We start from the raw sequence: 72,089 nt of genomic DNA, 5'->3' as shown, positions 1-72,089 counted from the left end.
AGTTGAGACCGACCTTCAAGGAAATGAGGTGGTGCAAGTTCAGGGGAAGAGGCCAGTATCTTCTAGTCCTCAGAGTGGTCCTCGGCAGAGTCAATGGAAGAAGAAGAAGAATTACAGCTCTAGTTATCGGTAGAACACCAAGCGGCCAAGTTCTCAGGGGGATCCATCCTCTGCACCGCCCGCCAAGTGTCATAAATGGCACGATGGCGAATGTTAGCCATTCTGGGGTGTTTGCTACAACTGTGGCAAGTCAGGCCACATGGCGAAGAGCTGTCAGTAACAAAGGAGGATTATGCCTGCACTGAGTCAGAACCGTGGGAGTAATCAGATGCCTTGGGGGAACCACCAGGCAACCACGGCTCCGGCGAGAGTATATTCACTTACTCAAGTAGATGCGGAACACGCTGGGAACGTGGTGACAGGTACCACGTTATTGCTTTCGAATAGAGCTGTTGTTTTATTTGATTCGGGGGCAACCCATTCATTCATATCTTTTAGTTTTGTGGAGTTGTGTGAGGTGGAAACCTGTGTGATGAATGAGATGTTGTCTGTGACTTCACCGACTAGAAGTGTAACGATTTGTAGTAAGATGTTAGAAAATTGCCCTGTTGTGATTCAAGAGAGACTGCTACCGGCGAATCTTGTAGTATACGACATGTCAGGTTTCGACGTCATACTGGGAATGGATTGGTTGTTTTCTAGTTATGCGGTGATTGACTGTCGGAAGAAGATAGTAGTGTTCAGACCTCCTAGGAAACAGGAGTATGAGTTCGTGGGATCATGTGGGCGTTCGACGCCACAGATTCTATCGGCTTTGTAGGTGAGGAGGTTACTTTTGGATGGTTGTCAGGGGTACCTAGCTTGCGTGAAGGAATCGCCATGGGATGAGTTGAGACTCGAGGATATTCGGGTGGTCAACGAGTTTCCGGACGTGTTTCCTGAAAAATTACCCGGTTTACCTCCAGATCGTGAGGTGGAGTTTACGATAGAGTTACTTCCTTGCAAGGCACCGATCTCTAAAGCTCCATACCAGATGGTTCTAACAGAACTTTGAGAGTTGAAGGAGTAGTTGCAGGAACTACTGGACCAGGGTTTTATTCAATCGAGTGTTTCACCCTAAGAAACTCTAGTATTATTTGTGAAGAAGAAGAATGGGTCGATGTGTATGTGCATTGACTACCGTGAGATTAACAAAGTGACAGTGAGGAACCGTTACCCTTTGCCTCGTATAGATGATCTTTTTTACCAGTTTCAGGGAAAGCAGGTCTTTTAGAAGATTAACCTACGGTTAAGGTATCATCATGTGAGGATTAGATCTGAAGATGTAGCAAATACTGCTTTCCGAACTAGATACGGCCACTATGAATTCTTAGTTATGCCGTTTGGGTTAACCAATGCGCCGACAGTGTTCATGGACCTAATGAATAGGGTATTTCGTGGGTACCTGGATTAGTTCATAGTGGTGTTCATCGATGATATTCTGGTATATTCGAAGAGTTCGGAAAAGCATGAGTACCATTTGAGGTTGGTACTACAGACTCTGCGGGAGAAGAGATTGTACGCTAAGCTGAAAAAGTGTGAGTTCTAGTTGAATCAGGTCGCGTTCTTAGGCATGTGGTGTATAGAGGCAGTATCTTCGTTGATCCCAGTAAGATCGAAGCTGTGGTCAACTGGGCTAGACCGAAGAGTGTGTAAGAGGTTCAGAGTTTTCTGGGACTGGCAGGTTACTATCATCGGTTCGTAGAGGGTTTTTCTAAATTTTTTGGACCTCTGACAATTGACCAAGAAAGGAGTGCAGTTTGAGTGGACCAGTGATTGCGAGCATTGCTTTCAGGAGTTGAAGATACTGCAGAGTCTCACCCCGAATGTACGTAGTCTATACAAGCTAGGATATACATTCCTATAATACCAAATATACCTCCGGTGTCTACAAAAACTATCTCGACAGCCTGGATACCAAAACTCGTACCTAATAGGTACTAGCAGTAGCTACGACACCCTTGCTTCCAGACGCTAGGACGCTACTTACGGCTATCTGAAGAACCTGAAAACATTGTACGTACATTCGGGGTGAGACACCTCTTAGCAATGTAACCTACTTTCTTCCTTACTGAGAGGTGTCTCACCCCGAATGTACGTACAATGTTTTCAGGTTCTTCAGATAGCCGTAAGTAGCGTCCTAGCGTCTGGAAGCAAGGGTGTCGTAGCTACTGCTAGTACCTATTAGGTACGAGTTTTGGTATCCAGGCTGTCGAGATAGTTTTTGTAGACACCGGAGGTATGTTTGGTATTATAGGAATGTATATCCTAGCTTGTATAGACTCTGGTATGTTACTGGTTATGTATGAAAGACCGTATTTCGTTACGTATTTTGGATGAGTATGGATAGTTATGCGTATGTATGTGGGCATCCATTCACCCCACGGGATCGGACCCTCTTTTCATGTCGTATCATGTATGTTTTAATTGATACAGAGACAGGTTAGGTTACTCAAATTCACACCTGGGACCCACTTGTGAGTTCAGGACGTGATAGTCGATATACAAGTGATTAGCCAAAATGGAAAGAGGCTATCACATCAGAATTAAGCTCTTTATCAAAAGGAGAAGTTTTTTGACATGTTGTTCAGACACCAGTAGATTTCCTACCCGTTGGATACAAATGGGTGTTTATGCGCAAGAGAAATGAAAATAATAAAATTACTCGATATAAAGTAAAGCTTGTGGCACAAGGTTTCTCGCAGAAACTTGGAGTTGATTATAAGGAGACATATTCTATTGTAATGAATGGAATTACTTTTATATTCTTAATTGGGCTAGTAGTCGCTGAATGACTGAGCATGCATCTTATGAACGAAGTAACAACATACCTATATGGATCGTTGGATAGTTAAATTTATATGAAAATCCCTAAAGGATTTAAATTGTCTAAAGCAAAACTTAGAAATTTATATTCAATTAAATTTCAACGTTCTTTATATGGATTAAAGCAATAAGGACACATGTGGTACAATCGATTAAGTGAGTACCTTGCAAAAGAAGGATTAATTAATGATCCGATTTGTCCATGCGTTTTTATTAAAAGATCAGAATCCAGATTTTTTATAATTGTTGTTTATGTTGATGATTTGAATTTAGTTGGGACTCCTGAAGAGCTCACTAAAGTTTCTAATTATTTAATGGCGGAATTTGAGATGAAAGATTTAGGAAAGACAAAATATTGTCTTAGCCTATAGATTGAATATGTAAATTGCGGAATTCTTGTTCATCAATCTAAATATACCAAAAGAGTATTAAGACAATTCTATATAAACAAAGTTCATCCTTTGGGATCTCCAATGGTGGTACGATCACTTGATGTTAAGAAGGATCCATTTCAACCTCATGATGAGGGGGAGGAATTACTCGGTCTTGAAGTACCATATTTAAGTGCTATCGACTCTTTGATGTATTTGACCAATTTTATAAGACCCGACGTTGTATTTGTTGTAAATCTACTAGCAAGATATAGCTTTACTCCTACTCGGCGACACTGGAATGGAATTAAGTATATTCTATGCTATTTGAGAAGTACATCTAATTTGGGTCTATTCTACTAATTTGATTCCAAGTCTCAATTACTAAGATATGCAAATGCTAGATATTTATCTAATCCTCACAATGCTAAATCTCAAAATGGATATGTATTTTTTTATGGAAAAACTATTATATCTTGGAAATTAGTAAAATAGACGATTACAGCAACATCCTCCAATCATTCTGAAATACTAGCTATCCATGAATCTAGTAGAGAATGCGTGTGGTTCAGATAAATTATTTCTCATATCTAAGCAAATTGTGATCTTCAATCAATCAAGAATATTCCAACAGTTTTATTTGAAGACAACACTGTATATATAACTCAACTAAGAGGATCATACATAAAGTATGATAGAACGAAACATATCTCTCCACAATTCTTCTATACACATAAACTCCAGAAGGATGATGATATAGATGTTCAATAGATGTGATCAAGTGATAATCTAACAGATTTGTTCACCAAAGCTTTACCTACTATAATATTCAACAAATTGGTTCATCTCATTGGAATGTAACATCTTAAAGATCTTAGCAGATGAGTTAATATGTGGGTAACATCCAAATGGGAGTGTTATGAAAACCATAAAGGGATTAATGGTCGTCACCCCTTTGTTTTTCCACCACCATAAATTCATTCCCATCCTTATTGCCTTATAAAAGGGCACCCTCTCCCTCTCATTTGAACACACACATTACATGCTTGTATACACATTTGCATGCTTGAAGTAAGTAGACATACAGAAAGAAGAGGAGAAATAAAGAGAAAAAAGATATCTTGTACAAGATTGGAGATATTTTGTACAAGGCCGGTTCTAAATCATCTTGTAATTTCTCTTAAAGTAGTGAAGTTTTTTATCCCATCCGCCTGTGGAGTAGACATAGTCAAACCACATAAATTTTTGTCTTATCTCTATTTATTTTCTTGCATCTTTTATAACAACTTTTATAATATAAAGACTTGAATTATTTTTTAAAAAAATTTGTACCTTTTTTTTTATAGTTACCAGTGTGGGTTTGGATCCCTATAAGAGACAAATTTTCTAATGAGGCGTGGGGATATAAAAATAATGTCCCAAGTGGATTTAATGCACAAGCAAGATAGGTAATTCTTAGCTAGATATATTCAAGTTTTGTTCCTATTCCAAACTCGAATTGCTCTATAGTTTTGTTACTAATAAAATTGCGTTTTATCCCAAAAATTATAGTCTTATATCCCAAAAATTTGATATTTGAGCACTCCAAAAATAAATAAATAAATAAACTATTTCACTTTCACATGTGCGCTGGTGTAAAGCAACATTAAAGTCCTCTTTGTTGCTTCAAGTAGTTCTTCCATGTCAAGACTATGAAATAGTCTTTCTTCATTTAGTTGTGTGCACAAGGTCAGAGGGAAGTAAATTGTTTTTTGCTTATTCTTTTTGTCAACTTACCAACCTAGACCAAGTCAACTTTCAGCATTGCTCATTATCATTTATAAATAAATACTTATATCACATATTATTTATTTAAAATATTTATCTCATTTAATCGTTGTTGAAGTATGTGACTCATATTGAGTAAAACACGTATATGGAGAGACCAGACTAATACTGAAAGTGAAGCGGAACGATGACATCAATTTTTTGGGCTTGTAATTTATTGTTTTATAGACCGGGACGATTAATGGGTTAGGGTGCCAGAGCAACTGCCCCGCGGTATGGTATAGAGATATTTCTAATATCTCTGTACTACTAAGGTTAGTATAAATACATATGATGTAGCCTTACTTTGAAATAGTGAAAATTCAACTGTCGCTCGCTCTTGTCGATGTAGGCATATTGCCGAACCACACTAAATCTAGGCCTGAAAAAAAGGGTCAACCCGTGTCCGGGTTGGGTCACCCAGCATTTGGCTCCTATATATATACTATAAACCTAACCCATTAACCCTACCCACCCGGCTACAATTGCTAACCTGTTGAGACCCTAATTCAATTTCCTACGGGCCGTGGTTAGAAGGCTAATGGCTGCCTCCTAGTAATAGATTTATGGTCACATTTGAGAGCAAGTTAGGTCAGGGTGTCAAACTGAGAAAAGAGGGAAGGAATCATGGAGAGCAGATCCTTCCTCTTCATAGATCACACAAGAAGTTATCCCGAAGCATCACAGAGCCGAGAGAGCAAGAGCGTACCGATGATGACGAGGTTCAAGAAGAACAGGTAGAAGAGAGGTCACGTAAGCACTGGCCATGGCCAGATTGGAAAACATCGGAAGCATCCCAGAGGGCAGGGAAATGCTTGTGGCATGCACCACCACGGAATCCTCTTCAACGAGTACCACCCCAGGTATTTCGGGAAGGTCAGCGGCTTGACATGAGGTACTTCAACAAGCCCCGTCTACTGCCCCATCGTCAACATCGATAGACGACAAGCTTTGGTCCATGATGCCCCAAGACGTCAAGGACAAGGTGTTATAAAAGGTGTATTCCCAAGAGGGGGGGGTGAATTGGAATTTTAAACTTTCTTCCTAGGTTCAACTGATCCTACAATCAGTATTACACAAACCAAGGGTCTTTCTATGTAATTCCAAATGGGTAGATAAAAATGATGTGGAAACTAAATCAAACGCATCATTCACACCATAACATACATGTGTGGTAAATATAAAATACAAAAATATAAACAAGGCACACGATATGTTATCGGGGTTCAGCCAACTGTGCCTACATCCTCGCCTCTAGCTCGCAAGCCAGAGGATTCCACTAATGGCTCACTTAAGGGTGGAGCAGCACCGATTACAATCAAGTCAAATTAACACAGGGCTGACCTCAACCTTAACCAGGTCAATTAGAGGGGCTGACCTCAACCTACACGCCTTAACAGGACGACGCACCTAGCTTTCCTAACTGGGTCTAAGCCAATCCGGGACTATTCCAGGGCTAGTCTCCCTCTTCAGGCCCGTGCCTGGATATATAACAAATGTGTATTATAATAAGATGGTAGAGTGATTGTGCTTTCATGTAAAGTAGATATGTACCCAAATGCGGGCAATAACATACACCACAATATGATTCAATATGTAAGCTCAATGTGGTCTAGATGGTTCAACTCTCAAAAGTATTTTCTATCAGTGTAATGCGTATGTGAGAGTGACAAACAAGCAATCTTTGTATCACAAGATATTCAGTAAATAAGTTCACACAAAGATGTCGAGTCTCAAGTATTTCAATCAGCAAGATATCTCAAGCATGTAAGTATTAAATGTTGTATATGGTTGGTTTGCAAAAGATGTGTAATCTTTGTATTCAACAAATAATATATGAGTGAAAGAATATTGCAACAAAGATCACTATCACAAACACAAATATCTTTTCACAAATATATCAATATAAATCACACAAGATATTTGAGTATGTTTTGAAAATGATTTTGCAACCCAAAAACAAATACAAGCTTCCTAAGATATTGCAACACAAATGTAATACTCAGAAGCTTAAGCAAGTCTTCTTAGGATAGGCTTATTAGCAAAAGCCCCCTAAGAACACTTAGGTTTAGCTCTCGTAAAAATCGAATCATTTAATCAAGTGTGTGAGAGCAAACCTATTTAGACTAACACTCAATCAACTTACAAAGGGTTTAATCAGTATGAGAATGTAAGTATGAGTGTAGGAGGCTCAAATATAAGTATTATAAGATTTGAAAATTTCAGAGAATTTCTCCTAATCAAAGTAGTTAATACATCCTAATTTTCTCAAATGATTTCATATATATAGGCATAGGAGAAAATATGACTGTTAGGGACCTATTAGGTATTATTAAGGAAGTTTAATGATGTTTAAAGTATTTTAACCCTATTTAAAAAATATTTAACTGCAATAAAAATCAGGACAACCCGAGAGGTCCGGTCGACCAGAACAAGTTCGGTCGACCAAGTCTCATGTGGTTCGGTCGACCAGGGGACTTTTGAACTGAGGTCTCGGTCGACCAGAAGAAGGAAAATTTTCTAATCTCAAAGGTTCGGTCAACCAGGCCATTTTGAACTGGCTGGTTCAGTCGACCAGGCCGTTGAGAATTTTCCCGAGGACCCTCGGTCAACCAGGTAGTTAGAGTTCATTTCTATCTCGGTCGACCAGATGGTCAAACTTTTGACCCCAGGGGGTTTCGGTCGACCAGGTGGTCAAAGTATTGACTAAAGAGGGTTTCGGTCGACCGAGGGGTTTTGAACTGCATAGGTTCGGTCGACCAAGACCTTGGTCAACAGTTGACCCAGGTCTAGTTCAGTCGATCAGGCCAAAAATAAACTAACTTGGTTGGTCGACCGAAAGTGTACCATATGTGCATTTCAGTCCAATTTTGAAACATACAATCCTATTTAAGTGCCTAACACATATATGTGTAAATGTGTGCGTCCTAGGGTCACTTGGGGTCCAATTTCAAGACACCGAAAAGGTCTGGTGTTGGTCAACCTTCGGTCGACCGAAGGGAAAACCTTCAGGTCTTTCTAAGGTCATTTCTCACTTACGGTTTGTTTGAGCTTATGAAATAAATTATACACTTATTACAAACCAAATGTCCTAATTACTATTACAGACCAAATAGATATTAAATGCATTACAAAAGGAGATTTGGTCTTCAATCTTCACTTTCTCTTCCTGCCATCAATGTATCTGCTAATGTAAACCTGCACAAGAACTAGATATTCATCAAATACAAGAGTATTTGTCATTATCAAAACCGGGCATGACCTATAAAGTCAACACAAGGCCTCCCTTGTACACCGGTTTGGTAGCAGCGATGGGAAGGAATCGGATGCGGTGGCTAGTGGGGGTTAGATTGGGTGGGGAATGAGATTCTCTCTCTCTCTCTCTCTCTCTCTCTCTCTCTCTCTCTCTCTCTCTAGATTTTAGTGATTTTTAGATTCTCACATATAGGGTTATTAAAGCGAAGGCAAGATAACAAAAAAATTCAAAAGACCCAATTTTTATTTTTCTTTTTCTTTTTTTCTTTCCTTTTTAAAATTCTGGGTGTTTATAGTGTTGTTGTATAGAAATTAAGAAAGGAAAAATGGGACTTGAAGTGATTAAGCAATTCCAAGAATTGATGGAAGAAAGTGAGCTCATTTTGATTCCTGCACTTTCCTTTGATTTGGTATGGTTTGTGTTCTTCATATCAGCCTACTGTTTTTTTTTTAAATAAATAAATTATATTGTTTAAACAGGTAACCCGTGACCCTCCCGTTTCTTAAACGGGCGAATTTGGGTTTACATGGTTGCGACCCATTTAACCTTAACCCGTTTACGATCCGACTAGTTTATTACTCGACCCGTTTCTAACCCGCTTGAACTTGGCACGTGAACCCATTTTGTCACCCCTAATTAAATCTGTGTGTTTTTGTTACTTTATCTATCTCTTTGTTTTTCATATTGTTCATTATAATTGCCACACGTTTTACAACAATCGTAAAAAAAATATTTTTAACTTTAATTTTTCATATTTTCAAGAGATTATAAAAACATCATCTTATTTTTTTAGGTTTTTGTGTAAAAAATCTAAAAAATAATAGAAAGATGTTCTTAATTTTTTAAATATAAATTCTAAAATTTAAAAATAAATTAATATTATTATAATTACTTTAAAAGTAAAAATAAAAATAAAAATAAACTATTTTTTTTCACAAGTACATAAGATAAGCCCATAGCTCCTTTGCACCTACTTCTCAAATATGTTAATTAGTTAATTTGTCATGCCTGTAATTGTTTATGAGCAATATTGCGTAAAATTTTTATAATTTTTGTTAAATTTTACATATATTTTCAAAATGAATTAGTAATCTATTTCATAATTTATTCTACAAATATTTAAATATATTTAAATTTTTATTTACAAAAAATAATAATATGTTTGAAAATTATAAACACAAGGCATGAGATACTATTATATAGCAACAATAACGGTGCCTTAAGTTCCACTAAATGGCGTTAATTATATGAATTTTTAAAAATATAAGATACAATATAATACATATACTCTCATTAAAATTATGATAAATATTGAATTTTATTATTTATATGAATTTATAGTTTCTAAAATTTATTGTTTTAATTCTTTTCATAAATATTTTTCCCTTTTTAAAAAAAATACTTTTCCTTCTTGTTATCTGTTTTTGACTACTTTGACATAAAATCCCATGGTCCTTATTTTAAGAATTATTGTTGCTAAATAAAAATATATATCTTAAAGTCTCGTAATATACAACTCTACTCCACTGGGCTTTAAGGAAAATGGCATTCTTATAAAAAAACATATTGATTATGTATTTTTTTTTAATCGTGTAAATTTAAAAATAAGATAAATTAAATTAAAAATTTTTCAAAATTCATACAAATTTAAACTCAAAATATATTTACCATGAAAAAAATTCATTACAAGAAAAAATTATAGGGATATGGCATTTTATCATTGGCCAGAATTAAATTTTAATAAATCATGTGATACCATGCCATTTTTTTCTTTTCATTTTTAAATTGAGTTTTTCCTAGACCTAGTAAAGCGGGTCGGGTCAGATAATCCATAACGGATTAGGTGGATTATCGGGTAACAATATTACAATTCATGTCCAACTCATTTAAGTTGTGAATTTATGGCGGTTTGGATCGAATAATCCGTGGCAGATGACGCATATTCTGTCATTTTCATCCCTAATATATTTTTTTTACCATCCAATGAACAATTTATTTTGTAACACAATAACTGAACATATTTTTAAAATTATAATTTTTAATATACTAAGCATTTAAAAACTAATCACAAAATTATAATTTTTTTTATTTTTCAAAACATGAATTTGAAAACTTTTGTTTTGATCATAAGAAATTGAGTATTTGAGCTTGAGTTTGAATGTGGGCATAAGATAGACCTAAAGATGCATTCAATAAGACAAAAGTTGAGAGTATGAGACTAGTCATTGGCCAATAAAACTTATGCTAATTGATTTAATGTCTAATAAGTAATAGCATATGAGATTATCAATGAATTTAAATATTAGTTGTTAGCAAATAGTGAAAGCATAATTTCATAAACTACAAACAAACAATTGTTTATAAGTGGAAGCGAATAGTGATCTAACCTCCAGTCATAATTGCTCAAGTTGTCAAGAAAGGGATCTAAAATAAGAAAGAGAACTATGAGAAATAGAGAAAGAGATTTGGAAATTCTATTTACTCTCACTGTGTTTCAGAAGAGTAGAAGGAGTATGGTTTTTGGCCAGTTCTATATCACCATAAGCCAATGTGTGACTTAATGATTAATCACAGACCCTATTTATAGACTGGTCGAGACCCCTTCCACTGAGAGATTTCCTCTCACATTTCCTACCATCAAGGGATTGTGAGTTTTCAAAATCTCTCAACCAAATTCAAAATCTTCCATTTGAATTTCAAACCAATGACTTAGTCTTAGGAGACTTAGTCTTAGTATATCAAATAGTTACTATAAAAATCTCATCTCCCAAATTTGATTTTTGAATAAAATAATAATTATAACAATTTAGATAATAGTATTTTCAAATAAAACAATATGTATTATGTGTGCCACTCAAAAGGAAACATGCGCGCTAACATTCTCCCACTTGGCTCACATGATACATCTTGAAGACTTTATGGGATGAGAAGTTCAAAACTGAATTTGGCCACAAAACTACTTTAACTTTTATAGAAAGATAATACATGAATCATGGCGGTTTTGTTTTTATGTAGTAAACAATTCCTTTCATGTATCACAATGCACGACCTTTCTTAATAAAACTTTATATGGTACATGACTTTCTATAAGTCATTGCGGGTCTAATGTCCCAAGGGAAAATTTTAGGAACAGATACTATATGTGCACAAATAAATTGATTTTATCGACAATTAAAGATCAAGAACAAAGCGTACTAACCAATCCCATGCTTTCCACATGTTTTGTAAACACTTTGATTGAGAGCCCTTTCGTCAAAGGGTCTGCCACCATTAAATCAGTACTTATATGTTCAATGGTCACTTCTTATTCTTTAATTCTTTCTCTCACAACAAGGTACTTTATGTTGATGTGTTTACTTTTGCTCCCACTCTTGTTGTTCTTTGAAAAGATGCATTCAATAAGACAAAAGTTGAGAGTATGAGACTAGTCCTTGGCCAATAAAACTTATGCAAATTGATTTAATGTCTAATAAATAATAGCATATGAGATTATCATTGAATTTAAATATTAGTTGTTAGCAAATAGTGAAAGCATAATTTCAGAAACTACAAACAAACAATTGTTTACAAGCTGAAGAGAACGGTGATCTGACCTCCAGTCATAACTGCTCAAGTCATCAAGAAAGGGATCTAAAATAAGAAAGAGAACTATGAGAAATAGAGAAAGAGATTAGGAAATTCTATTTACTCTCACTATGTTTCAGAAGAGTAGAAGGAGTACGGTTTTTGGCCAATTCTATATCACCATAAGCCAATGTGTGACTTAATGATTAATCACAGACCCTATTTATAGACTGGTCGAGACCCCTTCCACTGAGAGATTTCCTCTCACATTTCCTACCATCAAGGGATTGTGAGTTTTCAAAATCTCTCATTTGAATTTCAAATCAAATTCAAAATCTTCCATTTGAATTTCAAACCAACGACTTAGTCTTAGGAGACTTAGTCTTAGTATATCAAGTAGTTACTATAAAAATCTCATCTCCCAAATTTGATTTTTGAATAAAATAATAATTATAATAATTTAGATAATAGTATTTTCAAATAAAACAAGATGTGTTATGTGTGCCACTTAAAAGGACACATGCGCGCTAACATTCTCCCACTTGGCTCACGTGATACATCTTGAAGACTTTATGGGATGAGAAGTTCAAACTGAATTTGGCCACAAAACTACTTTAACTTTTATAGAAAGATAACACATGAATCATGGCGGTTTTGTTTTTATGTAGTAAACAATTCCTTTCATGTATCACAATGCACGACCTTTCTTAATAAAACTTTTATGTGGTAACTCTTTATGCATGACTTCCTATAAGTCATTGCGGGTCTAATGTCCCAAGGGAAAATTGTAGGAATAGATACTATATGTGCACAAATAAATTGATTTTATCGACAATTAAATAAGAGATCAAGAACAAAGCGTACTAACCAATCTCATGCTTTCCACATGTTTTGTAAACACTTTGATTGAGAGCCCTTTCATCAAAGGGTCTGCCACCATTAAATCAGTACTTATATGTTCAATGGTCACTTTTTATTCTTTAATTCTTTCTCTGACAGTAAGGTACTTTATGTCGATGTGTTTACTTTTGTTCCCACTCTTGTTGTTCTTTGAAAAGAACACTGCTGCCAAGTTATCACAGTAAATCCTTAGTGGCTTTGATATTGAATCCACAATTTGAAGCCCTGTAATAAAATTTTTTAACCATTTGGCCTGTGAAGTTGCTTCAAAGCATGCTATAAACTCTGCGTCCATAGTATACGATGCAACTATTGTCTGTTTGGTGCTCTTCCAAAATATAGCACTGCCTGCTAGCATAAAGACATATCCTAAAGTGGATTTCTTTGAATCTTGACATCCGACAAAATCTGAATCTGTATATCCAACCACTTCTAGATTGTCTACATGCTTATAAGTAAGCATGTAATCCTTGGTTACTTGTAAATATCTCATAACCTTTTTGGTAGCTTTCCAATGATCCATTCTAGGATTACTTTGATATCAGCCAAGCATTCCTACTACAAATGCTATGTCTGGTCTTATACAAACCTATGCATACATCAAACTGCCAACTGCAGACGCATAAGAAATGTTTTCCATTTCTTCCTTTTCCATTTCTTCTTTATTCTGTGTTTCCTCCCACTCTATCTTTTGAGAAACAGTGCTCCCACTAATGTCAATATCCTCAAGAAATTTTGCATTCCTAGCTTCAACAATTCTAGGTGCGTGTGAGTGACAATAAAATTTATAACCCTTAGAATTTTCTGCATAACCAATGAAGTATCCACTGATTGTTCTAGGATCTAATTTCTTTAATTGTGGATCATAGATTCTGACCTCAATTAGACAACCCCATATGTGTAAGTGTCTTAAACTTGGTTTCCATCATTTCCTTAACTCAAATAGCGTTTTGGGAACCGCCTTAGATGAAACTCTATTTTAAGATATACACTGTAGTTTTTAAGGCCTCACTCAAAAAATATAAGGGAAGATCTTTGTTACTTAACATACTGCGGACCATATCCATAAGGGTACGATTCTGCCTTTTTGCAACACCATTTTGGTAAGGTGATCCCGGCATAGTATATTGTGCAACAATACCCTCATCCTTAAGAAATTCTACAAATGGACCCGATCTTTGTTTTGATTCTGTGTATCTTCCATAATATTCACCACCCCCATCTGATCTTACGATCCTAATACTTTTTTCTAATTGTTTCTCTACTTTCTTAAATGTCCTGAATGCATCTAGTACTTTAGCTTTATTAAATAGAAGGTAGAGATACATATACCGCGTATGGTCATCAATAAATGAGATAAAGTATTTCTGACCATTTATGTGATAACCTGCTTAATTTCCACATTTTTTTCCATAATATAATAAAATCAATATCACAAAAACTCAGAAGATCATAACCCACCTGGACCCGTGGGTACCAGGGATACATTAGAACACATAACGGAATTCTAAGTAGCAAGAAACATGCAATCATAATATCATAAATACAAAATCATCCATCACAATACCAGATTTACTACATTCACTATATTTATATACACATGGTACACAACCCAAGAGATATCTTAGGGCCATCCTACAAAATACATCAGACCTTATCAAAACACTTACCCTTCTGGAAGGGCAGATCAACAGTATTAGATCAGCGGGGCTTTACCCGCTCTCCTGTTAGGGGCTTCTAAAATGTTTATAAAATTTTGGGATGAGACACCTCTCAGTAAGGGTAATACACTAACACTAGTGTGTGGCAACATGAGTATTTTCGTATTCTATATAAAATCATACATAAACATATTAGTATAAATGTCTGTATCATATCTGGGAAACATATATTTTCAAATCATTGCAGAACATACATGATTTTCGTAAATATAATTCATCTCGTATAACATAATATGAAAACAATCCTAGTAGGTTAGCTGACTTTTGTTATGTATTACCCTCACATGAGTGGGTTGTGTGGCCCGAAGGCGGGATCTAACAATGGTTGGCCGACCACTACCAAGTCAAAAGTACAGTCTGTAAGTCTGATGGGTCTGGCAGACCTGGTCTGTACACCAGGGGCGCTCACACATTTCTTAAAAACCACATTGACCATCTAATCTCACACCACTCCGTACAGCGGCGTTAACACAAATATCATGATCATGATGACCATGGACACATAGCAGCGGTACCGTGCAAGTACTAGTCTAGACCAAGCCAACCAGGTTCTGACATCATATAACATATACTGAAATTGTGATACATGGATATCTCATACCATTAATTATCAAATCAATCATATCATTTTGCATATATACGTATATCATGAAAATTATCGGCCCGTACGCCGGTATTTCACATTTTACCATAGCTCGACCCATACGCTGGCAAATCATATCCATAGTTCAACCCGTATGCTGGCAAATCACATCCATAGTTAGACCCGTACGCCGACAAATCATATACATAGCACGGCCTGTATGCCGGCAAGTCAAAGGGTTGACCGGTCTAGTCTGGTCAACGGTCAACTGGTTCGGTCAACAAGTTCATTGAACCGGGCCAAGCTCTGTTCAAATGCGCAAGTCGAGTACGAGTAGGGGTCAAGTTGGCAGAGTCTCCTATGCACATTTTATCAGGCCATACCTTAGAGTGGGCCGCACTATTTGACCAATGGCTTAGGCTTTATAAACCTAACTAGGTTGTTTACTGAATTGGGCCAGACCCAAATCCCACGGCCCGTGAGCTTTAACAAGGCTCTTCTCCTCAATGGGCTTGATGCAACCCATGACCCAATACCTTAGGCCTAAACGACACAACCCAAGCCATTTCAACCCTCTTTGGCACTCAGAAAAACCTAGCGCCATTGGCCCTTCCTTGCCTCCTAATCCGGTGCAGCTTCACTTCCTCACGATGACTTCACTGTTACGTGAAAAACTCAACACAAAAACTTTCCTATAAAACCGAGATCACTCAATGAACAAACTAATCAAAAAGAAAATTTCTCTTTGGAAAGAAAAACATGTCGTGAGATTGGTAAAATAAGCACAATACATAAACCGAGTTTGCATATTTAAGAAAGTGCATGCCAAGTGAATTTCATCATAGAAATTAATACTGTAATATCAAAATCAATTTCTTGAAAAATAATTTCATGCGATTTTAGAATAATAGAAACTAAGCAATATGGTATGGAGTTGGTTCTGATACCACCAATGAAAGCATAATTTCAGAAACTACAAATAAATAATTGTTTACAAGCGGAAGAGAACATTGATCTGACCTCCAACCATAACTGCTCAAGTCTTCAAGAAAGGGATCTAAAATAAGAAAGAAAATTATAAGAAATAGAGAAAGAGATTTGGGAATTCTCTTTACTCTCACCGTGTTTCAAAAGAGTAGGAGTAAGGTTTTTGGTTAGTTCTATATCATCGTAAACCAATGTGTGACTTAATGGTTAATCACAGATCTTATTTATAGACTGGTCAAGACCCCATCCACTGAAAGATTTCCTCTCACATTTCCTACTATCAAGGGATTGTGAGTTTTCAAAATCTTTCATTTGAATTTCAAATCAGATTCAAAATCTTCCATTTGAATTTCAAACTAACGACTTAATTTCAGGAGACTTAGTCTTAATATATCAAGTAGTTATTATAAAATCTAATCTAATATATTTTATTTTTAAATAAAATAATAGTTATAATAATTTAGATAATAGTATTTTCAAATAAAATAACAAGCGTTACTTGTGTCACTTAAAAGGAAACATGCGCGTTAACAAATAAACGAGTATTCATCGGATAAAATACTAAATCTGTCAATCGACTCATTTAGAGGCGGATAAAAAAGTTCAAATCATATTCGACTTATTTAATGTATGAATCGATTAAAAGTCAATTTAATGGGATTAACGAGTTTTTATCCATTTTGCCTAGTTTTTCTAATCAATTTCCAGTATTGTCCCTCCACGTAACCCGATTGAACGAAAGATCTACCGCTGGCGAGCATATACTTTTTTTCCCCAGCAGCAAGAGATACTAAACGATGCTGGGCCCGTGAAGTCACGGGCCCGTGTTGTTCACCTCTTTCCTTCCAACAACATAGGTATGTGCGGCCCCTCTATGTCCTCCCGTTTGGCAATTTATTTTTTGTTCGCAGAGATAAAGCCCTCACCCGGAGAAGGACGATCGTGGCTGGCCTTCTTCGGGGCTGGCTGCTCTCAACGTATTCTGCGTTATAGGGCTTACATTCCAGACACCAATCGATTCCAAGCACAAGGAAGATTTCCATGGTTCTTGTTGCAATCAATCAGAGCGTTATTTAGTTATCACAGGTGCGTTCAACACTTTTTTGCTGAAAATGAAATGGTATGCGCGTCTTCATTTTCTTTCACTTTGAGGGTGTTGCTCTCGTCACAGAGACAACAGAATGATTTCATTTGGTGGCTGAAAGATTTACATGTTTCTAGTATTGCATTTATCATGCAAGTGAGTGTCTTATGTTTTCATTTTTTTTTTTCTATTCCGGATGTAAGTTTTGAGGGAATTGATCATCATTGTTATATATTTGGTTAATTGAATTTGGCTGGAACTACCAGCAGCGGTAATATCAACTTTGGGGGTGTCACTTTCTGTATTGTCTTTTGTTGTTGTTTTTCTGCGTCTCTGTGCATTAGGTTAGAAGGTCATGCATTCGGACCTTGTTTGGCCAATTTATATACGATTTCTACTTGACAGAGCTGGTGCAAGGATCGGTGATTAACAACTCGAGGATTGATGTATTGGAAATTATGAAATGATGAAATTTCATCTTTTGCGTTGTTTGAGGTGTTTGGTTTCTCTAAGCGTGGTACCGAATCAAGGGCCTTTTCCTTTGAGGGGCTAAGATGTCTTGCACTTTTCATTCAAATCTGAATAGTGCATTCTATTCTGGTTTGCGGAAAGTAAAACAAGTAGGAAGGCGGAAATTGTTGTTTGGGAATCCTGGGTTATGCCCTTTTAAGCCATTTTCAACTCGTGCGGGTGTGCATTCATTATTACAACATCCAGCAGTGTTTGCTGTGAGTTCGCCTTGTCGTTCTGTTTATCAGGAACGGAGCCTCTTGGCTGTTGGAGCAGTTCATAGAACCTTTTCTGCCATTGAACTAACAAGTCAGGTTTTAGGATATCAAAGAAGTCATTTGAACAGGCCACATCGGAGGCAACCAATGGCTGCTTCTGGTTCTAAAACAGTCATCCAGGATATTTATCTGGATGACTTGAGTACAAGTTGTGGGAATGTGTCAAAATTCATAAAGCCTACTGGTGTTTTCTTCAATGATAGAAGTTTTCACAGCTGCCAAAGGGCTAGCATGAGTTTGAGAAATCGAGGAACACCAAAATGTCCCCTGGTGCACGGGCATTTCATGTTAGATGTAATGCAGGGGACTTGCAAATCCAACCCACTTGGTGGGCTATGGTTGAGAAACTCCCAGAACTCGTTCTCGACGTGCCATGCTGCTGGTGCTGCTCCTGATCTGTCCTTTGAAGGTTCTTCAAATGATGAACAGATTGCAAGTTCTGCAGTTGCTTCTGACCAGTAAGCAATCCTATATCTTGCCTATTGTCTTTCTTGTATTTTCTTTGTTGTTTTAAAGTTCTTTTGGTAATTTTTCTCATAATTCTCATCACATTTTTGTGGTTGTGTGATTATTAATTTAGTTGAAGCAACAGTTCATTTATGGATGCAAGTTTATGATTGTTACTTTTTTTTTTTGTAGTTTGTTTGATATTTTGATATGACAAGAGCAACCTTGATGTGATTTTTGATTGGATGGAGCTGTTAAGATTTTCTTTTAGATACATCATTCACCAAATTTACATCATTCTATTGAAATAAACATACATTATTGTTTTTTCCATATACACGTATCAATTTGTTTATTTAGCAACTTGTATATCTATCTTCTATAATTATTTGAATTTTAAAATTTTAAATTTGATATGAAAAAAATTGTACGCAAAATCCTGTTCCAGTGGGCTATTCAAAATATTCACTTTGAGCTCACTGCACAGTTGGTTTCGATATGCACCATCAAAAAATGTAGCTTTCTAATTCTGCCATTATATGTATTATAACTTTCTTTGTGGGTTCTGAAATGGAAGTTAACTTTACAACATCGAAGAATGTTTCATAGTAAGACAATTCTAAATGATTTTATTTACTTTAATTACTATTAGTAAATAAATCTTTTGAGGTAAACCAATTCAGTGGCCTCTGAATTTGGTGAAAAACTCTAAAGTTAAATTTCATGTGCAATAGAGTTTCAGTCAGCTTCATTGTGAGAGGTTTGGTAGCATCTAACTAATTTTGTTTGGGATAGGATTTATCTTTTCTAATAGCAGGACCCATTTCATTTGCTTTGTCCCAACTTCAGAAATATTCTAGGTGACAGAATCTTGAAGCTACTGTCAGGATCATGTTACCTGCCTCATCCTGCTAAGGAAGAAACAGGTGGAGAGGATGCTCACTTTATATGTGCAGATGAACAAGCAATTGGTGTAGCAGATGGTGTTGGTGGCTGGGCAGATGTTGGTATTAATGCAGGAGAATTTTCCCGGGAATTAATGTTGAATTCAGTAACTGCAATTCAAGAGGAGCCGAAGGGTTCCATTGACCCAGCTAAGGTTTTAAAGAAGGCCCACTCAGGCACAAAAGCCAAAGGTTCCTCAACAGCCTGCATCATAGCACTCACAAGCCAGGTTTGTTATTTCTTTTTTCAGAGTCTAGCTTTGCCACGTCATTTCTTGGCAATACTCAGTACATTCACCCATGGCGATAAGAGAGAATGTGCTATTGACAATCCAATTGTCCAATCCCTGTTTTTCTCTCCCTCACCGTTAACATAATGTTGATAGCTGCAATTCCAACAAATTTACGAGCTCCATCAGATGTCTTTTCATTTTTTGGCCAATTGCTAGTGATTTTGTATACTGTTTGAATGAGTGTTTTCAATGCTGCTGTGATTTGGATTGTTGGTTAGGTTTATGTCTCAAACACCGCCCAAATTATCACAACCTGACCATCCGATTCAGTTCTGAATGGCCATAGTTGGACTATTGCTCACAAAGGGAGGCTCAAATTTGTGTCCTTTTGTTATATTCTCTTGGTTATAGTTGAGAATTCAGACTACTTTTGATATAATGCAATGCTGCAGGTGTCATAGTTGCTGAATCACGTATTCATGTGGTATAGTTTAGAAAACCTAAGCAAGGGTTGGCTGTAATTGAATTGAGGTGGGTTTGAAAGATGAGAGATGGGGGAAAGGGTTAGGGTTTGAAGAGTATAAAGTAATGATTGCTTTTTTCTCTTAAAAGGATCAGGAAAGTTCACACAAAATCTTCACTTAATTTCTCATTTCCTCATAAACGCCGTTACGTTAGAGATGGAGCAGACAAGTAGATAAGAAGAGAAGAAAAAAAGAAGAAAGAAAGACAAAAAAGAGGCAGCAGCTTCCTGTATAACTCTAGGTTTTTCCTCTTATATATTTAGTAAGAATAAAAAGAATTAAAAGGACAACAATACCCCTTTGTCACACAACCTAATTACTAAAATAACATATTCTCTTCTAACAAACCCCCTCAAGCTGGAGTTGTATAAAAATCACCTAACCCTAGCTTGTTACAACCATTAGATGAGGTAGGCTTAAATAAAGGCTTTGTGAACACATCACATAACTGATCTGCAGATTTCACAAAGGGAGTTCTCACGGCCTTTTTCAACACAACATCCATCACAAAATGACTAAGGATGTAAAATAGATTTGGGTTGGTGGATATCCACCCCAATCCGCTCCTATATGGTTGGATTTTGTAGTTTCTAAACAGATTTGGAGCAATAGCTGGGATGAGTTTTGTGATTCTAGGTTACCTGTAATTATATTAAAAATAAAATATTTTATTTTTATACTATAAAGACATGAGTTTTTTTTTTTCCTTCCAAAATTTTGTATGTTTTTATTTTTTATTTTTATAGCTAGCGGGGTGGAATTTAGATCCCCAAAAAGAGATGATAAATAATGCCCCAAGGCGGATTCAGGGCAGGTAATTCTTGGTGGGGCAGATTCTGCTTATGCCCCTCTCACTCCAAATCCGCTCCATTTATGTCCCTAAAATGACATGCAACTTTAATGTCCTTTTTCTTCTCATGAAATAGCTATTGGTAGTGATATACTGGCAACGTGTTTATCACAAAACATGAAGATCCCATCTTTGACATAAGAGACTTACCCACCTAAGCTTACTAACAATATGAGCATTAGTTTAGTTTTTTGTTTCGGTACTTGATCTTGATACAATAGTTTGTTTCTTGATATACTAGATAACACGATTGCCTCCCATAAATGTATAGTTTCCGGTAGTAGACATCATCGATGGAGCCAACCCAATATGCATCAGAGTATCCCATGATCACACATTTTTTATTACATTTGCATATCAAACCTTTGCTCAGGAAAGCCTTTGAGATACCGCAAAATCCTACCAACAACATCCTAATGTGGTTGTTTGGAATTTTCCATAAACTGACTCATCACCTCCGTTGCAAAAGATATGTTAGGTCTAATGATAGTCAAGTAGATCAACTTGCCAACCAACTGCCTATATCAAAGTTTCTCATCGAAGTCTGATCCAACATCTCTAGACAACTTCATGTCAGGATCCATAGGAGTATCAATTGGTTTAGCTCCCAACAAACTAGTCTGACTAAGCAAGTCCGTGGTATATTTTCATTGAGATAGATTCAACCCTTTGCTACTACACCATACAGTCTCAATAGCAAAATAGTAACACTGAGTACCCCAATCCTTGATTTGAAATTTAGCTTTAAGCCACTGCTTAACATTTGCAATAATTCTTTGGTCCTTGCTAGTGATGATAATATCATCAACATACACTACTAGAAGTACCACATGTGTCTCCTTTTTTGCAGACAAATAAAACAATTAGAGTAGCCCTAGATACAGTCAAATGTAGAGACCACCATACCAAACTTGTCAAACTCGCTAGAGGAGATTGCTTAAGACCATAAATGGTCGTATGCAACCTACATACCTTACCATCCTTCCCCTAAGCAACATACCAAGAGGTTGCTACATGTATGCCTCATCCTGCAAATCTCTATACAGAAAGGCATTTTTCGTATCCAACTAATATAATGGCCAGATGAATTATAACGAAATTATAAGGTTAAGTAAGTTATTTAATACAATTATAAAAACTAAGAAAATGCTAGATGAATGGAGGAAAAACACTTTAATACCTATATACAAAGATAAAGGAGATATTCAAAATTGGCATAACTATCGTGGAATTAAACTTATGAGTCATACGATGAAACTGTGGGAAAGGGTAGTTGATCAAAGATTAAAAATTAGAAACGAAGGTCTCAGAAAATCATTTTGATTTTATGCCCGAGAGATCTACCATAGAAGTTACATATCTTTTAAGAAGATTAATGGAAAAGTTTAGGGAAAAGAAGAGGGACTTGTGTATGATATTTATTGACCTCGAGAAAGCATATGATAGGATACCAAGGGAAATTCTATGGTGGGTTTTAGAAAAAAAGGGTGTATGTAGTAGGTATACTGATGTCATTAAGGATATGTACGATAGAGTAATGACTAGTGTAAGGACTATAGATGGAGAAAATAGAGAATTTTCAATCACCGTAGGTGTATATCAAGGATCTGCTTTGAGTCCTTATTTTTTTTCTTTAGCGATGGACCAATTGACTAAGAGTATTCAAAAGGAGGTTCCAAGGTGTATGTTTTTTGCAGATGATATTTTATTAATTGATGAAACTAGGGACATAATAGAGACTGAGTTAGAATTATGGAGAGAAACTTTGGAATCTAGAGGCTTTAGGATAAGTAGAAATAAGACAGAATATATGAAATGTAATTTTAGTAATGATAGGAGGAATATTGGAGACAAAGTTAAACTTGATGATGAAGAAATAAATAGCACTTTTAGATTTCGATACCTTGGATTTATTATGCAAGTTGAAGGAGAAATTGAAGATGATGTAATGCATAGAGTTAAAGTAGGTTGGGTAAAAGACCAACTATGCTATATGGATTGGAATGTTGGGCGACGAAGAAACATGATATCCAAAAAGCAAAAGTTGCCGAGATGAGAATGCTTAGATGGATGAGTGGTATAACATTTAAAGATAAAATAAGGAATAACATATTTGCGGTGAGTTAGGTGTAGCTCCTATAAAAGATAGGGGAGGGACAATTCAGATGGTATGGACACTTGCAATGTAAGCCACATAGTGCACCAGTGAGGAAGAGTGAGTTAGTTATTGTGGGGGGCAGTAGAAGGGGTAGGGGTAAACCTAAAATAACTTGGGAGGAGATAGTGAGTAAGGATTTAATATCCCTGAATCCTTCAAAAGAAATGGTCCATGATTGCATAAATTGGTAAAAAATGATTCATAGAGCCGACCCCACCTAGTGGGACTTAAGGCTTGGTTTTATTGTTGTTTTTGTTCTAACAAATATAATGGCCAATCAAAATTAATTGCCAAGATCAATATGAACAAAATTTAGTCATATAATAGGGAGAAGGTCTCAAAATAATCAATAGCATATGTTTGGGTAGTCATTAACAACCAATTGAGCCTTAAGCCATTCAATAGAGCTGCCAGGAAGATATTTGATGTTTGGGCCCAATGATCCCTAACCAACTCCTTACCAGGAGAAAGATCCACCAAGTCCCATGTCCCTAGAGTAGTCAAGGCATCCATTTCTACATCCATTACATGCTTCCACCTAGGCTCACCAAGCACTTCAACATGTGAGGAAGGGATACAAATAGAGGAATAAACAATGGAAAAGAACGCATAGAACTAAGAAGTTGAAGAACTGAAGCATAATGAGCAATAGGTTAAGCAGGGACCACAGAGTACATGTTTAAGTACTTTTCCGGTGATAAATAGACAAATCCAAGTTACGTTGGGATGGATCTCCAGCAGAAGTCAAAAAAGTGATGGGCAGAAGAGGTGGCTGCATGATGGTAGTCAAGTAATTCCTCGTAGGATTGTAACTTATATTTCTGTGGTCAAAGCTGCCTCTTGAAGTTTTGGATGAAGTTTTGATGTGCTGCTCTATACTGCATTGTTAAGTTAGAGTTGGAGCATAGAAGAAGAGAAGAAGATTCCTCTCACAAATGTACAATATCTAGTAGTAGACATCATTGACAGAGCCAACCCAATATGCATTAGAGTAACCCATGATATCACTTTATATTACATTTATATATCAAACCTTTGCCTTGTAGAGTCTTTGAGATACTGCAAAATCTTACAAACAACATCCAATGTGGTTGTTTGGGATTTTCCATAAGTTGCCTCACCACCTCCACTACAAAAGATATGTCAGGTCTAATGATAGTCAAGTATATCAGCTTGCCAACCAGCTGCTTATATCAATGTTTGTCTTCAAAGTCTAATCCAACATCCCTAGACAACTTCTTATCAGGATTCGTAGGAGTATCAATTGGTTTAGCTCCCAACAAACTAGTCTCACTAAGCAAGTCCATGGTATATTTTTCCTGAGATAGATTCAACTCTTCCTTACATTATACAATTTCAATACAAAAATGTCACGTTGAGTACCCAAATCCACTTGGTTTGAATTTAGCTTTAAGCTGCTGCTTAGTATTGCAATAATTCTCTGGTCCTCGCTAGTGATGATAATTGCATCAACATAAACTACTAGAAGTACCACTTGTGTCTCCATTTTGCTTACAAAGACCAAAGGACTAGAGTACTGTAGCATCGGATTAAACCAAATGTAGAGACCAGCAGACCAAATTTGTGAAACCTGGGCTGGAGGAGACTGCTTAAGAACATAAATGGCCTTATGCAACTTGCATACTTTACCATCCTCCCTTGAGCAACATATCAAGAGGTTGGCCCATTTATACCTCTTGAAAATTTCTAAATAAAAAGGCATTCTTCATATCCAACTAGTATAATGGCCAATCAAAATTGATTGCCAAGATCAGTACATGAACAAAATTTAGTCGAGTAACCAGAGAGAAGGTCTCAAAATAATCAATACCACATGTTTGGGTGTACTTGTTAACAAACAATCGAGTCTTAAGCCATTCAATTGAGTTGTGTGGAAGATATTTGATGTGTAGACCCAGCAATACCTAACCAACAAGAACCAAGAGGAAGATCCACGAAATCCCATGTCCCTAGAGTGGTCAAGGCATACATTTCTACATCCATTACATGCTTCCACCTAGGATCACCAAGTGCTTCAACGAGTGAGGAAGGGATAGTAATAGAGGAAATAGACAAGGCAAAAGAACTCATAGGACTAGGAAGGTGAAGAATTGAAACATAATGAGCAATAGGATAAACAAGGCAATGCAATGGCAGCATCAATGTTCTGCAGCCATGGGAGAGATTAGAAGAAATTGAAGAGAGGTAGGGGAAGGGAGGACAGAGCAGATACAAGGGGGCAACTTACATTTACTTCTCAAATTCAAAGCCAACAATAACCATCTACGACATGGTTTTCACTCTATTTATAAGAAAGCCTCTACACATGAAGTTACACATATGTCCCTAAAACAACATGAATTACAAACCAACCCCTACATTGCACAAATATTACAAACAAGCCTCAAATACACATAATCTTATACTAATTGACACTAAACACATAATAAACTACTAACTAAACGCAACAATTCTTGATCCAATTCTTCTTGAGTACTCTGCAACAAGGATCTTCCCGAGGCCTTGCTTCTTGTCCTACATCACAAATGGGCAAATCCAAGTCATGTTGGAATGGATCTCTAGAACCAGAAGTTGAAAAAGTGATGGGCAGAAGAGGTGGCTGCATAGTGGTGTTCAAGTAATTCCTCATAGGATGTAACTTGTATTTTTGTGGTCAGAGTTGCCTCTTGAAGTTTTGGATGAAGTTCTGAAGTGCTGCTCTGTACCACATTGTTAAGTTAGAGTTGAAGCATAGAAGAAGAGAAGAATAAAAATAGAGAAGAAAAGAAAAAGAAAGAGAGAAAAAAGAGGCAGTAGTTTCCTGGAGACTTGCGTACAGCTCAAGGTCTGCCCTTTTTTACTTGAAAAAAGAATTATAAAAGAAAGGACTTAAGGGCAAAAAACAAAAATACCCACACCCAAGCAACCTAATTACTAAAATGACTTATTCTCTTCTAGCAATATCCATGTAAGAAAGTTGTCGCATCGCATTTTTTAGGAAAATTAGATTATTTAGCAATTTGGTGGCCAGGTTTTACCAGCTAAAGCAGTGAAAAAGTTGTTGACCAAAAAACCTAGTGTTGGATGAAGTTGCAATTTTTTTTTGGGGGGAAGGGGGGATGGAGGGGTTGCTTATCAAATCCAATTTAAAACAATTTAATTCCAATAAGTTTGAACTGTAACCAATGTAATTTGTGCAAGAAATTAAAGATTCATAATTTTTCCGGCCCAAACTCAGTGCCTACATCCACTTCCCTAGTACCTCATTGAAAATTTACTACCCACAACCTTCTTGGTGGTGAAGATCAAACTAATTTAACATCCATTTCTCCCACAAGCCAACAAGGAATCACTCTTTTACCAATGGGAGCTATCCTGTGTACCTTGCAAAGAATATTCTAGATATGTCCTTGATTAAAAACATAATATTCACAAGATCTTGCAAAGAATATTTTGGAAGTTAATTCAAATGTTCAAATGTGTTTGTTTGTCGACCAAAATATTATCCTTCGAAAATTAAATTCAACAAGATCTTAGTTGCCAAGGACTTAAAGCACAATTGATTGCTAGGTCAAATAATCATGTTTATGCATAGTTAAATGAGATTGCAATTTGCATAATTCAACAAAGAATCAATGCGATGCTTAATTTGCATAATTCAATTGATTGCTAGGATTTTGTAGTGCTGGTTGTGGCGGGGACAGTTAATTCTCCTCGTGTATGGTAAGAAGGCAAGGATCCAATGGGCCCAGGCCACCATAGGTTTGGGCAATAAAAAGGGAAAAAAAAATTATGCTTAGGATGCATAAGATTTGGTAAAATCCTAACTTTGAGAAACAACTTGATGAAGATTTTTATTATTTTGTTTTATTTTTTAAGTCGTTGACATATTCTTGGATTAAAAAGAAAGTGGTATGATCCTTCACCCTCCATTACATCCCATATTAAAGGTCTCATTTTAGGCCTCCATGGTGGATGTGGCTTTTCTAAGCAAGTTGTGGCTGCTGCTGGTCACATTTAGTGACTAAACCTATTAAGCTGTATAAGCGCATGAAATCCTATCAGGAGATGTTCTGTTTAGAACAATTATGCTCCATATGCACAAGACTTTGTAAAATTAAAATTTCAATGGACTCCTCGGTGAGATTTTTTAAGGCCAACGGCTAATTTGAAGTTGTTTGAAAGGTCTGCCTGTCCTACACCCATTTGAGTTTTTTCTTTTCTACTTTGATTTTTTTTTTAAAAAAACCTCATTCACCAGAGCAATATTCACTGTTATTTCACCCCCATAGTTTTGCCCACCTATGTGATCAACTCACAGCCTAAAATTTTGATTCTTTGGCCAGTGCTTTCTTGAACAGTAAAAGCAAAGGTGTAATTAACTCATTTTCTATTTGGGTTCATCTGATTTGCTTCTTTGAGCAGGGAATTCATGCTATTAATCTAGGTGACAGTGGATTTATTGTGATTAGAGATGGTTGCACTGTCTTCCAATCCCCTGTGCAGCAGCATGGTTTCAATTTTACGTATCAACTGGAGAGTGGGAGTGGTGCTGATCTACCCAGCTCTGGTCAGGTTAGTTGATGTGCTGCTTTGTCCTACCTCTTTTGATTAATGCTTCTTTGAGTAAATATGAATTTGGACTTTTTTAGTGGCTTCATTGAATACTGTGGTGGGCATTATAGCAGTTCATAAATTTCTTTGTTTATAAAAAAAACCTCAATGTCTTTGTTAATTTGCAAGATGAAATGCAAAATTTATATAGGCTTTAGTGAGTTAATCCCATAATTGTTGCTGCTGCTGCTGCTGCTTTTATGAAATCTTGCACATCTTGGTGTACTATAAATTCACAAACAGCAGTATGCCATGACCAATGAAGATATCTTGTAGTCTTAGAAACTGGATTGGTTGATTGGTCATTTTTTTATATCTAATAAGTGGACCTTGTCGTCAAATGAATTCAGTTGTGATGATGGTTAGCCTTTTTCCTAATTGAAACCTTCCTATTATGATCCATAAACAATAAAAATTGGCCAATTCAGCATAAAGAGGTTGGTATCCATATTTATTGGGTTCGCAAGAAATAACCTTATGGTTTCTGCCATCAGTTCTTTAATTCTTTTTGATAGCAGATAGTTGCAAATGTTATCGGAAAAATTACACAAAATATATGGGTGAAATTCAATAAATTTATCTGAATTTTTATGGCATATCTAGCAAGATCTGCTGGCCTCTCTGTTCTTTGTGGTGCTGATGAGGGAATGCCTTTTTGTGCTTTTCTTTTTCTTGGACCAACCCCATTTAGTGAGACTTAAGGCTTGGTAATTGTTGTCCTTTTTCTTTTTCTTGGGTTTCTGATTCTTGAAGGTTGCAGAGAAAGCAAGACCTCTTGTAGTTGTAGGGTTTGTGATCAAATATTTTGTATTGGTTCATATTGTTACCATGGGTTGTATTTAACCTTCATGAAAACATGCTTGCATAGTTTTCACAGCAGAAATTTTGTTTCCCTTTTTAGTCAGAATCTGAATATCTTCTCCCGGGTCTTTTCCTGTTCTGTAGTTTTAAGAACATCCCGTACAGTGTATTACTCGCTAGTATGCAATTCCATTGTTGCTGTCAAGATGATTGTATTACTTATGAAACCTTCCCCCCCCCCCAAAAAAACTCCAAAGGATGCACATGCCATGTGCATCCTTACAACTGATTCTTTTACTAGTGTTGTCCATTCAGCTGGTTGTTAATTTCCACTTGTTTATTTGTCCATCTCTCTCTGTCCTCTCTGTCCAGGTTTTCTTCTTGTTACTGGTGAATCTGTCACTCAATTTGGTGCAAGTGTAGACGGAAAACTATTGATTCTCATTAATATTCTGAATAATTTTAAAGTTAAAAGAGTCCATAGAGCCTCGACTCCGTGAGTTTTATGGAAGAAACTTTATCCACTTACAATGGTAAAAAAAAAAAAAAGAAGTAACAATAATAATTAAGTTTTTTTGGTCAAGGTTGTTGTTGTTTTTGCCAACTTGTTAATCTTGATTGGTTAAAAAAAAATGTAATGATAATAATTAAGAATTTTTGGTCAATTTTTTTGTTGTTTTTGCCTACTTGTTAATATTGAATGTTATTTCCTGGAAGACTTTGTCGGGAGTGGGACAAATCACTCTCAAATTTTCTGGTCCAACCTTGATACATGTTTCAGTTGTTTGATTGAACGGGAACTGGTTATGAAGGCTGAATGTCAATGATCGGATATTCTACTTATTGCTTTCACCTATCCATATATGCGTGTAAAGATGGTCATATCCACCCTAACCCTGTTTTATTTAGGTAGGCTTTTATAATTATGATAAGACTTACTTCTAGATTGTTTGTTTTGTGAATTAAAGTGGGATTTTTTTCCCTAAAGAATCTTCCAGTTTTGACTTATTTTGTGTTTAAAATCGTGTTGGGAAACTCTTCCTGCGGCATGTTTTCAAAAGGCGTATTTTAGATGTTGCTCACATCACAATAAGCAATTCAAACTCACAATGGAAATGAGTTTGGCTAGAGTAGTGGCAAATACTGAAGCACCCCTTTCTCTTTTGAACAATGTCTCCAGGTTTTTACAATCCCTGTTCTGCCGGGAGATGTCGTCATTGCAGGCACTGACGGTTTGTTCGACAATTTATACAACAATGAGGTTACCGCTGTTGTGGTGCATGCAACAAGAGCTGGTTTGGGGCCACAGGTAACGGCTCAGAAAATAGCAGCTCTGGCGCGGCAGCGAGCACAGGACAGGAACCGGCAGACTCCATTCTCTGCCGCTGCGCAGGAAGCTGGGTTCCGCTACTACGGAGGCAAGCTTGATGACATCACTGTTGTTGTATCATACATAACCAGCTTACCCATACCGTAAGCTCCCTCTTCTTGTCCATATCTTTTGCCTCTTCTGCTTGTTTTGTTCTGTTTTTGTACATTTTCCCCCCTTGGTATAACAGGGAAGAAGCCCATTGATTAAAATTTTTCTTTTGTGGAGAATGTACATTGTTTTGGAGATTATATTGAGTATCAAAGTTTTTATGACTGGTATCTAGTGGCCTCTCTCTTTTAAAATAATTTTATTTACCTAGTATTTGAAATGCTTGCGAAGTACACCTCTTATGGAATGCACCTTAGAAGACTAAGCCTATCATCCACCTTAATTAGGGGAAAGCATTTTTGGTACAGTTAGTTTAGTATTTAACACAACGGATCGGAAATTCCAATTATAAATTTTCTATAACTGAAACCAAAATTTTTAACCTAATGAAATTTTAGGGACTTGTCCCTGGCTCGAATTATGGAAGCAGGTGCAGAACATGGAAGTGGGAATTTAAAAGAACAAGGTAGAAACAATAAATGACTCAATAGTGACAACTCGCGGCCCCTAGACATCTGTTTTAACAGAACTCCACTCCATTCCAATAATTTAAAAAAAAAGAAAATTTGTTTTGGGTGGGTTGGGTTTAAGAGATGAGGATGATATTACCAAAAAATTTGGAGACAAGGCAAAAGCCTTACAGCAAATATGGCCAATAAATGGTCAATTAGCCCGAGAATTCAAAACTTATGACATTTGAACATCAAAAAGTTAACATCTATTAGCTTGTTAAGATGTTATCATGGGATGAGGCCTAGCATCAGCATAGGGTAGAGGACTTATTTTTTCATGTTTGATAGATTGTTGTAGACCATGCCAACTTTGAGCCTCTATTGGGTTTTGAGTTCCCAAGTCCAGACAACTAGCTTAGATTTGCTTCCCATTCATCATAGCTCTTTGGATTCTGAATTCAATATTTATTGTAAATCTGTTGTGTAAATTCAGTCAAAGAATAAATGATTTCTTGTATCAACGGCCTCGTGCAATCTGCAAGTGGGATCATTTATTTATTTTACCTCAGGAGATCAGCTTATCCAGTGTTGAGAGCCTATTTAGAATAGGAAGCCAGCTGATGAAAGAATGCCCAAATTTAGCATACTTTGTCCAAAGTAATTTAGACCAGGTATCGACATGTCTCTTTGCTCTGATAGAGTCCTCCCAGACTGTGGAGGTGGTAAATTTATCAGTAGGAGTTGAATCCCAGCTAACTTTATCCTCTTGCCCAGCATTTGGAAGAGAAGTGATGGCACTTTTTAGCATTTGCACATCTTGTGTTTGCCTTCTTGGCCATAAGCAGTCTTGGTTTTCGATTATTTCCTCAACTTCAGCAACCTCAAAATATCCATCCAGATTCAATTTAATCTGCTTCTTTAGTGATGGTGCAAAAACTAAACGAAATGAATATTTTCATTCTATTCTATTAATTTTTTTGCACACATAACAATTGCTAAAAACCATTCCCATGATAGAATTTACAATTTATTTAAAAAAGAGTAGTTACATAATTTTTTGAATATTTTAAAATTTTCATTTACTAAATTTGTATTTTTCAAACAGATTACACGAATTTTAGATATTTAAATAATACATGCTATTTATGTGCCAAAAAAAAAAAAAAAGACAAGACAAGACAAAGATTACTTTAAATAATACATGACTACTATACCGGAGGAGCTTCAAGGTTCACTGAAGGAATTTTCAGTCTCTGCCATATTTCTCTCTGCTGCCAAAATACCACAACATCCTATTTTAAAATGTTCTAACAAAAATAAAAATCATTATAAAAAAATAAAAAATAAAAGTTAATATAGGCTGCATTTAAAGAACAAATTTCAAACCTAAAATTTAAATTAATTTCAATACAATTTTTTTTATTACATATTACTCAAAATTACCACCATAATGCCAAAGCAAAATGTTTCCTCAGGGGAGTTTTATATCTAAAGCAACAAAGTTGACAAACCATGATCTCCCTTATTATGAGTTGGAAAAAAGAAAAAGAAAAAAGAAAGAACAGAAACAGAAACATAAACATGACTGCAAAGTTTATTCATATACGCATATCTGAACTGATTTGGCAACACACCAATTTCCAGAGACAGAGGCAGAGGCAGAGGCATCAAACCTCTTATGCTTGTTCTTGCTGGCCTTATTTTTCTGTTTCGTAGCTTCACCTCCTCGTAGCTTCACCTCCTCTGCCTGTCTCTTCATTTTCTCTTCTGTATAGTTTTTCCTCCTCTTTCCCCTCCTCGTCCAGCTTCTTTTTCCCTCTTTCCTCCGCGGCCTCTTGTTGCTCTCTCAAGGTCTTCTCTCTCTCTTCCTCCCATCTCTTGGCCTCTTCTTCTTCTCTCTCTGCTTCCTCTTGTTTTCTTTTCTCCCACTCTTTTTGCCTCTCCTTTTCTTTCTCCCTCTCCCTCTCCCTCTCTTCCTCTTTCTGCTTGGCTTCCTCTTCAGCTTGCTTCCCCTTTTCTCTTCCCTCTTCCTCTTTCTCCTTTTCTCTTTGCTTGGCTTTCTCTTCTTCTTTCTCTTTCCTCCTGGCTTCCTCCTCTTTCTTTCTGGCCTCCTCTTCTTCCTTCTCTTTTTCTCTTTCCTTGGCTTCCTCTTCTTTTCTCTTCTCTTCCTCTTCCTCTTTCTTTTTAGCCTCCTCTTCTGCTTTCTTTTCTTCTTCTTCTTGCTGTTTTTTCCTTTCAATCTCTTGATCCACCCTCCTTTCTTCCTCCTCAGCACAGGACATGCATTCTACTATGGCTGAATCGCCCTGCGCATCCAAAAGCTGGTCAGTTATTGTCAAATTTGTGCCCAAGGACACAGCCACCACCTGTCTGTCTAGAGTTCGAAGAACCGATCTCTTTCCTGCCAGGAATTGAGGATGATTCTTCTTTGTCGTTGTGCTGAACCCCACAAAAACAAGGGAACCATTGTTGAAAGACATCTGTGCCATGGGGTGGAACCTTGAAACAGAAAAAGCATCTCCTTCCCGGACGCTGAACCTCGTGTTTTTGCACTCCGTCTCATTCACACTGCTTGAACAAACCACCCGAACCATTCCTCGCCCTTGTATAACTATTGCTATCTCTGTAGCCATAGGGTTCCAATGTGGTCCCATCATGGAGCCCTTCAAGAACACATCAATGAAATGGCATTACTATTCAGCTTACAACATATGGTACACACTATTGTTTGGAGGATATGATACACACTATAGTTTAGAGGAAACCTATTCAAGTGTTTCAAATGAAATCTAACTTTTTTGGCTAAGAAAATACTTTGCTGCATTCTCCATATTGTGTTGTGACCATATACCCTTTCAAAAATATGACTAAAGAAAGAAGAAAATGAAGCAACAAACCTTGGTCAAGTTCACCATGAGAACACCGATGTTGGAACCCTTCAGTACATGCAACTTTTTCTCGGTGACAATGGAGCTCCATCCGTAACAATTCTTGAAATCGGGTTCTTCCTTGAGAATGTTGAATGTTCTTTTTTTGTTTGCCTCAAACATGTTGTAGCCTTTGGCTTCTAAAAGGACCTTGGAAAGTAGAGCTTCCGCCTCCCAAAATGTCGTTTTCTGTCTCCGTACTGCATGCACAATCGCAGGAACCTTCGCTGTTTTCATTAGCTCCTCTATGACTTCCTCTGTAGCCTGTGATCATTCACCCCATAATAAGCATTTCATATGCTTTATTATGTTTAATAGACAAAACTCATATAAATAATCTAGTTGTAGTAATAAAGCTTATCAACTGATAGTCTGAAAGTAGTACAAATCTACCAAAAGCAGCAGAAGCTATACAAGTCAAGGCAGGCTTGTTCTCATCAATGCAGGAAATATATCTGAAGTAAAATTCAAGCTGGAAAATTTTCTTAGCATTGGGTTTTTACACAACCTTGAGACCTGCTTGGAGAACTTCCTTGTTGAAGCCTAAAACCATGTCATTAATCCTAGAGTACACTCCAACTGAAGGATCCTGCATGTGACCGTTTTATTCGAAGTGGTTAGATATTACCCTTATAATTATAAATAAATAAACCTATTTAACCTTTTATGTACAAATATTCTCAAAAGAAAATAAGAAACATTAATTATACAAATAATAAGAAATGAAGAGTAATCTTAAGGTCAAACTGAAGCTGTTCTTACATTGTGGTAGTCATGTGAGCTAGCAAAAAGAGCATATATTTGGAGCCGCTCCCTCTCTGGCTCTAAGTTGCTCTCTAAAAAGAAAACAGTGCCTGATCGGAGTCTGTAGACATCGCCTTGATGTAAACTCACCTGCCTCATTTTATCTTCATCGAGCCAACTCAATGTCCCGCACCCTGAAACCCTCGAAGGTTATTAAAATATTAACAAAATTAATTACATTGTCTTTTATTGCAAATGGCAGCATATTAATTATGAGAAACACAAATTTTAAGTTGTCACTTTTTTTGCTGTCAATAATTTGACTAGTTGTACTTATTTTAAGAAAAATAAGTTAAAAATTCATGTCATAATAGGAGCTTTTCACATAAGCAGCCATATGAAGTCTATAACATGGTTGTATCAGATAATTGTACAAGGAAAACTGTAGGTTATAGAAAAGAAAGAATGAGAATGGAAAAGAATAGTAAAGAAGGAATTCTTGATTTGGATCAGGAATCCAACTTTGGATTTGGCATGGATAAAGGATGTCTCATCACATATGTTCTCTCTCATTTAAAAATGTGAGACAAATTGAGTAGGAAAGAGAAGGAAATTCATTTGGCTCACTGGTGTTTCAACTGCAATATAAATTAGTACAAACACATCTCTATAAGGTGTGTTTGGCTTGCAAAATCAAGACTGACATTCTTGGAAATCTCACTCCTAGGAATGAGATGAAAGCTTCATGAGAACACTTTTGTTTAGTTCACACTTTGAGATTCCCAAAAAATGTACAAGGAGTGCACAAGTTTGGTTAATGTTTAATGGTTCAATGTGAAAAAGTCCTGATAGACATTATCTATTAGATTATCATCCTTGACCTGTCTATGAACAGTATAAGAAGAACAATCATATTTTCCATACTAAGAATATGTGCCAAACTAAATCCATGTTTTAAAATTTTCAACCATATTTTAAAAAAAAAATCGACCCAAAACAATTAGGTTTACCAAAATACTGATTTTAGAATTTCAATTGTTATATTATTCATAAAAACAATATCATTCTTATTTTTTCTTGATTTCTATCTTTGTTATTATAGTAATTTATTTTTATAAATACAATTAACATGTTAAAATATACTATATTTGTTTTGTGGACAGTAATGTCCAATAGGCCAAAAGATTCATATGAAAACGAAATTATTGTAAAGGTGAATTAAAATGGAATTCCTTTGCTCTCTAGGAAATCCTCATTCTTTGGGAAGATTCCTGTCACCATAGATTCCTCTCCAATAAAAAATGCTAAAATAGAACACTATAGCCAGCACATTCCCAAAAATTTTAAACACATTGCAGACTAGACATCCCCCAAGTTGGAAGCACCATAAGCAATTTTGAGTTAAAATTTTAAACTCTCTTCTCACGCACTAACCTAGTATTTTGGGAGGTTAGTTTCAACTTTGAATCACCATTGCATTCCCACACAATATGTGTAAGAAGCTGTTATTTGTGGCTCTTATACTTTTGTTTTGATAAGCAAAGAAGGAAAGAGGAAAAACATGAAGGGGGCAGCACAACAGGACTTGTCGACGAAGGGCCTATGCTCGTCGACAAGGGAACAACAGAGGTTCGTCGATGAAGGTTTTGAAGCTCGTTGACGAATAATTACCGAGAGCAGAAAATTTCTGACTTCTAGCTTCGTCGATGAAGCTCCTATGTTCGTTGACGAGAGGCGCCTGAGCTGCGGCATTTTTTCTGAATTTTGAATTTTTGAACGTTGAGTGGTTGAGCAAACGGGGGGAAACCTTCGAGGAAACTCTATATATGTCATCTGGGCATATTTTGAGAGTTAGAGTAATCATTATTGAAGTGTATTGTGTACAATTTGATTTCCTTAGTGAAATTTGTGTGTCATTGCTTCTGTGGATGTAGGTTTTGTCGAACCACGTAAATCTTTGTGTTGATCTTGTTTTGGTTGTGTGAGTAATTTATTTCTTGTTATTTATTCCATTGTGCATCTTCATTATACGATCCATATCACAACAAATTAGTATCAGAATGATTGTTGTTATGGCATCGGGATCGTCTTCTGCAAGATTTGAGATTGTCAAATTTGATGGAACCAGAAACTTCGATTTATGGCAGAGGAGAGTGAAAGATATTCTTGTACAACAAAGAATGACTAAGGCTCTACTTGATACTCAATCGGAAAGAATGGATGAGGCAACATGGTTGGATTTGAAAGCAAAGGCAGCGTCTACAATACGTTTGTGTTTGGCCGACGAAATTCTCTATCGGGTGATGGAAGAGGATTCTGCAGCGGCTATCTGACGAAAGTTAGAAAGTCGGTACATGTCTAAATCCCTTAATAACAATTTTTTTCTTAAGCAGTTTTTATATTGGCTTAAGATGGTAGAAGGATCTAGTCTAGATCAACACATCAATGTGTTTAATCAAATCATAAGTGATCTTATGAGAGTTGATGTGAAGTTCGATGAGAATGATAAGGCTTTGATGTTGTTAAATTTTTTGCCCTCAACTCATACCTATGAAAATCTTGTGACCACTCTTGCGTGGGGAAAATAAACACTTGATTTGGAAGAGATAGTAAGTACTTTGTTAAATTTTCATCAACGGTTGAAAATATGTGATGAAGGAGAAGGACTTGTGGTAAAGAGTTGTAATGAGCGAGGAAAAAGAAAGTTTAAAAATGGGTCTAATCAGAAATCTCAGAATCAATCCAAGAAGAACAAGAAAATTTGGTATTATAAATTTGGTAAAAAGGGGCATGTAAAATCGGAGTGTCCGGATTGGAAGAAGGGAAATGCTAATAAGGATGAGGGAATTTCCAAATTTATAAATGTTGTTCAAGAAGAGGATTCGGTAGATGGTGATGTTCTATCAGTTTCAATGGAGTCGGATAATCTAACGGACTCCTGGATACTTGACTCAGCATGTTCTTATCATATGACTCCAAACAAGGAGTGGTTCAGCACTTATAGGTTAGTAAATTCTGGATCAGTTCTTATGGGTAATGATGCTTCTTGCAAGATCGTTGGCATAGGAAATGTAAAGATAAAAATGTTTGATGGTGCTGTAAGAACATTGTGTAATGTAAGACATATATCTGGGTTGAGAAAGAGTTTGATATCTCTTGACACTTTGGATTGTAATGGCTTTAATTACAAGTCCAAAGGTGGAATCTTGACGATATGAAAAGGTAATCTGACTGTGATGAAAGGGTAGAAATTGGATGAGAATATTTACACGTTGCTAAGAACAATCGTTGTAGGTGGAGTTGCAAGCATGGATGCTGAATCAGATGAGACCGTCTTGTGGCATATGCGCCTTGGACATATGGAAGAACATGACATGAAAGAACTAGAGAACATTTTTGAAAGGTTTAAAATCATGTCAGTTGGAATTCTACAGATTTTATGTTCTTAGAAAACAGAACAGGGCAAAATTCAGATCAGCTACTCACAAGACGAAAGGAATTCTTGACTATGTACATTCAGATGTTTAGGGTCCAGTTAGAGTTGCATCAAAGGGTGGACATGTTTACTATGTGAGTTTCATTGATGATTACTCACGGAAGGTTTGGATTTACTTTATGTGTCACAAATCTAGTACGTTTGCCAAGTTTAAGATTTGGAAGGCTAAAGTGGAAAACCTGATAGGGAGGAGAATCAAATACTTAAGGTCGAATAATGGGACCGAGTACGCTGATTCTCGGTTTATGGAGTTTTGTGCGGAGCAGGGCATCAAGAGACATTTTACAATTCGCCGAATACCTTAGCAAAATGGTGTGACAGGACGGATGAACCGGACTCTTGCTGATAGGACTCGGTGTCTTAGATTGAATGCAGAGCTACCGAAGAAATTCTAGGTCGAGGCAGTTAGTATGACTTGTTTTCTGGTTAACCGATCACCAAAGGCATCACTAGCGGGTAAAGTGACGGAAGAGGTTTAGACGGGAAATACAGTAGACTACTCCAAATTGAAGGTATTCGGGTGTCCAACCTATGTTCACGTGTCTAGTGAGGAAAGGTCTAACGTTGACTCGAAGTCTTGTCGTTGCATCTTCTTGGGATATCAAAAGGGAGGGGTATAAGCTATGGGACCTAGTGGCAAACAAGGTGGTGATCAGTAGAGATGTAGTTTTTGATAAGAAGGTTATGGTGAAGCGTGCTCAAGAATTTGATGAACAGAAACACGAGCCAGAAACCTGGGGCAGTGATGAACATGTTGTGCAGGTGGAGTTGGAAGCTCAGGGCAATGAAAATGATTATGGTCACGTGGTTGCAGGGAGCTCTAGCTCGAGAAACCAACAAGTCGACGATATTCCTATATGGAGATTCGGACGCACTATCAGGCCTCCATCAAGGTATGGTTTTGATGAGTTAGTATTATGCTTTCCTTACTTGTTGCAACGATCCAACTTCTTTTTAAGAGGCAATGCACGACCAGGAGAAAGATAGGTGGATGGGAATAATGATTAAGGAAATGAAATTACTGCATAAGAACAAAACTTGGGAGTTGGTGGAGCTTCCAGATGGGAAGAGATCGATAGGTTGCAAATGGGTGTATAGGAAGAAGGAGATAATTTTAGAAAAGGAAGGAGAGAAATTCAAGGCACAATTGGTGGCAAAAGGATATTCACAAAAGAAGGGGATAGATTATGATGAGATCTTTTCTCCAATGGTCCGACATACTTCTATCAGAGTTGTGTTGGGATTGGTAGCTTAGTACGATTTTCATTTGGAACAAATGGATGTGAAGACGACGTTTCTTCATGGTGACTTGGAGGAACAAATTTACATGGTACATCCGGAGGGATCCATTGAACCAGGAAAAGAAAATTTTGTTTGCAGGTTGAAGAAATCTCTTTATGGGCTGAAATAGTCTCTAAGGTAATGGTATAAACAGTTTGATTTGTACATGACGAAGTTCGGCTACAAACGGTGTGAGTATGATTGCTGCGTTTATGTGAATAAATTTGAGGATGGTTCTCTTGTTTTCTTGTTATTGTACGTCGATGATATATTGATAGCTACAAAATATTTAACTGAGGTAAATCAGTTACAGGACCTGTTGCATAAGGAATTTGACATGAAAGATCTTAGTTCAACCAAGAAAATACTTGGGATAGAGATTCGCCGTGACAGGATTGCAGGGGAATTATGCCTATCTCAAGGCGGTTATGTTCAAAATGTGTTGGAGAGGTTTAGCATGGCTGATGCAAGACCGGTATGTACACCTCTAGCAAATCATTTTAAGTTGTCTACTGTAGATTGCCCAAGTTCAGATAAGAAAATTTGGGAGATGTCAAAGGTCCCCTATGCTAGTGCTGTGGGGAGTTTAATGTATGCCATGGTATGTACGAGGCCAGATTTGGCTCATGTGGTAAGTGTGGTGAACAAGTTCCTCTCTAATCCAGGAAGGTAGCATTGGGAAGCCGTAAAATGGATACTTAGATACTTGCGGGGTACATTGGGATATGGAATCACGTTTGGCAAACAACAAGGTTGTCCTTCAGTTATGGGGTTTGTTGATGCAGATTATGCTGGAGATATAGATGACAGAAGGTTTACAACGGGATATGTGTTTACTCTTGTAGGAGGACCGGTATGTTGGAGATCCATGGTACAGTCTCTAGTTGCATTGTCCACAATTGAGGCGGAATATATGGCAGTTGCCGAAGCTGTAAAGGAAACCTTATGGCTTATTAGTTTAGTCAGAGAGCTGGGGTTACAACAAGATGGTGTGGTACTGCATTGTGATAGTCAGAGTGCCATCTACTTGGTGAAGAATCAGGTATACCATGCTAGGACCAAACACATTGATGTGAGGTTCCATAGGGTTCGGGAATTAATTGCTTCGGGTGAACATGTGTTGGAGAAAGTTCACACATCTAATAATGCAGCAGATATTCTGACCAAATCAGTTACTTCTAAGAAGTTCAAGCATTGCTTGGACTTACTCCATGTCTCCAAGTGATAGAAGAGATACATACCCAACCAAGCGTTTTTAAGTTCAAAGAAAAACATTTCATGTTTTTAGATTCTCCTCAAGGGTGTATAATCGCCAAGGTGGAGATTGTTATTTGTGGCTCTTATACTTCTATTTTGATAAAAAAATAAGGAAGAAGGAAAAACATGAAGGGGTCATCACAGCAGGACTTGTCGACGAAGGGCCTATGCTCGTCGACGAGGGAACAACAGAGGTTCGTCGACGAAGGTTCTGAAGCTCGAAGACGAATAATTACCGAGAGCAGAAAATTTTAGACTTCTAGCTTCGTCGATGAGAGCCCTGTATTCGTCGACGAAGTTTCTTCTTGGTCTCATCAATGAAGCCCCTGTGTTCGTCAACGAGAGGTGCTTGGGCTGCGGCTGTTTTTTTGAATTTTGAATTTTTGAACGTTGAGTGGTTGGGCAAACGGGGGGAAACCTCTGAGAAAACTCTATATATGTCATCTAGGCATATTTTGAGAGTTAGAGTGATCATTATTGAAGTGTATTGTGTACAATTTGATTTTCTTAGTGAAATTTGTGTGTCATTTCTTCCGTGGATGTAGGCTTACCGAACCACATAAATGTTTGTGTTGATCTTGTTCTGGTTGTGTCATTTATTTCTTCTTGTTTATTTCGCTGTGCATCTTCATTTTACAATCCATATCATAACAGAAGCAATGAACAGTTGTTGTATTGCTACAGTGGCAGAATCTTTATATATACAATTGAAAGGGGAATCAAAGAATAAAATTGGTCAAAAAATAATTACAAATAAACTAGAAAGGAATAAAACTTTTGTAACTTATTGGGAATTTAGTTGGGTTTTTTTATAACTTCTAATACGCCCCCTTGAGTCCAAAGGGTGTTAGCCACTTTGAGACTCGTTGTAAAATGAAGAAACTTGTCCGAAACCAATGGTTTGGTAAGAATGTTTGCAAGTTGATCATTGGTGCTACAAAGGGAAAATCTTAGGGTGTTGGCAGCAACATGATCCTGAACAAAATGGTAGTCGATGTCCATGTGCTTGGTTTTTGAATGAAACACAAGGTTGGCACAAAGGTAGGTAGCACCAAGATTGTCACACCATAGTGTAGGGGCTTAAGGTAAAAATAGATTGAGTTCCTTGAGAAAAGATTGAAGCCAAATTAATTCAGCTGTTGAGGATGCCAAGGATTTGTATTCAGCTTCGGTGGATGATTTGGAAACTGATTTTGTTTCTTAGAGCTTTATGAAATGAGATGGTTACCAAGGAAGATGTAAAAACCACTTGTTGATTGGCGATCATCCGATTAGCCACCCCAATCTGCATCAAAATAAGCCCGAAGAACAAAGCCTGATTGAGAAGTAAAAAATAGACCATAGTTGATTGTTCCCTTGAGATATCGTAGGACTCTTTTGAGTGCACTCTAATGAGTAAGTTTGGGTGAATGCATGAATTGACAAAGCTTGTTCATGGCAAAGGAGATGTCTGGTTGAGTGAAAATAAGGTATTGAAGACCTTCAACTCAGCTTCTGTAGAGGACTGGATTGTCAAAGTCAGGTGATACAAATTTGAGGAGCTTGAGGGAAGCAACCATGGGTGATGACATGGGTTTGCATTGAAGCATGTTGCTGCGAGTGAGGAGGTTGTTGAGATATTTTTTTTGGGAGATGAACAAACCAGCCTCAGAATGATCAATTTCAAGACCCAAAAAGAAAGATAAATCGCCACGATCCTAAACGGGAAAGACATTACTCATGATAGCAATCAATGTGCCAATAGCAGAGGAATTTGATGCAGTAATGACAATGTCGTCAACATAGACAAGGAGAAAAATTTTAGCTGCAGTAGTGTTAAAAATGAAAAGTGAAGGATCAACTTTGGAAACCAGAAAACCATACTCACTTAACCAAGAACTAAGCTGATCAAACCAAGCCCGTGGAGCCTTCTTCAACCCATAAATTGCCTTGTGAAGCTTACAAACATAGGTAGGATGATCAGGATCCACAAAACACTGAGGGTTTGGTGAGATTTCCATGTAAGAAGGCATTCTTAATATCAAGCTGGCGCAGTGCCCAGCGCTGAGACATAGCAATAGGCAGTATAAGGCGGATTGTGGAAGGTTTAACAACGGGACTAAATGTTTCATGATAATCAAGGCCAAGATGTTGATGAAAGCCTTTGGCGACAAGTCTGCCCTTCTGACGTTGAAAGGAACCATCATCATTGGTCTTGGTACGAAAAACCCAGCGGCATCCAAGAATGTTCGAAGAGGGATCTGGTGGTATAATTGACCAAGTGCTAGTGTGGGTGAGAGCATCAAATTCCTGGGCCATTGCTGCACGCCACTCGGGAAATTTTGAAGCCACCGTGTAGCTCGAGGGTTCATCTAGAACAGTAACTATGGTGAGGAGGCACCAGTGAGCTAGGTAGGGCATAGTGCCATCAGAAAAAACTATATGGTAAGAGGAATTAGTCTGCGCCTGAGTAATAATGGGGGGTCGAGGAAGGATGAGAACTGGTGGAATAGTAGGGGGATTGTGGGGTGAAGTGGGTGAGGGGGGGAACAGGAGTTGCAGATCTGGTGGGGGAGATGAGGGAGCAGAGGAGGACAGATGTGGGCTTGAGCTAGGACTTGGGCCGAGTATAGAGGGAGACAAGGTGGAAGATGGGCTTACAAGTGGTAAGTGTGGAGCTGGGCCGAGGAGGGAAGGAGATAGACTGATTAAAGGGACCAGAGGAGGTGAGGTGGGCTGGGCAGAGATGGTGGGCCAAGAATGAGCAAAAGGAAATGATAATTCATCAAAGGTGACATCACGGGATATGTAGTCTTTTATTGGAGAGATTGAGACATTTGTACCCCTTATGAGAGGAGCTGTAGCCAAGAAATAAACAAGGAGTGGAACAAATGCATGTTTTGTTGCAAAGGTATGGATGAAGATTGGGTCAGCAAAGACAGCCACCTTAAAAAAATTGTAATCGAGTTCATGATTAAAAACCATTAAATAAGGGGAGCGATGGTTTTAAGTTGGGGTGGGAAGACGATTAATTTAGTAAACGACTATCTCAAAGGCATCGGCCTAATAAGTAAAGGGAAGTGATGCTTGGGCCATGAGAGCAAGCCCCGTGTCAACAATATGACGATGTTTTCGCTCAACTAGTCCATTTTGTTGATGAGTGTGAGGATAAGAGAGATGATGCTGAATGCAAACTTTTTGACACATAGAGGATACGTGTTTTAATTCACCACCACCATTAGTTTAGAGTGAAATTAATTTGGTATTAAACATTCTCTGAACAAAGGGTAAGAATTTGGAAAATATGTGAATGACATCATATTTTTGTTTAATAGGAAATGGCCATGTAAATCGGGTATAGTGATCTACAAAGGAAACATAATATTTGCAACCCAAACAAGATACAAATGGAGAAGGGCCCCAAAGATAAGAAAAAAACTAATTCTAGAGGCCTCGGCTACATAGTCTGAATGGAAGGAAAGGGGAGTTGGCGAGACTTTGTAAGGGGGCAAACTGGGCATATAAGGAAGTCTTTAGAGGAACAATACTTCAAGTAGTTGGTGTGTAGAACACGACGGAAGAGTGCCAAAGAAGGATGACCCAATTGGTGATGCCACTGCAGGAGGGAGGCGTGCTGACTAACATGAGTGGAAGGAGGGGGCAATGGGATGGAAGGAAATACATAGAGTCCGTCACGGGTTGGCTCGGTGAGGAGGATTTGCATTGTTTGCGAATCCTTGACAGAAACATAAGAAGAGTGAAACTCAAAAAAACAATTATTATCAGTGCAGAAATGAAGAATATAAATGAGGTTTTTGGTTATGGAAGGAACATGAAGAAGATTTTTGAGAATAAAGGGAGAGGAGGTAGTAGGAAGAGAAGAGTCACCGAAGTTATGAATTGGAAGTCTAGAGCCATCGCTGACTTTGATGGTATCAACATCACTGTACTACTTTGTAGAGAGGTTCAGGTTCGACAGGTCATGGGCAATATGATGAGTGGCAGCAGAGTCAAGATACCACACATTATTTGAAGATGAATCCGAGGTAGTGAAATTTGCTGAAAAGTTGCGAGGTGAATCATGTTGATAGGCATGATTAAATCTACTTCGACACTGGAGTGCCACATGCCCAAGCCTGTGGTAGATCTGACAAGTTGGTCAAGTGTTTGAGAACTGTTGGGATTAGTTGCCCACTGCATTGCCACAATTGTAAGAGAAGTGTCTCCCACAGCCACGACCATGTCTTCCATCATGGTGAAAGGGACGACCTCGTGAGCTAGCAGCATAGGTGAAATTTGCAGAGAGTTCCATAGACCGTGGTGTGACTGTGGAGACATGAGAGAGGTGATTTCATGGATGAGAAGTAGTTGATATAGTTCATGAGTGGACAAGGGGTTTGCTTTGGTAGTAATGGAGGTGACGAAGGATTCATAGGAGGGACCAAGGCCATTTAAGATGTAGGAAACCAGATCCTTATCATACAAAGGATTACCGGTTGCAGCAATGGATTCGGCAAGATGCCTAACTTTGCCAAAATAATTTGAGATGGATTGGTCACCACGAGAGAGATTGGTGAGTTGAAATCTGACCTAAAACTCTTTGGCTTGTGAGAGAGGAGAACATGGTGGAGAGAGAACACTAGAGATCTCGAGAGGTTGAGGAAAAGAGTACATGGCCAAGGATCGATTCAGAGAGAGATAAGAAGAGAACATTGAGGACCAGCTGATTAGTGCATCTCCAGGCCAAGAATGTAGGGTTAGATTTGGGTGGCTGTCCTGTAGAGCTAGGGAAAAATTCCGATGGGGAAGGAGATGAGCCATCAACATAGGAGAAGAGATCTTGGCCTTGTAGGGAAGCTGTAATTTGTGCTTTCCAGAGAAGGTAATTCTCTGTGGTGAGTTTGGTTGTGATGATGTGAGAAAGGGAGGAGGTTGAGGAAGATACTGGGGTAGAAGAAGAAGAGGACAACTCCATGGATCTCATATGCTGTAATACCATCTAAGAAGCAATGAACAGTTGTTGTATTGCTGCAGTATTTTATTCACAATGGCAGAGCCTTTATATATACAATTGCAAGGGGAATCAAAGAATAAAATTGGTTACATAATAATTACAAATAAACCAAAAATGAATAAAACTATTGTAACTTATTAGGAATTTAGTTGGGTTTTGTTATAACTGCTAATAATATGTATGCATTGCATGTGTTTTATTTTTAAAATAGTACCAAACACATATACACACCTATGCGTGATGTTCACACACACCCATAATCATTATTTTATTTTATTGGCAAAATATTATTTCTAGAAATGAAAAATAATAATTAACCAAAAAATAAAGAAAAATAAGATATTAAAAATATGATGAAGAATTAAGATAATTTTTTTTTTCAAAATAATTTACTTTGAAGTTAAAATGAATTGAAAATAACAAGTAGAAGAAATGCATTTATTGACGAGGTCGTAGTTGTTGTATGGGGAGAAATTGACCTTGGTTATTTTGTTCTAAGGCAAAGGTAGGATGGCAATTTTTTCAACAAGAAAATGCTCAAGGAATGACAAGTCAAAAAGGCTAGCGGGAAACGAGTCCAAATACTCAATACCACTACCAAAATATTCACCCCATCTGATTATAGTGGCGGTAATGACAACTACTCTTTGCATAATAAGAGCCCTAGGGACTAAAGCTTGCCCGTCATCTATGTGCTCTTCCATACTTAATTACACTCGAAGAGTATGAATTTCAGACCTTAAATCTTGATTTGATTGAATTCCGATAAATTTTAATACAATTTTACATTATATTTTATCTAAATTCAATACAAACCCAAATCCGAAGACTCCTCAAACAGAGTTGGTACTCTAGTAGTACAATTATGAGTTAAGCATCTCATTGTTGAATTGATTGAGAACCCATCCGAGTCCATTTATGTACAAGCTACATATGACAATGATACAAATAGAGTTTGTTTCATGAGCTTTAGTTTTTTTGGGTGAAGTCTGCAAAAGAAATTGCCAACCTACATTTCCCTCCCAACAAAATACTACTATCCTATGTTTGGAGAGATTTGGTTTTAACTTGATACTGAATTTAGATGAGATGTAATATAAAATTATGTTGAAATTTGTCCAAAACTCAAATCCGAATCCAAATTGAAGGTCTAAAATCCATGCTCCCAAACATAGTGCCAGTTAATTTCTCTCAGCAAAACCCTTATGACCTTGTTGGTATATTCTTTTCTTGTAATTATATTTCTTTTAATTTATTCTAATTTCAAGGTTAATTATTTTAATCTTAACTCTTCTACATAATTTTTTTTTGAATATCTTATTTTGCTTCGTTATTTTTTTTACTACCTTATTTTTCTTAATTCCTTGGCTAATTATTTTTTATTTCTTGAATTAATATTCTACCAATAAAAGTAATAATTTTGGGTGTAAGGGAGCATCATGCATGGCTTCGACAACATATGCATTCAAGGATGGACCCAGGGGCAATCATCCCACATAAATTCATCAATGCAATTTGATAAACAAAAACAAAAACAAAAATGTTAATGCTTTAGTTATATTCCAGTTTGATATATCATATTTCTTATCACACGTGTGACGATATTAATTAATATCCCAGACTCAAATATAGTTTAATTACCAAATTAAAATCCCCATAAAATATATTCAAAAATATAGGAAAAATTCTCACGCACCAGTATCCACATAGATCACCATGTCTGCATGCAGAAGCACAGGGAGGAACAGGGAGTTGGGCTCCATGGTGATGAAGTGAAGATGGTACGTCGGCGCCCCTCTTCCACCACTGAATTCAGCGGCGGAGATCTCTCCGTACTCCGTCGACACCAGCGTCCTCCTCTCCTCCTTCTTCACCACCGCCGCCGCCGCCGCCGGCGACGCACCCGACGACGACCCATCTCCACCTTCCCCAGTACCATAGCAGTACAAGACTTGCAAAACAACAAGAAGAAAAATCAAAACAGGAGCTTGCTTTCCCCTCCACATTATTAACAATAATGGTTGCTTAATATTATTCTCTCTCTCTCTCTCTCTCTCTCTTTCTTTGTGGCTGCTGAGGATTGCGAGCGCAGGAGTGAAAGAAAGGAAGGGGGATCGGATGATCTGGGCTGGTTTGTAGTATGTGTAAGGCGGGTGGAGAGATGAGTGAGTCACGGAGCCACGTGTCATCTGGATGGACACGTGTATTCATGGTGATGTGCGTGGCGGATGCTCACGCTAGCACTTGGCACAAAATCTACCTCCTTTGGTGAGCTGTGCCCCGCTTTAGTGAGGGACTTCTTCTTTTAATTTTTTAATGTTTGCCGTTGTGAGCACAGCCACATTGTAAGTTGACCCCGAATAGAGTTCCATCTAGTTTTAAGATATGAAAGTCAAATAATATATCTTAAATTTGAGTTTTTAAATGTAATCCTAAATATATTTTAATAATTATATATATATATATTTACATATTTCATTTAAAAATGCTTATGAATACTATTTGTATTATATTGCGCACATATGTATTGAAATGTATATTTATTTGTTTAATTACTTGGGTTTCTTTTCCGGCATGTGATTGTGTCTCAATCTCCAAAGTCTTGGAGCTTATAATTAGGGTCGTAATTAAATTAAGTTTTTGGTGAATAGTTTGAGAGCTTGATTCAATCGTTTCATAAATGAATTAAAACTAAATATACATGGAATTGATTCATTTGAACTTGTAAACAACTGGGCTATAGCTTTGGTTAGATCCATTTAATTATGTTAGGATTAAGTATATTTATGAGTGCATTTATGATGGAGGAATTAGGTTCAATAGGCTGAAAAATATTTATATATTTTTAAAAATTATAATTAATGAGTTAATAATTTTGTAAGGAAAAACTAAGATCAATAATAGAATAGAATAGAATAACTTATACCTATGTTTGATTTGCTGAATGTCTATTTTTAAGAATAGATTAGTTACAATTATACAAAAAAATATTTTGATACCATAAAACAAATAATATTATAAATTTTTTTGAGTACATAATAAGGAATGTATAAGGAATAATTATTCTTAAATTTTACGATGAAAATGTTTTCTCCTTTCTTATTATGTGTTAAATGAAATAATAAAAAAATATACAAGCAATACATATTAGTTACGTTCCCAAAATTTTTATTATATCCAGTCTCATTTCAACAAAAAAAAAATTTTACAAGCCAAACGAGTTGTTAATTTTTAAAAATTTAAAATCCACAACTTTTAGATGTTACACCAAGATGTTAAAAATTGAAAAAATTATTTACTTCTAAAAAGAAAGAAGAGTTGTCGAAAGAAAGAGGCTAAACTGCTGTCACGGTCTCATATCGGATGTGTACTAAAAAAATCACACCGACAAGAATGATAGAGATTAGACAAGAGACTTTGTCATAGTCCCACACCAAATCTGTACGAAGGAGATCTTATGCTTACAAGGAGAGTTTAGGTTATAAGCAAGTGAAAGTATAAAACCGGGAGGCAGTGACTAAAAGCAAACAATGCCTCACCGGTTGATCATCCTTAGAAGAGAAACCTGCTTCTGCATGTAATTTTGGTGTCTAGCGTTTAGATTCTAAACGTGTGGATTGTGGGTCCAATTTTTTTTCTGTTGTTTTTTCTGTTTTGTTTTGTTTTATTTTTCTTGTGGGCTCCCTCCAGCTTATGCAACTTGAAGTTGTTGGTTTAATTGGACGGTAACTTTTATTTTAGAAATTTAAAGAAGGAATTTCTGAGTTCGAAATATTGGGGAACCTAAAACTTGCCATGAGGAGCTCTTGCCTTTAGTGTCTGACCAAGCTTTTAGGGTTTCTCTCCAGCAGAGTGATGGAGGTGAGAAAATGTTTGGTAGCCATTTTCTTTGGGGTCTGATCTTCTTTTTTTTTTTTTTTAACTGGTAAGGACAATTTATTTAGTAGGAAAACCATTGCTCCCAAGCAAGAAGCTTGAAAGCGGGGCAGAAGACTATGGTTTATGAATTTATTAAATGTAATAAGTAAAGAAGTTGCAGAAGTATATTTCATTGATATGAAGATGTCCTCTATATAAGGACTGTACATAGTATTACGGTTATAAATTCAAAAATATTCAAATAACGTAACAAGAAGATTCTAGACTATCGGATATTAAAAATATTCAAATAACGTAATAAGAAGATCTTAGGCTAAAACAACACCGAACAAAACCGTAGATGGTTTCCTTCTAAATTAGATTCTGTCTGAATTCGTTGATGTAACCATCAATAAACTGTCGAAAACCGTTGATGATTTTCAAACAATCTGGTCAAGGAAATCAAGATGGTTGCAACTACATGATTTCCTTTACATGCCCCCTCAAGATAGGCGCGCCATCAGATAAGCCGATCTTAGTGCATAAATTTTGAAACTTTTGGTGTGAAAAAGCTTTAGTCAAGAGGTCTGCAAGTTGGTTGTGTGTGCTGACATGGGAGACTTGTAACATTCCTTTGGAGACTAGATCATGAACAAAATGAAGATCAATAGCAATATGTACTACAAAAAATAAGGTTATTAGTGACGAATTAAAATCGCCACTAATAATACAAAACCGTCACTAATACTTATTAGTGACGGTTTAATGAGTATTAGAAGTATTAGTGACATTTTAATGAGTATTAATGACGGTTCACAATTAGTCGCTAAATCTACGGTGATTAATTCTTATTAGTGACGAATTCCTAAAACTGTCACTAATAATAAAGTATTAGTGACACTTTCATTTCGTCATTTAAAGCCTAAGATTGTCACTATAAATACTACATTTTATTGGCTCAAAATCGTCACTAAAGCTCAAGTATTAGTAACGTTTATTAAACCATCACTAATGCTCACAGGACCAACTATTAGTGATTGTTTGAGAACTGTCACTAATAATGGACTATTAGTGACGGTTTTAAAACCATCACTAATACTATGTCGTGGTGTTTTTTTTTTTTTTAAAAATTCTTGTAAAAACCTGTAATTACATTTTAGCATACATAGAATTAAACTAGAATTGCTAAAGCATTCATAAATTATTCAGAATTAAAATACAAATTGTTCAAAATGCAAATACATGCAAATACAAATTTAAATTAAAATACAAAAATTAATTCTATTCAGATAACAAAAAATACAAGTCAAAATTTGCACACATTCGACTGTAGTGCCTGACATTGTCGTAGTTTTTGTGACAGTCGCAAACCCTATAAAGTAATAATTATACAAAAAATTAGTATACTACTTTTGAATATATATGTATACTATAATTAAAAATGATTTGTTAGTAAAATGATTAGACAGTCGGACATAGTTAATGTTGGAATTAATGTATTCCCAAGAGGAGGGAGGGTGAATTGGATATTTGAAAAATTGTCTTAGGTATATCCAAATCAATAGCAGTAATACTCAACCTAGGATCTTTCTTTATATTCATAAACTCTATCAATCTCAATAGTAAAACATAAACATTCAAGTGCTAGAATTTAAAATGCGGAAATTAAAAGCAGACACAAGAAATGTTATTGGAGCTCGGCCAACTGTGCCTACGGACCCGTCTCAGCTCGCAAACCCTGAGGATTACCACTATTGCTCCCTTAACGGGTGGAGCGGCACCATTTACAACTAGGTCAAATTCTCTGGGCTGAACTCAACCTTTACAAACTCTCCTTATGGGGCGGAGAAGGCCTTATCGATCCTTACGGGCTAGATCAACACCCCCTCAAGCCATGCCTAGAATACAATTAGATAATATAAAATTTGCGTACAATCAAGATACTTCTTACACTAAGCAGATATGTACCAATACGCATATGCAATAATCAACGCACCTAAAACGGATAATAACTATAAGCTCAGGGCAACGATGGGCAATAACACTTAATCTAATGTCAATAGGCAATTAATTGCAAGAGTGTGTTTTCAAACAATCTTTGAAACAATATATCAAAGTATCTCAATTACAAGTATGGTTTCAAAGATATCCAACAAGTGTAATCAAAATATCTCAAAAATGATTTTCTCAAAAATCTAGCACAAGAGATATTTGTAGTATAAGGTTGTCAAAATAATTTTTACACAATCAAAACACAAGCTTAATGAGTCTTGCAATAATGATGTAAAGACTCATTAGTTAAAAGTTTTCTCCACACAAGGATTTATTAATTCAATCTGGGGAAAAAACTTTGGCTTAACTCTCAATCATAAATCAAACACACAATCAACACAATGAGAGTTTTAACAAGTGAGACAATTTAAAATCACTCAAAGATTCTTTGATTTAACAAAAGGAATGACAAAGGATGAGTGTTTTTGGCTTTGGGTATGAAGAGGGGCTCTCAAAAATTCAGAAAATTTTTTTGGCTAATCAAATCCCTAATCATGTCTTAATTTTGCAAATGAATTCATATTTATAGATATACCCAAAATTATGACCGTTTGGGATATTAGGGGAATTATTAAAAAAATTTTAACCATGTTTAATAAAAACAACCGCGTTTAACCTCGGTAAAAATCGAGCAACCAAAGTTTCGGTCAACCATATTTGAGGTTTGGTCGACCAAACCACTAAGTTCGGTCGACCATGGCATTTTTGAACTGAGGTTTTGGTCGACCATATTTAGGCGATTTTGGATCTTCCAAGGTTCGATCGACCAGAGCATGTTCGATTGACCAAATTCAGAGGTTCGGTTGACCAGGTTAAATTTGAACTAAGATTTCGGTCGATCATTGCGTTGGGAATTCCCCACGTGTTAGTTCGGTCAATCATAAAGTTCAAGTTCATTTTAAAATGGTCGACCGAATAGTCAACAAGTTGACTCTAGGAGGTTTGGTTGACCGAAGCTTCTATGTAGGTTCTGGTTCGGTCAATCGAGCACACTTAGGTTGTGCATTTAAGTTCTGATTTTGAATATTAATTTCCCCTGATAGCATATATGAAAATGGACTCTTACTCTAAGTGTCTGTGCAAGGTCATAGGGTCTTTCTAAGGTCTTTTTACCTAGACCCAAAAATCCAGTGTCGGTCGACCGAATGATGATCCCTAAGGTCATTCAACGGTCTTAAGCTTATAGGTCTCTACATGCATGATATGCATCAATTATTATAGATCGTTAGAATTTAAATAATATTACAAACCTGAATTAAAAATACAAAGAAATTAAACACTTTGGGTCTTCTTTTTCTTCAAGTCAATATGTGCCGCCATATAATTTCGCCAATTTGATCCTGTACAATAATTCGGCAAACATTAATTACCTTGTATTTGTCATTATAAAAAACGAGATAGAACTCAAAAAGTCAACAATCTCTCCTTTTTTGATGATAACAAATACAAATGCAAAAATGGACAAAGCCAAATAAAGCTCCCCCCAAGAATATATGCATACCAATTTTTGCAAGTATATTTCTCTCCCTTTTGGCATCAACAAAAAATGTATATAAAAAAAATAAATATAATTATTATGGGAAAATATGACAATTAAGCACACAAACAGTATAACTAGTCATTTAAAGATTTAAATGACATGAAAATATAGTCAAACCAAAAATATTTTCAAACCATTACAATTTAAGCATTTCATAAGACTCGTAGAAAATTGAAATTTGAAGACATGTGGTATATATAAAAAAATAGGTTTGAGCATAAATATGATCTAACTAGTTCGCCTGCATTTTCATGTAAAGTTACCAAACCAATTATGCAATTTAAAAATATATATGTATATAATAATAAATATATATTCCCCTTTGATGTTTGCAAAAAGGCACTGGAGATTGCTTGCTGAAGAAGAAACTTTAAAGATCAAGTAAGCACAAATTTTCTGGTTTGTCAATTAAGCACATACTTAAATATAACCAGAAAAACCCAACCATAATGATCCTAAATATTTAAAAATCACATGCAAGATCATATGGCAAACGCAAACAATATGTGGCAAAGCAATATATATCAACTTAAGTATTCACAAAGATCATTTCATTTAAGCACATGCCACATTGAATTCAAAATAGATCTAACCTAAAAATATTTGTGAACAAAAAAAAATAAGAATTATATTTAGGTGCTCCCCCTTTTGTTTTGAGTGATAGCTTAGATGCTTATAAGTGCTTATACATATCAAAAGTTACTTTCATTTAATAGGCCAAGAGGTATAAGCATTCATTTTCAAGTCTTTTAAAATGAGTATACTGGATTAAGATTTATTCATTTTATGATGCTACCAATATAATCATCCCTATAGGTCATAGATTCATCAAAGAATATATATTAAGGCATCGCAATAACACTCATAACCTAGAGAACAAACCATATCAAATCATAAATGTAACGACCTGATTTTCATGCCCTTTTTTTTCACATATATAAATTGTAAAATTTCATTACTCTGATACCTTCTAATATAAACCAAACCATCATCATGGACTAGATAGGGACCGTGGAATCTAGAACTCAATAAACTACCTATGCAATGGAAAACAAAATACATATAACCACATCATTATATACAATACCAGAGTGTCAGAATTTTCCAGAATATGCATACATAGCCATTCCCCAAAATGCCCTCACCTAGACCTAGGGACTACTAAAAAAGAATGACTTCCCGAAAACACTCACCCTACAGATAGGGCAGTACTGTAATCCCCTCTATTTGCGAGCCTGATCTGCTCGCCTAATTGGATCACCTGAAAAATGTTAAATCACTGGGATGAGACAACGCTCAGTAAGACGAAATATGCTATTGCTAGTGTGTGGCAAATGAGTTTACATAATTGTAAAATCTAATTTAGAAGTACCGTAAATAACTAAGTATGAGAAAACACGTATAAATAATATACTGTATAGCTCATACCTATGTTGCTTAACATAAATTGATTTTTATGAATATTCTATTCATAATACTTCTAATATTCATAGGTATGTCTACGATTTCTGTAAATCTGGATATATATATATATATATATATATAATGTAACAACTTGCTATTTAACTGGGGGTTTTTTTTTTTTATTTTTATACTATAACATTTATAATGCTCTGATACCAAACTGAATTAAACCCAACCATCAACCTAAGCAGCAAGAAGCGAAAATAAAATGAACATAATTGTATATATAATTATATACAATACCAGAGTGCTAAAATGTTTCCCAAAATATACATATATGATTGTTTTCCAAAAATACTCTCAACTGGATAGGGCTATACAAAAACACTCCCAAAAATACTCACTCTAATATCAGGGCAATATTGAGACCCCTTTATCTGCGAGCCTGGTTTGCTCGCCTACCTGGATCACCTAAAAAATGTTAAAGTAATGGGATGAGCCAATGCTCAGTAAGACGAAATATGCTATTGTTAGTGTGTGGCAAATGAGTTACAATACTATGAAAATTTGTTGCTATATAATCATGTATAATTGAAACTGTAATTGCAATACAAGTAATATAAACCAACTCCCTTTCCAGGTTGCTTAACATATCTATACTTTAAGTTTCTACTCAAAAATACTTCTACTGTACATAAGTATATTCTCTGTCACTGTAAATCTGTATATACATAATAATAGCTGAAAAACTTCCCTGTGGATAACTGTGTGTCATGATTTAACCCCTCATGACACAGTTGTGCGGCCCGTAGGCGGCATCTACTTTGGCTGGCCAACCAGGGTAAACCACTATACTCTCTCGGTCTGATCTGCCCTCCTCAACCCATATCTGATGGGGAGCCTATCCACTCGTGGGCACTATATGATCGACCTACTACCACATATTATCTGAATAGGTGGTTGCACTCTGAACTGAATATCTGTAACTACGGTACCGTGCTCTATAAATTGTAATGGTCCAACAGGATTTAATACTATATAATACATCTATATATACCACTATCTGTTTTACCATGATTCTGTAATAACTGTATTAACCATGACACTGAAACTGTATAATCATGGTACTGAAAACTGTATAATCATGGTATTTTGTAAGTACTATAAAACATATCCACTGACTGTATATTCTGTAAACATACCCTGAAAATATTGTAAAACATACTTCTGTACTGTTTTCATATTCTCAAGCCACACAGTAATTTAATACATAATATTCATAATTAAGAAACTGTATAAAGTCCTGCTGTGAATAATAACCTGGTAAAATTATACATTTTACACTGGAAATCATTTTAGAACTACCTAGCATAACATATTTCCCTTACCTGATTTCTGCTAAAATCCCCCTATTGTAACAGGTCCTACACCCGCAGGGTTCTCCACTTAACACCCTGAAAAACATAAATTCCAAAACAAAACATCACTATTTCTACATCTATAGCATTTTCTACAACTGCTGGAAAGCCAAATTTCTACAAAAAGGCCTTACCCTGATTCTAGGAAGAAATTTAACTTGATTCCACTGACGATTCGTCCCAGCAGACTTGAAGAGAACTCTTCTAGGAACGTCGTGGTGGCCTCAGATCATCAATCCGATAACTAACAAGGCCAAAATAGAAGAAAATTGGAAGGGAAACCATAGGGAGGAAGAAAGGGTTTCTCGGTTGAAATTTTTTGCGTAAAATCTGAGTTTAACACTATTTATACTGCGTGATTCGTCGACGAGCCACGTCACCTCATCGACGAGTCTTGTAGAAAGTTCATAGATGAACCTGCATCCTCATCGACAAATTTCAGACTTCTAAAAAATCCTCTCTCGGTATCTTCTCGTTGACGAGATCCTAAAGAACCCTCGTTGACGAAACCTCAGTGTTCGTCGATCAGACCTAAGAAATTTTCTTGGAATTATCACCTTCAAAATACGCATTCGTTGAAGAAATCGGCTGCCTCCTTTTGTTACTGTTTCCATTTCCATCCCTCTTTATTATTTAAATACCATTATTATTCGGGTCATTACATATAATAACTGAAAAAATTTTCCTAGATGGATAACTGAAAGTCATAATTTAACCCCTTATGATAGGGTTATGCGGCCTGTAGGTGGGACCTATCACTAGTTGGCCGACCAGGATAACTCAACTGAACTCCGAAAGTCAGATTGGCCTCCTCAACCCTAACTGACGGGGAGCCTATCCACAACATAGGCACGATTGACTGCTGAAAATTCACATACTATCTGAGTTATGTGATTACACTTTGAACTGAAAATAGCTACGGTACTGTGCTCTGAAACTGATCTGGTCCATCAGGGTCTGATATTATATATATGTAATTAATATTACTATATTACTGTTTTACCATGATTCTGGTATAACTGAAATAACCATAACATGAAATAACTGATCTGAATATGCTGTGTAATCTGAATAACTGTATATCTAAATACTGAATATTTGAAGTGTTATGGTTCTAAAATCTGAAAATCATGGTACACTGAAAATGATGTATTATTTATTTTTCTAAATATATTCCATAAAATGTGATTCTGCAAAATCTAAGAATATCTATCTATTTGTAGATATTTTTACGTATATATATAGATCGTACATCATGATATTATGAAATTCGTATAAATTCGATATAATAATATTTTCTAATAATATACTGTAAATCATGATATCTGAAAGCTATAAAAATATTATACTGTTCTGATACTAACTCATGCCATACAACTAAATAAAAACCCTTTATATTGAAATCTATACTTTCCCAAAACACATAAACCTACTGATAATATTAATAATTTAACTGACATAGCACATTTCCCTTACCTGACTATCTGAGTACTAACTGCTATTTACAATTTCATGCATGCGGCGTTCATAATTTCAACATCCTGAGATAACACATGTATAATTTACCAATCAAATGATTGAATTCACCTAGATAATTATCACATACATATTCTCCCCAAATCCACATATGCACAATTTCTAGATTATAAACCATTTATCATTTTACCTAGGTTTCTAAGATATCACCCATTGGGGTCCTCAAAACACCTTATTCCTGAAAATATAATATTCTGATTTTACTTCAAAAAACTCCATTATATTTTCATATAATACAAAATTTAGGCTCAAATAAACTTGGTTTATACTAACAATACCCAAATAATCTACTTACCATAGTTTTGGGATGATTCCTCAAACTTCTTAAATCAATATTTTGCTCCAGCTATGTAGTAGAGAATCTTCCTAGGATCACCGTGGTAGCTTCTGATCATCGAAATGGGGAGAGACGGAACTGGAAACCTAGAGAGAAGTGAGAGAAAACGTATTCTAGAGAGAGAGAGAGAGAGAGAGAGAGAGAAAATTGTGCCTGAAATTCCCACAGAAAAAATGATTTTTGGCCTTATATAAAAAGCTTGTCCATGTGGCCTCGTCGACGAACCACATCACCTTGTCGACGAGTCCATGAAGGAGGTTTTTCAACAAGTACCTTCTCCTCGTTGACGAGTTTTAGAACCTAGAAATAGGCCTTTCGGTAAGTTCTCGTCGATGAGACATATGTCCCCGTCGACGAGCCCAAAAGCCCTGCTCGTCAATGAGCACTTCTACACTAGTCGATGAGATCCTGTTGAACCCCTTTTAAAAATTCATTTTCTCTCCTTTCTTTTATTAATTAATTACTATAATTTTTTGGGTCTCTACAATAAACCTTTAAGCGCAGGATATAATGTTTAGGGATTTCAGAAGAGCCTCAATATTCAATAAGCGTAGTGATGCATGTTGTTGGAATTAGTGTGATCCCAAAAGAGGGGTAAATTGGGTTTTAAAACATTTTTTTGCTAATTTAAACAATTACGCCGATTCACTATAGTTCATATCCTATTCAATATTGAAAATGTGTACGTAAAATTATTAAGTATTCAGTGTGTGCATACATACACGTGTGCTACATATCTCATTTAAATTAGTTATGTGTGCATGTAAGATGGCTATAACAAAATATGAACAAACATACAAATGCTGAAATTTAAGTGCAGGAATTTAAATAAGATAGAGAGAGAATTACACATAGATTTGTTAACGAGGTTCGGCTAATACTGCCTACGTCATCGCCTTAGGCATACTCCTTAAGGATTCCACTATACCTGCTCACTTAATTAGATGGAGCAGAAGCCTTTTACATCCTCTCCTTACGGGACGAGGAAAAACCCTAGCTCAATTACTAGGCTGAGCCGAACTAGTCTCCCTTGCGGGGCTGAGACTCTCCAGTTCAGTTTCGAGCTGAGCCGAACCGGTCTCACTTACGGGGCTGAGACTTCCCAATTCAATTAACGGGTTGAACCCAATTAGTACATTAAAATCATTTTTGTACATAAAACATGCTTATGAAATACAAGCAAAGATGTGCACGATAAAGCTCTAAATATTTGCACTCTCTTATGATATGATTTATGCTCAGTAAAGTAAAAGTGTTTTTCCAAATAAATATTCTAATCTTTGAAGAAAGATGTATATGATAAAATGCTTCAAAAATTTGAACCCTAATAAAATATTCTCTTAAAAATATATTTCAAATACACGAGAGAATCAAGAGTTTGTTCTAAAAGTATTTTTGCAAAAAATTAATATGTAAGATCTTTGATATGATATGAAACATGCAATAAAAGCTTCAAATATTAAATGTAAAACAAATATTTTCTCCAATGAAGATTTGCAATAATATTGTTTGGAGAAGATAGGATTTATGCTCGAAACGTTTTTGCAATAACCATACTTTAAAAATAATCAGGCTAATAAAAAAATACTCTCTTAAAAAGAATGTTTTCAACAAAAGAGTCAAAGAGAGTTTGGAGAGTATGAAAAGATTTGACCCCATAATGATTTTTCAAGTAAAAGACTATGTGGGGGAACTTTGATTAGTAAAAATATTTAAGAGAAAAATTAGGCTAATCAAAGTTGCTAACCTAGAGTTATGAGGGGGTATTTATAAAATTTTTGGAAAATGTGATCGTTGGGGATACGCTTGGTATTTTGGAAAAGATTAATTAAATTTTAATGATGTTTTAAACCTTTTTAAAAAATTCCAACCCGAGAGTACCGGTTGACCGAAGGAAGTTTGGTTGACTGAAGTGCTTGAAGTTCAGTCGACCGAGCATTAAATGAACTATGAGTTCGGTCGACCGGACTTGTATGTCTAAGGGTGAGTTTTCCCTTTTGCGAGGTTCGATCGACCAGGGACATTTTGAACTACCTTGGTCGGTCGACCAGCATGTTAGTATGTATTTTCTGCATGGTCAACCAGATGGTCAACTATGTTGAATCAAAGAAAGTTTGCTCGACCAGGATCAAATGAACTAAGTGAGTTCAGTCGACTGGACTGTGGTCAATCTGTTGACCTGGTCCGGATTCGATCGACTGAGAGATATTGTACTTTCAAGTATGATCGACCGAACATGTATTTTTTATACATTTCGGTTCCAACTCCCTTATATATTCACCCTATTCATATGATGATTAAATTTAAGAAGATAGGACATATTTTTATGAAATATTTAGGGACCTAAGGTCAGTCTAAGGCCTTTAAGAAATAACCCTAAAAAATCCGATGTCGGTCGACCGAAGGGAGCCGTAAGGTTATTCAGTCCCTATGGTCATTTTATGGTCATTTGAGCATTTAAAACATATCATACAGAGCATGCATTATTACAGACCAAAGATAAAAATTAAATGCATATACAAATTAAAAAAAAAAATGTCTTCTTCGTCTTTTTGCTCTTCCGACTTTATGGAATGCGCTTGATCGTATAGTCTTTAAGTCCTGTAAGCTTCCATCGCCGTTTCCTTATGTGTGTGTTAAATTAATCGACCTGTTCACATGCTAAATACACACATAAGAAACATGTGTTTTGTTAGCATCAAAATAGGGATCAGACTCAAAAAGTCAACACATGTGAGACTTTTATGCCATTTCTATAGGGATGGAGCTGAACTCCCCTAAATGTTCTTGATGATTATGCATGGATGAAATTTAATATTTTTTTGTAGAGACAGAATTATTGAAATTAAATAAGAAAAGGAATGAGAGAAAAAGAAATTTCAAAGGGGGACTCAGTAGGGTCTCATCGACGAACGTAGAGCGTTCGTCGACAAGCAGTCTTCATGGGCACGTTGATGGGGACGCGTGTTTTGTCAACGAGAAATTATCGAGAGGGTTGATTTTAGGGCCTAAGATTCATCGACGACGGTTATGTGTTCGTCGATGAACCTCCTTATTGGTCCTGTCGATGAGGCGACGAGGCCCGTCGACGAGCCCATGTGGCCAACCTTCTATATAAGCGCAAAAATTAGATTTTTGACAGAAAATTCAGCTCATTCTCTCTCTCTCTCTCTCTCTCTCTCTCTCTCTCTCTCACACACACACACACACTAGGTTTCGGTTTCTCTCACTTCTCTCTAGATTTTCGGTCCCGTTTCTCCCTAGTTCAATGATCAGAGCTACCACGATGATCTTGAGGAGATTCTCTACAACCTAACCGGAGTAGAATTTAGATTTAAGAAGTTTGGAAACCATCCCAAAATCAGGATGAGTAGATTATTTAAAGGTTATTTGGTTTGTAGGTTTTTCTTAACCCAAATTTAGTAGTAGATGTTGTCATACTGGTGATTGAGATGATTTATGTGGGTATTGTGAATTCAAGGTGTTGGGGCGTTTATTGCAGACAGATTAGGGAACCTAGAGGGTATTCCTAGAAAATCAGGTAAGATAATGAATGATTTATAATTCAGGAAATATGAGTATGACAATTTGTTCTGAGGAATTTAGTTATTTGACAGGAAAATATATATGTGTATAATTTTAAGATTTTGATATTATAGACACCGTGGGCGTGAGTTAGAAAATTAGCAGGTGAGTTTTGTTAGCCATGGTAAGGGAAATATGCTATGTTAGGAATTCCAGAAATTTTATCTATAATATATATGTGTTTCGGGGTAAATTTTATAGAGTATAAATTATCTTTATTATCAGAAAATATAGATTTCAATATAGAGGTTTCTATTTATTTAGTTGAGTGGCATAAGTTAATATTAGAACAATTTAGAATTTATAACAGTCCTTCAGAATATCATGAATTACATTATTTTTGCACAAGAATATGCTTTACCAGATTTTACTGAATTATGAATTACAATATATTTACAGAAAGATATTTTGTAGACAGATATTTCACAAGACAAATATTTTACAAACAAATATGTTACAATATTTGCAAATTACCACGATCTCCAGAATTTCAAAACCATAACACAGAGATATTTCAGTTTATTCAGTCAGATATTTCAGTTTATTTAGAAAGATATCTCAGTTTATTCAGTTAGATATTTCAGTTATTCCAGTCCATATTCTAGTATTTTCAGATCAGATTTACGATGTTATGGTTATTTTGGAATCATGATAAGCCGGTAAGATAATTATATATTAGTATTATATAGTATCAGACCCTGATGAAATATTTCAGTCAGATTAATAATTTCAGTTAGATTCAATCAATAGAGCACGATACCATTGCTATTTCATATCAGAGTGCAACCACATATCTCAGATAGTGTGTGGATTCCGTTTACCGTGCCTATAGAGGGATTGCAGGCTCCCTAGTATTCTAGGTTGAGGAGGCTGGTTTGACGAGGTAGATGCCAGTACCGAGCCTTTGGAGGGATTGCAGTAAGGCCGGACTGAGGATTGACAAAGTATTTAGGTCACTTATCCTGGTAGGCCAACCAACGTTAAGTCCCGCCTACGGGACGCACAACCCTGTCATGAAGGGTCAAATCATGACATGCAGATTTCCTAGGTAGTTTTCACAATTATATATATATATATATATATATATATACAGATTTACAAAATATCAGCAGATATATTATAAAACTAGCAGTATGATTAAATAGAAAACTCAGATATTACAAGTGTATTTTAAGTCACGTAGGTGTGAGTTACACAGTATTATATTTTACATGGTGTTTCAGTACTTTTTGTCGGTAGATTATGTACGTAACTCATTTGCCACACACTAGTAATAGTATATTTCTTCTTACTAAGCGTTGTCTTATCCATGTGACTTACTATTTTTCAGGTGATCCAACTAGACGAGCGGATCAGGCTCGCAGGTAGAGAGGTCGTCTACACTACCCTACCTGTAGGGTAAGTGTTATCAGGAGGTTTTATTTTTGTGTAGCATTTAGGAGTTTTGGGTAGTAGATGCTGAGATGCTGAGTAATTAAATATGTATATTTTGGGAAAATATTGGATTTTGGTATTATATATATGGATGTATGACTTTATGTTTTCCGCTACGTAGGTTTGTTATTCTGTGGACAGAATTTTCCTCAGTGCCCATCTGGGGCTTGAGATGTTATAGTAGACATTATCAGGGGTATCAGAGTATTTATTTTACAGTATATTTATAAAAAAAAAAGTATGAAATTTCAGGTTGTTACATTTTTAGTTTGCACTCATCCTTTCAAAAATATTTTATCATTTATTCTAGCATAATCATCCATGTACAAGGTTTTACGTTTGAGAAAATCCTGGATAAATTTTGGCAGTATGCCGTTTGTTTATAGGACATTTTCCTATAAAACCTGTACTTGATAAATGGTTGTTCTCAATAGAATATTCATATAAATCATGCAACAACCTAAAATCCACTACCATCATGCAATTCACATCAATTGCATCAGCCATGCAGGAGGCATTCTAGACTAAACATGTAATCAGATAGCAATGAACAAATGATACAAAATATAAACTATCCATTAGAAGATATACTCATTTAACGCATAATGAATAGTAGGAATTCAATGTTTTTCATATGAAGACATATGGGCATAAAAGATAAAATCATGAGAGCATTTAATATAAATAGTCATGAAAGATAAATGTTCCCCCTGAGTTATGCACTCGATTTATTTTATGCCCTTTTCATTTCTAAATATTTTAGCCAAGGTGCTTAAGATTTTCAATGGTTTAAACTCAGCGATGGATGCATTAGGGTTATCAGGCCAAAAAGTCACAATGAGTATTCATTTAGGTAATAAGCCTATGTTTGCCTCTTTTCTTATGAATTTAATACATGTGAGAGACACAAGTTTGAATGATTTCTAATTTAAAAATGCACATGCATAGGTCTACTTGAATTTTATGCATTCATCTAGATTAAGAACTGGTACAACCAACTTAGCCATTCAACTCATCTTTAAGGATATGAAGCTCTAAAGGATATGACTTTACGATTTGAGAGCTTGTGAGAGAAGTAAAGAATAAATACTCATAACAGTTAAATTTCAATTAAGTTTAGAAGAGTATTTAGGAGATGTAGGACATTGTTCAAAATGTATTCGTACTAGCTAATATGTCCTAATAGTTAGACTAAGAGCAACTAGGAGTATATTATTATTTATGGAATGTTGCTCTTTGGAGGATGGAAAGTATCCTTTAGATATGATCACAATTTAGAGCAATGATACGAACCAAGGAATGAGAGAAACCTTACTGAATATGATCGTGGTCTGGTAAGGAGTCCTATAGATGGGATGGTGAACCAAAATAGAGGATTTTTATATTTTAAGTTCAAAGGGAATATTTTGATTTAATCAATAAAATTTGAATCCATTAGTAGTTACCTCTAATCTTGATTATAGCAAGATGTCTTATGAAAAGTACACTTAATATATATTAATCATTTATGATAAATAGTGCTTTAGGCCAAGGTGATGACTCAATTTTGATTATAGAGTTTAGGATTAAATGATATATGGCAAAACGAATTTCCTAAAGCTCAATTATGTGAAATGGACAGAGTATGCTTAACTTAAGGTGTTTATATTTAAGTATGAATTAAGCATTTGGTATTATTTATCGGACACAAGAAGTGGATTTCGATTCTTAGTACAGTAAGATAGGGAATGCATATACTAAGGTTTGATATTTTAAGCACCAACCACTTCCCAAGCCTGTAATCATCACTTCCCCTAAACCTAGGAACTAAGCAGGTATTGAATATACATAAAAGTTTATGCTTGTTTATTCTATTTTTGCTCAATGAGGCATGACAATAAGATTTGTAAGATAAACCCTTTTGAAAGGATTTATTTCTTTTAGCACCTAAGGGTTTATTTGAACTGTACTTCTTATTTTTGGATTTGAAAATCATTTCAGAATAATTTTCAATTTTTCTAAAAAGATGATTTTCAAAACTTTCACAATCTTCTTCTTCTCTAAGGTGACATGATATTTTTTTAGATCTTTTAATTGTTTTGCCAACCTTCTATTTTTATTTTTCAAAAATATTTTCTGCTTAGACACCCTAGTTAGAAGCTTATTCATTTTCAATAAAGTACATTCTAGTTCTTTGTTAGAGGGCATGCCATTATCACTAGATTTATTGCATGATTCATCATCAAATATATCATAATAATACTCAAATAAATCAATGCATGCATCATAAATGTTATTATTATAAAAAATAATAGATGATTCATCATATCGTTTATCACATGTTTTGGCACAAGAATCATCACAGTAAACATCACATGAATTAATACATGCATTATCATTAAAGTAGTCATTAGAGGCAACTATGATTCAACATATGATATATCATAGGATTCAGCATAAGAATCATAACGTGCTTCATTACACGAATTAGTAAATGAGGTAGGGTAAGATTCATATACCCCATCATTTACTAACGCAACTTGCTCATGATTAGCTACTACCTGATCATTTAGACTTGGAGCGTTTGGAGTGGCAATCTCCTTTTCCTGGGTCTCTCCATATCTCTTTTCTAGCTCAACCCAGATCTCCCTCGCATTTGTACATGCCAGAACCTCAAGTAGAATATTAGACTCTAAAGCGCAATACAGTAAATCCATGGCATGTGAATTTGCATGCATCAAAGTAATATCATTTTCATTTATGGCTACAAATTCTTTTATCAATCACCTGCCAAGCCCGCTAGTCCATTACTTTTATAAATATGCTCATTCTAAATTTCCAAACGGTGTAATCAACACTACAAAACATTGGAGGGTTGAAAGGTGATCGTCCCTCGATGAATGGGGATACACCAATGTGAGCCATCTCGATCTTTAGCAAAAAAATTAAGTCAATGCCACGAGGATTTGATACCAATTGTTGGAATTGGTGTATTCCCAAGAGGGGGGTGAATTGGGTATTTAAAAAATTATCCTAGGTATATCCAAATTAGTAGCAGTAATACTCAACTTAGGGTCTTTCTATATATTCATAAACCCAATCAATCTCAATAGTAAAACATAAACATTCAAGTGCTATAATTTAAAATGCGTAAATTAAAAGCAGACACAAGAAATGTTATCGGGGTTTGACCAACTGTGTCTACCTCCCCGCCTCAGCTTGCAAACTCGAGGATTACCACTATTGCTCACTTAACGAGTGGAGAAACACCGTTTACAACCAGTTCAAATTTCTAGGGCTGACATCAACCTTTACAAACACTCCTTACGAGGCGAAGAAGGTCTACCGATCCTTACGGGCTAAATCAACACCCCCTCAGGCCACACTTGGAATACAATAAAATAATATAAAATTTGTGTACAATCAAGATGCTTATTACACTAAGCAGATATGTACCAATATGCACATGTAATAATCAATGCACCTCAAAGAGATAAGAACTATAAGCCCAGTGCAACGATGGGCAATAACACTCAATCTAATGTCAATAGGCAATTAATTGCAAAATTGTATTTTCTAACAATCTTTGAAACAATATCAAAGTATCTTAGTGGTTTCAAAGATCCAACAAGTGTAATCAAAATATCTCAAAAATTATTTTCTCAAAAATCTAGCACAAGAGATGTTTGTAGTATAAGTTTGTCAAAATAATTTTTGCACAATCAAAACACAAGCTTAATGAGTCTTGCAATAATGATGCAAAGACTCGCTAGCTAAAAGTTTTCTCCACACAAGGATTTATTAATGAAGCTCGGGGAAAAAACTTTGGCTTAACTCTCAATCATAAATTAAACATACAATCAACACAATGAGAGTTTTAGCAAGTGGGACAATTTAAAATCACTAAAAGATACTTTGATTTAGCGAAAGGAATGGCAAAGGATGAGAGTTTTTGGCTTTGAATATGAAAAGAGGCTCTAAAAAATTCAGAAAAAATTTTGGCTAATCTAATCCTTAATCATGTCTTAATTTTGCAAATGAGCACAAATTTATAGAGATACCCAAAATTATGACCATTGGGGATATCAAGGGAATTATTAAAATTGTTTTAACCACGTTTAATAAAAATAATCGCGTTTTAACCTGGGTAAAAATCGAGCAACCAGAGTTACAGTTGACCAAACCACTAAGTTCGGTCGACCATGACATTTTTGAACTAAGGTTTTGGTCGACCATATTTAGGCGATTTTGGACCCTCTGAGGTTCGGTCGACCAAAGCATGTTTGGTTGACCAAATTCAGAGGTTCGGTCAATCAGGTCAAATTTGAACTAAGATTTCAGTCGATTAGGGTGTTAGGAATTCCCCACTTGTCAATTCGGTCGATCATAAAATTCAAGTTCATTTTAAAATGATCTATCGAAGCTTCTATGTAGGTTCTGGTTCGGTTGACCGAGCACACTTAGGTTGTGCATTTAGGTCTTGATTTTGAATATTAATTTCCCTTGATAGCATATATGAAAATGGGGACTTACTCTAAGTGTCTATGTAAGGTCATAAGGTTTTTCTAAGATCTTTTTACCTATATCCAAAAATCTGGTGTCGGTTGACCGAAGGATGATCCCTAAGGTCATTCAACAGTCTTGAGCTTATAGGTTCCTACATGCATGATATGCATTATTACAAACCGTTGGAATTTAAACAATATTACAGACCCGAATTAAAAATACAAAGAAATTAAACACTTTGGGTCTTCTTTTTTTTTTTTTTTTCAAGTCAATATGTGCCACCATATGATTTTTGCCAATTTGATCCTGCACACAAATTCAACAGACATTAAACACCTTGTATTTGTCATTATAAAAAATGATATATGACTCAAAAAGTCAACAATCTTCCCCTTTTTTATGATGACAAATACAACTGCAAAAATGGGTAAAGCCAAATAACGCTCCCCCCAAGAATATATGCATACCAATTTTTGTAAGTATATTTCTTCCCTTTTTGACATCAGCAAAAAGGGTATATAAAAATAAATAAGTATAATTGTTTTTGAAAAATATGACAATTAAGTACACAAACAGTATAACTAGTCATTTAATGATTTAAATGACATGAAAACATAGTCAAACCAGAAATATCCTCTAACCATTACAATTTAAGCATTTCATAAGACCCGCAAAAAATTAAAATTTGAAGACATGCGGCATATAAAAAAAAAATAGGTTTGAGCATAAACATGATTTAACTAGTTCGCATGCATTTTCATGTGAAGTTACCGAACTAGTTATGTAATTTAAAAATATATATGTATATAATAATATATATATATATATCCCCTTTTGATGTTTGCAAAAAGGCACTGGGGGTTGCTTCTTGAAGATGAAACTTTAAAGATCAAGCAAACACAAATTTTTTGATTTTTCAATTAAGCACATAATAAAATATAACCAGAAAACCACAACCATAATGATCCTAAAGATTTAACAATTAAATGCAAGATTATATGAAAAACGCAAACAACATGTGACAAAACAATATATATCAACTTAAGATTTTCACAAAAATTATTTCATTTAAGCACATACCACATTGAATTCAAAATAGATCTAAGTTAAAAATATTTGTGAGCAAAGCAAAATAGGAATTTATGTTTAGATGCTCCCCCTTTCGTTTTGAGTGATAGCTTAGATGCTTCTAAGTGCTTATACATATCAAAAGTTACTTTCATTTAACAGGCCAAGAGGTATAAGCATTCATTTTCAAGTCTTTTAAAATGAGTGTACTGGATTAAGATTTATTCATTTTATCATGCTACTAATATAATCATCCCTATAGGTCATAGTTCATTAGAGAATATATATTAAGGCATCACAATAACACTCATAACCCAGAAACATAAACCTTTAAGCGCAGGATATAATGTTCGGGGATTTCAGAAAAACCTCAATATTTAATAAGCGTAGCGATGCATGTGAGACTTTTATGCCATTTCTATAGGAATGGAGCCTAGCTTCTCTAAATGTTCTTGATGATTATGCATGGATGAAATTTAATATTTTTAGTTTGCACTCATCCTTTCAAAAATCTTTTATCTTCTAATTTTGCATAACTTCAATAAAATCATTTAACCATATGTATTGTAATACCTTTCTATTCAAAGTTGCTTCTATGTAGAACATTAATTTAACAAAAGGAATTGCCTACAAAATTTTAATTTTCCAGACTTCATTTTGTTGCTTATGCCATGTATATGATACCTAATTATACATAGGCATATTAGTTTTCTTTGTTACAAAAAATTGAACTTGTAAAAGCCAACATTTAGAATACTACAATGACAATAGTGATGGGTGCTTATATACATGGTTGGATCCAAGAACAAATAGTTAATGGTTTTTTTTTTTTAGGGCATGTTGGACATTTATACTTATGAGTCTTTTGTGGTTTATTTAATATAGTGTCTATGGAGAATAAAAAAAAATGTTATTTCAATAGGTAGATCGATTATGGAACCTACAATCAAATCAATATAGAGCCTATCTAGTGGATACCCAGTGCGTAATCCAAAATATATATATATATATATATATATATATATATATATAGAGTCTTATCTATCTTTTTGCTGAATTTGGATTGAAAAAATTGTAACAATAAAACAAAATAAAATTTCAGTATATTAATATTGAACAAGCTTTATGCATACTAATCTTGAAAGTTATATTTATTAGAAACTTGCAAATAACTCATCCTCTAAATGCAAATTGAAGTGCTGAAAAAACTTCATGAACAAAATGAAGTGGTGGAGAAACTAATTTTTATTAAATCTTATTTGGGAAAAAATATATTTTTTTTTTCATTTATTTCAATTAGTTTTTGAAACGTTGCAAACTAAATAAATAAAAAATAAAAAGGAACCACATGCATAGTATCAAAAAATGTAGGAACACGTGCATGTCACGTGCATGACACTAGTATTTTCAAATACTTCAAATTTGTGTGGGTTGAGCATGGGCCTTGGATCTTCGAAATGGTTTGGGCCCATTTAGAGCTGGGATAAAGATGGGTTTGGCCCAATTTGACCACAATTTTGTGTTATGGGCTCTATCTTAGGCCATGAACAATCTTGGGCTAACAATAGGCTGAGAAATTTAACTCATTTAGGATCATGAAATCCAAATCAACCTTGAGTTTAGGGTTCAAATCGTGATTTAAAATTATATTTAGGAACCACTCGTGTCGATATGAAATACGGATTAGATATTACTATTGACACAATAATATAATAATTTTTTTTAAAAAAATAAGATACAATACAACAAGGATATGTTAATGAATTAGTGTGGTTGTGTGTAAGCATGCATTTCTTTTTATATGACAAGTATTGATAGTTCTTCAAATTCAAAAAATCACTCAAAATAATATAATTTTACAAACTATATTTATGCAATTATCGATTTCATATATCTCCCTTTGTATTTAGTAAAAAGTCATGGGTCTTCCTTAAAATTAATTTTAAAATCTCACAATTTTTTCTTAAGACCCCATTGGGATTGAAGATTATCTTAAAGGGAAGAAAAATAATTAAGAAGGAAATGAATTTTTTATTGTATTTCTTTGTACATCAAATAGTATTTAACATAAAAATTTATTACTATGATAAAAAAAAATCAAATACTAATTATGTGTAAAATCATAATTTTATTTATTAATTTCTTATATATCTTATTTTTCTTGATAATCAAGAATGAAAAAGTTCAATTTCTTCATTTTTTTCTTTCCCTAATTAATATATATATATATATATATATATATGGAGATTTACAGCCCTCTTTAAGCTTATCTTTTTTTTTTTTTTTTTTATGAATATAAGGAAAAATTTGTATCTTTTTTAATAAGTTTTCATAAAATATTCAAAAAAAAGTTTAAAATTCTTTAAAATAAAATTTTTTTTTTTATAAAAATAAACTTCATCTCAAGAATTTTTGAAAACCTTGCATTCCATTTAGAAGTTGGAAAATATTAGGAAAAAGAAAGAAAAAATATCAAGAAACCACATTTTCATGTTTATTTATCGAGAAAAGTAAAATAAATAAATAAATAATAGGTCATATTCATAAATAAAATTTTAATTTTACATATCATTAATATTTAATTTTTCTTAATTTTTAATTATATAAAAATAAACTTTTATTTTTAATAAAATCTAATGTAAAAGAAATATAAAAAAAAAAATTTACCTTATCTTCCTTTTCTTTTCTTTTCTCAAGAAATATTCTTCATTAACATTCGAGGCGGCAACGTGTTACCCAACATAAAGTATTATTCCCTATGATCAGATGGTGTGAGCAGCTTGAGTTGGTCGTGTCATCTGTTCCATCCATCCGATCAACTGCCAAATATAATTCATTCGTTAAAAAATTGAACCTCCACGCGTAACTACGCTACCTAAGAACGACCTATATCCTTGGCCCGGCCCATAATATTTAGTTATCTGTATTTTATATTTTTAAAATTTATATATTGGCGGGAGGTTTCAAACAGGAAATGAGGAAAATGAGTTTTAAGTTATATTAGTTTGATTAGTGAAATGATTATTTTTAAGAATAGTTTACTTATAGTATGCAAACTTTATAATTTATATAAAGAATTATAATATATTATTATAAAACAAATAATAATATAAATTTTTTTTACGAACATGTAAAATTAAATAAAAATGAATAATTATTCTCAAATTTTACCAAAAGAATGTATATTCATTAATTTTTATTATATTTCGAATGAAATAATAAGACATAGATAAGAAGGGGTCCTTTGGTATCACTGTTAAAAATTAGACAAACGAAAATTAAAAATCAGAAATAGAAACTAAAAACTGAAAATTAGTAATCTGTTTGGTTAACATTTATAAAACTAATACATGTTTAAAACTTAATTAAAAAAAATATGCTCATTTTCATCTTTAAATCAAAATATTATAAAAATATGATTAAAATAATAATATTACAAATAATACATATTAAAAAATAAATTTTATTATAATTATTTTACTTAATTAATCTACTTTCAAAATTTACGTTACAATAAAAATTTAATTAGATATGACAATTAAAAAATAGTAAAAATATTTTGTAATTGGCTTTACTATTATTTTTCAAAATTTATGTTTATTTTTTTAATTATATTTAAATTTATGACCATTTAATTTTGATTTTAGTTCAAAAGTGTATAAAATGAATAATTTAATCTAAAAAATCTATTTCTAGTTATTACAATTTCTAGCAACGAGTTACGCAAACAAATGAAAATCATAAAATCTAGTTTTGGCAAATAGTTGAAAACTAACAATAGAAACAAAAAATTGACAATAGAAAAAAACATATATTTTATAATCTGTTTTTCTATTATGGAGAAATAGAAACAGGAAACAACAACAATACCAAATAGGCACTCAATTTCTCATTGCAAATCTTCTTATTTTAGGAAATAGCTTCTCAAAGAATCAAACTTAACCTTCATTTGTATATAAAATTTATTAGCACAAAAACAAGCTTAACTCTCTTCATCTTTTTTATTTACTTTATAACAAATGTTTATAGTTACAAGTGTGAATGTGACATCACGAACCCACATGACATCATAGGAGAAGAGAAAAATAGTTTTTAAGTCCCATGCATCTACCCTTCATATGCTATCACATAAGTTCATGCTCATCACAAACTCGTTAAAAATTATACCTATTCTTTATAGTTGGTTTCTGAATTAAAATTTTTTTTTAATTAAAACTATTTGATAAAATTTTGGGTGGAACTTTAT

General features: G+C 35.3%; 2 protein-coding genes across 3 annotated transcripts; one reads left to right on the top strand and one right to left on the bottom strand.

Moving 5' to 3' along the window:
- Window positions 1–16,917: 16,917 nt before the first annotated feature.
- LOC131158674 (probable protein phosphatase 2C 55) lies at window positions 16,918–30,146 on the top strand. 2 transcript variants are annotated; one of them, XM_058113548.1, is made up of 5 exons: window positions 16,918–17,139; window positions 17,896–18,383; window positions 19,222–19,546; window positions 27,507–27,656; window positions 29,677–30,146. In XM_058113548.1, the coding sequence occupies exons 2-5, from the start codon at window positions 18,013–18,015 to the stop codon at window positions 29,971–29,973; spliced, it is 1,143 nt and encodes a 380-aa protein (XP_057969531.1). In that variant the 5' UTR covers window positions 16,918–17,139; window positions 17,896–18,012; the 3' UTR covers window positions 29,974–30,146. The 2 variants fall into 2 exon arrangements, with proteins under 2 accessions (XP_057969531.1, XP_057969527.1); XM_058113544.1 differs by lacking the exon at window positions 16,918–17,139 and having other exon boundaries at window positions 17,544–18,383.
- Window positions 30,147–31,793: 1,647 nt separating this feature from the next.
- LOC131158668 (vicilin-like seed storage protein At2g18540) lies at window positions 31,794–47,669 on the bottom strand. The gene is made up of 5 exons (XM_058113538.1): window positions 46,823–47,669; window positions 34,118–34,293; window positions 33,864–33,944; window positions 33,326–33,619; window positions 31,794–33,091 (listed from the first exon to the last, which is right to left on the bottom strand). The coding sequence occupies exons 1-5, from the start codon at window positions 47,313–47,315 to the stop codon at window positions 32,147–32,149; spliced, it is 1,989 nt and encodes a 662-aa protein (XP_057969521.1). The 5' UTR covers window positions 47,316–47,669; the 3' UTR covers window positions 31,794–32,146.
- Window positions 47,670–72,089: the final 24,420 nt, after the last annotated feature.

This window comes from Malania oleifera, chromosome 1 (assembly GCF_029873635.1).
Source record: "Malania oleifera isolate guangnan ecotype guangnan chromosome 1, ASM2987363v1, whole genome shotgun sequence".
NCBI lineage: Eukaryota > Viridiplantae > Streptophyta > Magnoliopsida > Santalales > Ximeniaceae > Malania > Malania oleifera.
The sequence above is the reverse complement of the archived record's forward strand: the minus strand, read 5'-3'. Positions and strand labels throughout refer to the sequence as shown.

What these genes read in the sequence shown, in the direction of transcription:
- LOC131158674 (XM_058113544.1), top strand. Translation starts at nt 17,692, where the DNA reads ATGTCTTGCACTTTTCATTCAAATCTGAATAGTGCATTCTATTCTGGT. An exon ending in TCTGCAGTTGCTTCTGACCA is followed by an intron (nt 18,384 to 19,221) that starts GTAAGCAATCCT and finishes TCCCAACTTCAG; the next exon opens with AAATATTCTAGGTGACAGAA. An exon ending in TCATAGCACTCACAAGCCAG is followed by an intron (nt 19,547 to 27,506) that starts GTTTGTTATTTC and finishes TTCTTTGAGCAG; the next exon opens with GGAATTCATGCTATTAATCT.
- LOC131158668 (XM_058113538.1), bottom strand. Translation starts at nt 47,315, where the DNA reads ATGACACGTGGCTCCGTGACTCACTCATCTCTCCACCCGCCTTACACA. An exon ending in GCTCACATGACTACCACAAT is followed by an intron (nt 33,945 to 34,117) that starts GTAAGAACAGCT and finishes GGTCACATGCAG; the next exon opens with GATCCTTCAGTTGGAGTGTA. An exon ending in TTCTCCAAGCAGGTCTCAAG is followed by an intron (nt 33,620 to 33,863) that starts GTTGTGTAAAAA and finishes GAATGATCACAG; the next exon opens with GCTACAGAGGAAGTCATAGA.